We start from the raw sequence: 71041 nt of genomic DNA, 5'->3' as shown, positions 1-71041 counted from the left end.
CTTGATCCAGAAAATATAAAACAAATTACATAACAGAACACCTCTCATTCCGGTGCTTAAACTATTCGTCCTGCTTAACTTTATCCTCTGTAGTGAACAATTTGAAATCTCAAGACTCAAAACCAGTGAAACCACTGTGATCTCTGAAGCTAGGGATTGCCCTCCAGTGGCCAGAGAAGCAGGGATTTTGTAGTAAGAGGGGACAATGTCAAGGCAGCATTGCTCATGAATACTTGTGTTAACTGCATAATGTACCCAAAAGTATCTCCTGCAACATCAAAGCATATGCAAATCTAGAATTCAGTGGTTTAGCAACAAACAAAGCAAACCAAAAGCATGGTTTAATTATCTATATTTCATTTTTTATTAGTTTTCTTGATTAAGTATTTAGCATTGCAGTAATGTTTAGCATTGTCATTAAAACACCAGCTATGTGCAGTAGCTGGCAGAAAGACTGCAAGAAAAACAAGTAGAAGACCTGCCAGCAAACATCTAGGCCTTTGTCGGTTGTAATTGAAAACACCAGCGCTGTGGTACAACCCACTGTACACATCTGGATCTTTTCACTGGGACTTTTCTTTGGTACATCTGAAACAAAATGTCCCTTGAACTTTAATGGAACTTCGATGGGAAGAGAACATTTAATCAAATTTCATGCAAACATTGCAAGTTGAAATCTGTTCATGTTTGGTCTAAGATAAAATTGAAGGGAGAGATTGCCCAAGTCAGCTTGAAAGGGTTTACAAATCCTCCCAAAATAGAGTAGCCCAGAGGGAAATTCTTTATGTCCAAAAACCAAACAGCCAGGAAAATATATCTTTCATATGTCTGGGAAAACACACACCTTGACCTTGATGCACTTTTTCCTCTCTTCTTGCATGTCTGGGCCGACTTCCTCTACAGCATTTTCACATCTTCTTTGTTATTTTGGGTTTCCAAAGAAAGTTTTCACAATAGGAAGCCAAAAGAGTCATTCATTTCTATCTATAAAAGCTTCCCAGCCCTTTACATTTAAAAAAGGTGTTATTGTCTGCTTTTTTATTTGTATCTTCTTACTACTATCTTCCCTCATCCCTGTTCTCTGGGCGTCATTTAATCAGCACCCTTGCAGGCCAGACTGCTAATCAGACACATAGGTAAGCACACACTGGTTCCCCCTTACAACATGAACCACAAAGTGTGTTCCAGGTTGCCCACCATACCGTGGGAACTGTGTCTGCAGGGAGCAGTGCATTGTGGCACAGAAGCTGTCAAGAGGGACAGCGGGATAAAACAAGAATTGTCCTTCAGCATGGACCCAATTCATTTAGTTGGCACACAACAGCCTGTTCGTGTAACATCACCCGACTCAACCCGAACCAAGTCAGGCTAGAAGCATCTGATTGTTCCTCTCTGGGGTGGAACACTGAGTACAGACTAAAGGAACTATTATTCAACCTTCACTGATACAGTGCAGTGCATGCATACACTGACAGAGACATTTAGCTGAGCCATCTTAATTAAAACTTGAACACAAAGACAACAAATGGCCTCTTTATGTTTCCGGAGTGTGAGAGAAAATCCCTTGAACAGGAGCCACAATCAGGTTAAAGTTTACAGTGACTCTCTGACACCTGTTTTCTGTTGACAGCATTTTCACAAATGTAGATTCTATATTTCTCTATATTAAACAGGAGTTTCCACAGAATAAAGTATTTGATTATGGGACTATAAGGTTTTATTTGTGTGTGTAAAACTAGCCTTGTTTTCAGTTTCCTTTTTATTGTCACCTTACTATTCTCAGCACATTGTGGTGATATGCAAAATAAAGAAAATGTAGAACTACTTTCAAATAGAGCTGAAGCAAGTAGTCAATGTAATTAGTTGATGGACAGAAAATTGATCTGCAACAATTTTGATAATTGATTAATTGTTACAGAATCATTTTCAATTAAATATCTTCGGGTTTAGGACTGTTGTTTGGACAAAACAAGATTTCACCATGAAGTCAACAGACTGAACGATTATAAAAAATCATATTGTAAAGGCGTCTATAAAATCCTATTTCATCATTATTTCCCAGAGCCCCAAGTGACATCCTTACCTGCAGGAGGAATGCCCACAGATCACCTGCACCAAGAAGCAGGATGAGTAACAACCTTATGGTTGTTGTAATTTACAACAGTGCAGAGAGGTACATGTATGTGCCCTAAAATCCCATGAAATGCTTTGAAATCAGATCAACACTTTTTAATCCTGTTATTGCGATTTAACACAAGATTAAACAAATACCTTCTTCCTTGCAGAAAGAAATCATTGGCAACTTTGATTTCATGACTGTATCACGCTGCACGGTTACAAAATGTCCAAACCCATCATAAAACAGAGTCCAAACCAATTCAGACACCATGAAGTTAAACTCGGAAGCCCATTGTTCATGGCTATATGATAATTAGAGTTGGCCTTGCTAGCTGTTTATGTAAGAGGGGCTTGTTTATTCATAGTGAGTTCAGTCCCATCAGATCTCAATGGCTCCATTATTAGGCGAGTGGTTAAAGCCTCTTTCAAACTTCAAACATAAAAAAAAGCTGCCTTGTCAGGCAACACTGACCTGGTGATCTGCAAAAACTGAAAAGTAATCGCTCTGCATATGCAGCAATGTGCAGCAGAATAAGTACATGAGGCCTGTTCTATAGCATTGTGTCCCAAAGCGTTATGCAAGTTCTTTGCCTTTGATCTGGCAAACACCTGAGCATGCTGTGTTCCTGATGCAATAAATAGCATGCAGCCGTGTTTCATCTGTGGCCATAACCACACAGAAATATACAGACAAACAGCTGAGGACGCATTACATTTCCACCGACCTGCTAACAGAGCTTTCCATATGTTCTACCACACCAAAGAGCAAAGGACCACACACAGCTGGGTCATTGTTCTTGACAAGGGGCTCTGGAGTGTGTAAAGCCTCATTAAGAACGGATGGCTATAAGCCTCTTTGACTGTACTCTCTGCACCGGCAGACACTGAACCAGGTGGAGCACAGTGAGCGTAGGCTGCACGATTAAACTGAAAAATGTTATGTTCGAATCCTGGTTTAAGGAAGAAACAGTTCTGCACGGATATGACCGAAATCTTAAACATTCCAACACCAGATCAATATATTAGCTTTATTGTTGGGCTGTCTGTCACCCATTCATCAAAGTGAAAGGTGGTGGAGGATTAGCTCCTTAAGGAAATTTGAAATAATTCCTCCTCCAATTTATGCACACATCTAGTCTCCATGTGATCTTATTTTTTTGTGCACAGAGGACACTTGTTCCCAATACAGTCAACTAAATGCCAAAACAAGCACATACATTTCCTTTGCACAGAAAAAGAGCTCTGGTATAACATATTTCTTTCTCATTATTGCTGGTGCATTATATCAAATCAAATGTTATTATGTTGTCAAGCTGTTTTTAATGTTGTATGAGTTTCTAGAGGATCCATATCTCCTAAGATAAAATGACAGGAGCCATTCATCGCCTGGTTGTGTGAAGCCAGTGTCTCTTTATGGCCTCTTATTTACGCTGATCTCACCATCATGCTGGCTGCGTCACATGGATTGCCTTATGCCAGTCACAGGGTAAGGGACACTGACACTGGGCACAGCTATGCTGGCGTCTTACAAAGCCTTTGAGCTCAGCTGAGAGGAGAAGTTGTATGAACTAAGTGACAACATTATACAAATGTGAGCACCCTACAAGGATGTCACTTGCCAGCTGAGGTGTTTTCAGTGTGCAAAAATAGGACTCGATATTTTCAGTAAGTGCATTTCCATCCAAAACAAAATGTTGATAGAGAGGACATTAAGCTTTTGTGCCGTGGTCATTTGATTGGTACAAAACAAAATGGCGACTGTTAGTTGTAGTGGTTACATCACACGTCAGTGGGCCGTAAAGTGTGTCGCAGCTTGCTGGCAGGAGAGTGGGCATGGATGTATTATAAGACCGGGCCAACCTTACAATACATCCATAGGGCCGACACACATCTTACATGCAGATGAATGGCGGCAGCCAAGGGTGTAGCACAATATAGTTGCCCCAACAATTTTAAAATCAATGTAGGCTCAGGTTGTGTTCCTTTTGTCTATACAGACCACAACCTGACAACCCTTTTGGAACTGGGTGAGACTATACAGAACCGGTCAGTATGGCACATGATATAATCAGATGGGAATTAAAATATACTTGTATAAGCTCACAACCTTTCCACAGAGTGTTTTCTCTTCCCTCAACGCAGCTGTCTTTTTGATTTTGCTTGTTACAGACATTTTCATACACGCATACATGACACTTCCACGTTTCATCTGTTGTTTTTTTTTATGTTTTTTGTATATAAATGCCTAGTTTACACTAAAACCTCATCTGGTCTTCCATCTTTGTTGCAGCTTATGAGCCCTTCACGAAACGATTTGTTTCACTATCAGAATTTGATCCATTCGTCCGATACCATTTGGAAAGTCAAGCAGAGCAGCACGATTAATAATTTGCCACACAATTAACCATTTAATCCCCATTTAAGTTAGCGGAGCAATAAACCGGAAGTAGCCTGCTCGGCCAGTGGAAGTCTCTAGTTTGGCTGCTCTATGGGCCACACAGTGCGGAAGCAGTGTTCGGGTACATTCATACTTGAGGTGCATCACACTTTCCTTAAATTACATTCCTGACTCCGTAACTTTCCTCCCTTCCTCGCATCTTAGTCCGTCCCACCGAGGAAGTACGGGAGAGACGCGAGAAAATCATGGGAGGAGTGAAGAAATGTGTTTTAGGGGGCTGAGATGTCCTTTCCTGATGTGTCAAATGAATTCGTGATGGCTATATGCGCCACAAAGCAACTCGGAATGAATGGGGCTCCACCTCAAATGCTGTAACCAGTTCTTAATACAGCCATGCTTATAGAGAATCCTTGATAGCGATAACATGTCAGGCTTGCTTTATTCCAGCAATGTACATTCGTTCAGGCAAAGTTGGTGGAGAACAAAACCAAAATGAGAGTAAATATTGGACTTACATTTATCAGGTGACCAAAAACAAGACTCAAAGTGAATAATAATGTTGCTATGTGTCTGCTGGTAAGAAGGCAGATATGTGCTATCAAATGATAACAAGCTAGCTAACGTTACCAATAACAACAATGCATGTGGTCTTATTATACATCCATGGCACATGTCTGTCAGATTGTTATGGATTTCTTCTGCAGTGGCGAAAAAAAATTATTAATGCCTAAGGCTTAAAAAAACTTATTTTCATTTAAAGGAGCAATATGTAATACTGACAGCTAGTTTTTAACATGGTTACTGCAGTCCACATGCAAAATACTGAAGAGAGTTGTCTCCCCCGGCCCCTCCTCCCCAGACTCGAAGTTCATGGCAGTAACTTTCCAGGTTGAGAACGATGAACCCAACGCCCCACAATGGTAATGTGTTGACAGTCATAAAAGCCTCGCGGTACCCTCTACACGGCTGACAGTTACCTTTTGTCAGCTAAACATAGGCCTAAGTGCATGAAGCCAGTGCGCCAATCTAAAAATTAAATGTTGAATAAAATGTTTTTTTTCCCAAAATTACTTGTTTTTTCCCAAACTTACAGCAATATTCGGCTTTAATAAGAGCACATGTTGTTGCTGTAAACCTCATTCAACTTTTTCTATCACATTAGATTAGATTAGATTAGATTAGATTAGATTCAACTTTATTGTCATTGTGCAGAGTACAAGTACAAAGACAATGAAATGCAGTTTGCGTCCAACCAGAAGTGCAAAAAAAGCAGAAAAGTGCAATGTGATATACAAAGTATAGACAGGTGGAGCATAGGCAGGACAAGAAATATATTGCAGTGTTATAAGAGCAGATTAAATATGGCTATGTAATATGAATAATGTATGAACAACATGTACAGATATGCGCGATGTATTAGCAGTGACATTATACTAGTAGTAAGAATAATATAGATATAGATATATGCAGTGTATTAACAGAATATATAATAAGAAAAACATGCATTTCCCTACATAAAAAAGACATCTTTGCAGTGTTGATAAAAATAAAGTTAATCTATACCCACAAACATAGAATTATTAAGCAGTTATTGACAAAAAAAATGGATAACTTTTTTAATTGCATGATTTAAAATACTTCACAATACAGTAATTTTATAACCTCGTTTGACATCTATATCTTCTTTTTCCCTCTCTCTCTATTCTCTGTCTATTTTATTTTGTGCAGACTTTCTGTTTCTGAAGACTCAATCAATCCTCTCTTCCCCTTTTTAAGCCTACACATACAGTAATGTCATCTACAAACGTAAAGAAAAAAACACCACCTTCAGTCTTCACGGTGTCAGATGTCTAAGTAAGCAGTGTGTGAGCATTATGCAAGGTAGGTGACTTTGTTTTTCATGAGTCAGCTGTGTCAAAGCCATGAGTGAGGAAACAGCTGCATCCTTGTGATGTCTGCCTTTTTTTATTTCCATTGTGAACCCTGGCAACCTTTTTAGACCAGTTGTCATGTCATGGATTCAGATCATACTATGCATCATGCTATGTCTTATTTAGCAGCGATCAACTTTCCAATAAATTGAATAAGTGTTTGGTTTGACCTCTGATTGACCAGGTGTTGTAACAATAGTCTATTTAAGTTGTGGACTTTGACATGTTTTCTTTTACGTCTTAATGTCTGGTTTCCAGTTTCATGCAGTTCTTTCATTCCTTCTTTCTCTCAGTCTTTCTTCAGCTCGGACAGGTAAATACATGTAATCAGATTAGGAAGAGAGGAGGACTTGTATTGTTCACTTATAGGTGGGTATAACTGCCTACAGCAAAGGCCTACTCAAAACAAGTTTGAATAGAAACAGCACAATAACTGCTCGGGCCAGGGTCTTGATTATTCAGCCCGTTTCTTTTAGGAGATGAACTTATTAACTCTCTTAAGGTCATTTTGTCTTTTAGTCTATATTGTATGTTCTCCATATGGTAGTGAGAATGAGATAACTATGACTATCATTCATCAATGTGGCCCTGTTAGGCTATACTAGGCACAGGGGTGCTTTAAGGTCAATGCTAACAGGCTCACAATGACAATGCATACATGTTCAGCAGTTATAATGTTTAATGTTCACCATCTACCAAGTAGCCTACATCAGGCTGATGGAGATGTCATTAATTTTGTAGCCTAAGTATTTATTCATAAAACACTCATAAAAACTTAAGCAAAGGTTAAGGCCGGTTACACACTGGTTGCGTCGTGCGAGCGTGTCAGCTGCGTAGCGATGACAATGAACTGAAACAGAAAACAATAAGAATAAAAAAAATAAAAGTATATATTTCATCATACTGTCTCTTCAGTCCTATTCCTTCTTTTTCTAAAAACAGGGTGAGGTAATTCTCAGCATGCTGGTCACCTGTTCATCACACAGGTATATAGATAACAGAAGAACATCACAAGATGAAATACTGCAGTAGCAGCAGAAATAAAGGGACATTTGATTTGTGAGTTGTCAGTATTACTATACAGTCATAGTGTATGTCACAGTGTTTTAAAGGAAAGCTAAGACAGAGCACATACATAACATACATACCCTAATGATTGGTTATAACACACACACACACACACACACACACACACAGCAAGCTCAGTGAGGATTTACAGCAGGGATTATATTTTATTACACATGCCATCACTCGCTGTAATCCACTTTAACAGGGCCTTGTTTGCTGACACCTTGCAAAAAGAACTTACAACTGAAAGAGAGAATTATTCACTCAAAGTCACAGCTAAAATTACCATTGTGAACTCGTGAAACCTTGAACCTTGTGTCAGTTATGAACTCAGGTCGATGACAATAATGTGAATTTAAATTCTGACTCACCACCTGTGCAACTTGAGAAACTATCATGTCTTAAACCAGGGATTTAACCTTTAAATAAACCCGACAAATGCCTGATATGCTGCTGACCTCCCACTTGCATCTGATTTTATTTGCAGAAAAACATTAATGCTCTTATACACTGATGAATCAATCGATGATTGACTGATCAACTTGGGGGGGGGCACCTGGTTAGCTCACCTGGTTGAGCATGCGCCCCATGTCCAGAGTCTCAGTCCTTGTTGCAACTGCCAGAGGTTCGGTTCCGACCCACGGCCCTTTGTCATCCCACTCTCTCTCTCACTTTCCTGACTTAATCTTTCCTATAAATAAAATCAATAGAAGCCAAAAAATAACCTTTAAAAAGAAAAATCTACTTGGAATAAATTATAGAAAATGTGTAACATTTTAATAAGGATCAGAGCAAATACTGTCCACAGGCTCAAAACATTTTGATGTGGATCTGACATGTGGATCATGTGTTTGGAGTAACTATTGTTGACATTTCTTTCCTGTTTCCATTTAGTAGAAATATGTTTATCAGTCCAGTGTCACGTTGTCAATGTGTTCTTTTGTCAACAGGCAACTCCAACAGAACAGATAAACCTTCAAAAAAAGATTTTTTGGAAGGAGTCAGTGGCCATGTGATCATTGTAAGCCACTTATATTGCAGCAAACCTGCCAACAGAAGATGTAAACAAGAACATGCACCTAGAAAAAGATTTTCATGAAATGACGTAGGGTAACACGTTGGCTCATCTGTTTGCTTTGAACTGGATGTGCAATGATAGGCCAGGGTTTGTTGGTGGAACCCTTGTTTGGGTTTGTGGGGGTTTTGCAACGTGACCATGTGTTGGATCCAGAGGAACAATCAAACCAGGATAAGAGAGGGGGCTGTGGGGACAATACCAAGGCTGTCCCCTGTAGGCCCCAAGCCACATAAAGACCTGATTATCCCCTCCCCCCTTGGCTGTCCTTGCAGAGTGGACAGACAGTGGACTCAGTATTCCCCTTCCTCTGTTGAGCAGTGGGGACTCTCCTCCAGCCTCAGCCAGACCACAGCAATTTGAGGGGAGGTGTTGTTTTTGAGATCCACTGTGGGAAAGTCATTAAAGTGTAAAGCATCTCTCTTTTATTTTATTCTAAAGGACTCCTGGAAGAGACATCCACTAAGGCGGTGGATGGTAATGAGTGCTGACACAGATCGGCCACCCCCACAGTGCCATGTGAGCTGATAGCCGCTGCCATGGCAAACCAATTCTCTGCTATTAAACTGGCCGGTGGGACACACAGCAAGAAGGGCTTTTTCTTTTCCACAGGTGGCCAGTGTCTACCAGCAAACTACTAAATCAGACCTTTGCTTCCAACCGGAAAAGGACTTTCAGTCACTTTGGTGGCCTGTGGTAGTGTGTTGTGGTGTGGGTATTCTGTCATTTGCTCTAAAGATCAGCCTGTCATTATTTATTTAAAGGTGACTCAGTGAATACCTGATACGCAACACATGGCTCTTAGGGATGCTGAGATAAGGCCTTTAATTTAATCAAGGGTCATTTCTCAGCCGTCTCCTCTTACTAATCATATCATTATTATTCCAATATATATTTAAGTGGTGAACTGAACAGTTCACAGGTACAAAACTACCCATCATCCTTTCTCCAGTGAACTGACCCACAGGGCAGGCTATTATCATAGCATTAAAAAAACACAAAAGGAGACGTAACAGCATGCAGGGGATAAAGGTACAATAAGTAGCTATATGCACTTCATTGTAATGACAGAAGATTGCCTTTACTGAAAAAACACATCATACCAGTTCCCTTTATGCAACGGTTGCATAGAAAACAATCAGAGGTGCTTCACTTGCCAATTCATGAACGATAAAGTAAAGTGTCCCGATCACAGTGGTGCAGTTAGGCACAGAAAGAGTTAAAAGCAGAGTCCAATGTTGAATTTCCAAATATGACAACCTCTCCAAAATGTGGAGCACAAACTGGTCTGAGGCAGTCTGCTGTGGAGAACTGTTTTTCATTCATTGCGCCTGTATTTCTTTGAAAAGTGGAGGCCTCTGCTGGAATCCATTGGTACCACATGTTGTTTACCAAGGCTTTCGCACCCCAGGACATCCCATTACAGTATTCAATTGACTCCTTTTGTCACCATAGCATGAAGCTGTCTCATCAAACATTATTCATAAAACACTGTGCTGTACACACTATCGTGGCCTTGCACCAGGGATGTGATCAACTCCCCTCAGTGGCGTTTAAGACAAAGTTTTACTTCACACAGAATATTATTTTGGCTTATTGGACTCACAAGTTAAATATTTGTACAGCAGTCACATTTAAATATTAGCACACCACCATTCTATTTCCAGTCCGTCTATCGATTTGCTTGGTTTAACAGTGGGCCACGTGCAAAAGGATAACATTCACAGAACAGGTCAAAGACACCCAGTCATGGTAAAGAGAAACAGGCCTAACTGTCCACGCAGTGTGCACAGTAGCCGAGCATTACTGAGGCAACTGAAAGCAACATTGATTGGCTTTTTTAATGGCTGGATATAAGATATAGTGATTGGTTTTATGTCCTGTTGGTCATACTGTTACATGCAACATTTTTGTTTGTGCTTTTATATTTCCCCGGAACTGCACTGGGATCTGCTTTCTGTGCTCTACTGTGCATGTTTCCTTCTCCCAGGGCCAACATATATACTTGTAAAAAGTGAGGTTATGCAACAGCCTGGCCACTTGAATAAACTGCAATTACTGAACTTGAATGGAGGGGTTAGAAATAGCAAGGGCCCTATTGTCAGTGGTCATTGGTATGCAGAGCACTACAGCATTACTATTAGGACCCTCATTGGTTTCAATCAAAATCCGCTGTATCTTTGCCCCCTGATGTGTGGGGAGTTTTCCTTTTCATGGCGTCCTCGAACTGCCCCTGTCATAGAGACCAACAGAAACAGTGCAGCAGTCACGAGGCCCGCCCATGCATGGCACATGGAGGACCAAAGCAACACTTTGTTTGTTATATGTATGTATGTTTTCTGATCAAATCATATGTTCAAACGTACCCGGAAACCTATCTTGAGTAAACACTTGCAGTGAGGGCCTAAAATATGTTGTTGTACTCACCAGTGCAATGAAGCAATAACCAAACGTGGACACTTCAGTCAATAAAGTCAATAAAAAACTAAATCATTTGAATTTGATCCAGCCCAAAATAAGGTCAATGCTTTTATTCTGACAAAACAATTGAAATTGAATCTAAACTCCTTGTTGACCTGCAGAAACAGAGTATGAATAAGAATTTGACACCCATTGTCATCTGAACCGAGAGTGTGTGCAGATAACCAATGGCCGCGTTCATTTTGGTCTTAACAAAAAAATTCACCCTAGTTCAGTAAATCCCCCATCTCCTCCCTCCCAGTCTGTCTTTGGTAGTGGATTGAACTGGGTTAGGGTTATATAACCAGTGTCTGCTTCTATAGATCCTTAGCAGCTCGTCTTCCCCTAATCTTTTCAGCTTGATTACACCCTCCATCCCCCTCCTCTGCCGACTCATTCAACTGAAAGTTTTCTCATACACAAGCACATCCACACAGAAGCACATGAACAGTGCGTCGAGATCCGCCACGCTCCGGTTTAGAGCGGATGGGATGCTTGTGATTGTCGGTGTGTGTGGCTGCAGCAGTGTTTTGTGCAGCATCTCGTCATGACAAACAAGAAGACATGCGTCTGAGGTTAGCTGTGCATGTTTGCTTCTAATCGGCAGACTGTTCCAGTTGTTTACACCGTATTTTAGCATCACAATCATCAGTGTCATGCAGTCATCGCTGCAGCTTGATATCTGTGTGAACAAGAGCGGTGTTAAAATCTGCTCAAAGATGTCAACAAAGAGAGACTGTACACTGATAATATTTGATATACCAGCAGCAGTAATATGAAAGAGACAAACAGTGGAAGTGCCAACATTTACTACTGGTTGTTTACAGTACGTCTGTCTCCCTTTAAATATCCTCTTTGATTTTTTTCCTTTTTTGATTTTATCCTCTTTGAAATCAAAGAGTGCTCTGTTGTTATTGTGAAGCAAACATTTTGCAGTCACCGGGTACATCTGATAACTACTGTCATATGAGAGAAATCCAGGTCAAAGGCTCAGACAGTGTGCTAAAAACCTTTATCATTACCCATAATAAGGTTCTGAGGATATAAGGGAGACATAGAGGTTTAAAGGGCAAAGGGTGAACGGACCTATTTGGTCCGCTTTTTTGTGTAAGCTTAACTGCAGCGGTAAACCATGACCCCTGACCTTTGCTCTCCAACCGCATGTGAATGTTCTTTTCAGGCCGCAGCTCACCCACAAATCTGCGCACCTCCATAAGGCAATAAATCTTTCAGCCTCCAGCTGGCTAAACATTTAATATGTTTTATGAGCTTCTTCAGTGAAGGCCAACAGGCAGAAGATGCAGGGAGTGGGCATGTTTCACAGTTGTAACGCAACATAAACCTGGAACCAGTTAAAAGGTGTGGAGGGATGGGGGTTTGAGTCAAAAAGTGGCTCACTAGTTTCCATGTGTAACTGTTCTGGTGCAGGCTTAATCACAGAAACGGCCATTATATGCTGCCGATGTATGACAGCAACCAGTGACAGTTTTACTTACCTCATCGGTTCTGTATGTAAAACTTCATCAGGCATCATTTGGAGCAGAACAGAGAAATATGTCAGACACAATCTTGTTCTTTTCATATGTATTATAAAACCAAAGTAAACTGGATATTTATATTGTCAAAACATCCCCTTATAAATCAATGTCTCTAAATCCCTATAGCCTTTAATCTACTGCAAACCAAGGCTCAGATGATGTAAAACTCAAACTGCATACTACTCACACTGTTACACGTTTATCAGAAACTTAACTTTGAAATTGGTATCCGGTTTTTGGAGCCTCTCTGAAGGAAAATAAAGATCCTGATTCTCGTTTAGTCATCTGTGAGCCGCCTCGGAAAGTAGGCCATCCCAGATTTGTGCCGTCATCATCTTCATGAGCACAAGGGGAGCTTTATAAACACTGTGGATTCTTTAAATGATACTCTCGTTACATTGGTGTCATTAGTGCTGTAATGGGATCGCCAAAACACAAGCCACTCTCATGTTCTCTTACAGCTATGAGAAATCTTCTAGAAGCATGATGTAGACTACTAACACTTTTGACTGGTTTATCTGACACAATGCTTTGTGAAAACCGCAAACAATTTCTAATGATATTGTATACCAATAATCAATATGCAGTTTACAATGTCCCCAAATCCACTTCAATATAATCTACTACAGCATTTGTTCTCTTGCCTTCCCCAAACAGTAGCCAACCGAGGTGTATTTATGATCTACTGACATCTTTTGGCTTGATGTAAAATGACAGCCACATTTTGCATAACTTCACTGAAACTCATAGATGTGGCTCTGGCGCCCTCCAGTGTTAAAAGCTTTAAACACACATACACACTCGTAGAAGAGCCAGATGCAGCTCATATTGAGTCCTTTTCTCAAAGGACATTTTGATGTTGTGTGTAAAGGGATAAGCAGCATTTCTTGTTCGCTTCTTCAGAACAACTTTTAAATAAGCCAGCCTTAGTTTTTCACAGCAAAGACAATGCGACTAAAGCTAAAAAGATGATCAGTCGATTGACACAAAATGAATCAGCAAAAGTTTTGATAAACGATTAATTAATTCAACTTCTTTGTCAAACAAAAATGGAAAAAGTTCCAGGTTCCAGATTTGCAGATTTCTGTTATATATTTGGCTTTTGGCTTGTTTGACCAAATGATATATCTATTATTCAAGAGACGAATCTGCAAATATGAAATAATCGTTATTTGCATCCCCAGATGTGAGACTGGAAGAAGCATGCTTCAGGTGAACAGGAGGTGGGTTTGGCATGGAAAGATAAACTGAAGCATAAAGTCACCAGCTGTCTTGCACTTTCTTTTTGACACATCTGGGGAATCGTTTATGCTTTGTCTTGTTGTTTTCCTACAAACTTCTGTTAGAGTCCCTCTTGGAATGAATAATGCTTGTAAAGATGATCAAGCCCCAAGAAACGGCTGTTATCCTACAAGATCAAAATGATCTTGTTTGAAATTTGAACATATAACAAACCCAGTTGGACATTTTTATTCATTTCACTTCATGATGACACAAAATGCAATGTAGCAAGAACACAGTGTCATGCCACACATACATAATGAGCAACCTCGTGTTCTACTGAAAGAGCCTTTTTATTTGTATCTTTTGAAAGATTCACATTTGGAACGCTGCTTTTTTTTAAAAAATAAACAAATTATAATCTTCACAAAAATATTCTATCCTTTACATTTTCCAGATTTTCATTTTTGTAGAAGTGCTACACAAATTAAAATACACAGATAACACCAATAGTTCACAACAGGGTGTTTGCATTTCCATAACTCAGTTCTCTGAACTTGCAAAAAATAAGCTTAGAGAGAGAGCTTTGACAGAGAAACTGGTCCATTTGAGGAGCTGTGTCATAAATAATGAAGGTTAACACCTTATATTGTAATGCTCTGGTCACTGGACTGTGTATCTGTATGCAGGTGTTCACTCACCTGCTACACTATATAAACGTCTGCTGAGATGAAACATCTAAGCCATTTGCATGCATTTGTTATACCCACACACAAAAAACTTGTTGAGGCTTTTTTAACAATATGGAATAGAAATCCAGAGCCAAACAAAGGCTTTCTGAAGCTAAATGCTATTGTGCACTTGTGTTATAGCCCTCATTAGTTTGATTCTGATATCTCAGTCTAAGGCAACTTTCCTTTCAAAGGAAATCAGGGTTTGAATGTCTCTTTTGACCAGTCGAGTTCATAACTGACAAGAAGACATCACAGTGACGGGGAACAGTTACTTTTTTATGCAATCTGAATATCTAAACTCTGTCAGACTTCTTTGCTCCCCTATATTGTGTATACAAGGTCCAGTTGAGGTTAACTTCTTCTGAATGTGAAATTAAAGTTTGTCTTATACCGGACATGAAAAAAAAAATGAATTCAATACTGTGAAATTCATATTTGTAAAACATTATTTTGTGGGGTCCCACTGTGAACTCAAATTCATGATGAAAAAAAATCATCATTATGACACATTTCTATGCCTTACGGTGAGGTACAGTAAATGTCCTATTCCACTTGGATCATGATATGAATATATGAATGTATATGAAATAGCATGATGAGCTCAACGTTAAAACTGTGAGTGGACTCCCTATTTTTTAGCAGGGCGCACTAATTCTGTTAAAATGAGAAGATTCTTATACTTGTTCCAGATGATCCCCATTTTTCTACCCAAGTCATTTTTTAAACAATTGGACAAATATATCTCTACATTTATTTGGAATAAATCTAAGCCACGTGTGCGAAAAGGTATATCTGAAAAGGTCAAAACCAAAAGGTGGACTAGGTCTACCCAATTTACATCATAATTAGTGCAAACATATCTAAATTATCTTTCTGGATTACCACATTTTCCGACTTGGTCGCTATTGACCTCTCCATTACCTCTATATCCGGATATCCACACAGCAAATCCCAATGTAAAAAATTCCCTTAGAATATGGAACCAATTCAGAAAGCACTTTTTTCCACTTAACCCTTAAACACCTATTCTTACCATCACAAATAGATTCAGCGTTTAAGTTGTGGCAATGGTCTTTGTTTTTTTTCCTAACTTTATGTAAAAACAATAATATTCCCAGGTCACACTTTTTAGATACTTGCAGGTCCAGAATTTTATCATTTTCCATCCTTCTCTGGTACTCCCCCAGTCAATCCGGTATTTTACTTCTTAGATCTTAACCCATATGGGAATGGCCTAATCTCCAGGGTATATACTGTGATTCAGCACATTAAGCCCCTTACTTGTGCCGACAACAAAGTAGCTTTATAAGAAGACATTGGGCACGAACTATCAGAGCAGGTATGGGAAAACAGTATAGCACACATCCATACCTCATCCCTCTGTATAAGACATTTCAAAGTCCTTTACCAACGGCATTTTTCAAATGCTAGACTAGCTCAAATATATACAGTGAATCCCAAATGACCCTGATGCCACCAAAGCCCTGCCACTTTGGGCCACATGTTTTGGACATGTCAGGCACTGAATAATTTCTGGAAACCTATCTTTGAACCCCTCTTGCATGTGTGTGGTAGAACGCTTGACCTCAACCCTATCACTGTCTGACTCAGTCTATATGCACACATCTTTCACACAATTCTTTTTTGTCTATTTAGATATCATTGTTTTTGTCTACTGTTTGCTTAATTCATTTGTACAGTATGTATGTATGTATGTATGTATGTATGTATGTATGTATGTATGTGTGATGTATGATGTATGTATTATGTATGTATTTATGTATGTTGACCCTGGTATGAATGGGGGTAGCAATGGGAGACGTTACTTGTTATTTTGTATGGAAAAAATTTAAATAAAGTTTGTAAAAAAAAAAAACTGAGTTGCGACTACCATCAATGAAAATGTGCATGTGAAATCAGAAAGCAATGTGCTGAGAAACATATTCACAGTGTTAATATTGGTGTGATGACGGTTGTACACAGTTACATGTTATTATACTGTAACACACTGTTCTATATGCACCGTTGTTCATTACAAATGTATTGGCTGTAGACAAGTAGTGTGTTATCACTTACTTGTGAAAAGAACTATAAATGCAGAGAATTTAATGTCAGGTGAGAGGACATTGCTTTGGGACCCCTATGACCTATAATATTTAATGCCCCCAAAACAAGTTCAGCACTGAGAATGGCACACAAAATGCCAAATGTCACTACAAACGTACCTGTACAGTTCACTTTTGACCTTTCACATCTAATCTTTAAGTTTTCAGAACAAATAAACAATCATATTTTTCAATCCAGCCCTCTGAAATCACTGCCGACCGTTGAGGTTACAACAAACCAGAGTTGCAGTGGAATATAAATGTTAATGGTTTCCGACACTTTTTGTTATATTTCTAAATGAAAACTGTTCATAATGCCCTACGTTAAAAACAAATACCTGTAGGAAAAAACAGCACGAGAGAGGTAGGAATTTGAATTCCAAAACCTATGATCCACAAACACTTGGATGTTTCATTAACTTTGCATGCTAATTACCAGTTGGTTGCACAACAAGAAAATCAAACGCAAACTGTTCACAACCAGAAATATGGCACTACGTAAACTAGAGGACACAATCACACTCAGCAAGCCCTCTACCCAGAAGGATATTTACACTGGCAATCACTCCGTTCTTGGAAGAGTTTCTGCTTTGCTAGGCGACTTCTTCACGTGGCAGGTTGAGCCTCACCTCCCCTCCTGTTGCTGTGGAGGCTGAGTAGACTGCGGTGGCGGAAACAGAAGGGCCGTTGGTCTCCATGGTGAAAAGATTGCAGGGTCCTGGTAGGGCCACGTCAGGAGGCTCCTTTTCTGGGCTGGATGCCTGGGATGATCCAGGCGAGGATGTGGGGCTTAGCTGCACAGCTGTAGTATCCTGCAGTGTGTGCTCGCTGGTCTCTATTTCAAACGTTGCTCCACCAGCCAGCCCGCCATGTCCCATCAGCCCTGTACCTCTGCTGCCCACCTTAGACCTCCGGGAGGTGTGGGGAGGGGGGAGGCGGCTGCACACGCAACAGGCCCCGAAAAAGGAAAAGGCCACCAGCAGGAGGATAGGTCCGATGATGATAGGGGGATTGGCAGAAGGCACCAGTGTGCTGAAGGCAAACGCTCCCACCAGGGTGATGTTGAGTCCAGCCAGCATGATGCATAGGCCACAGGCACAGCAGAGTGCCGGAGAGGGCAGGCCATGAGGGCGAGACTTCCTCCTCGTCTTCTTCTGGGGCTCCTTTTTAGGTACAGGGGTGGCGGTGTTTCTATCAGTGATGACCATTTCTTCACCTCCAGGCTCTGTCTCTTCCACTGTGTTATCAAATCTCTCTGTCTTTCAGTCCAAACTCTTCCCCATGGCAATGCTTAAATAAATTCACAGCCAGGAAACATCTTTGTCTGTAAATGACAATACATGACAGCTGTAAGATTTTTTTTTTATTAGATACAATGAATAAAAATAAACTCTGATATATATATATATATAAGTGCCCTCATTATATTGCTCTTGTTCTGTGCACTAGTGTCACTGGACAGCTATCTAATGAAAATGTGTGAAACACGAAATAAAGTAGTTTATGATATCTAATTTTGTTTGTTTTGCTCAAATTCCACGTGAAACAACATATAAGAAAAGTACACTACACGTCATGTACCCCAGGTAGACAAAAATACATTTAAACAATAAAACAGTCGAGACGTATTGGTGGGACCATTAATAGAGAATGTTATCTACTGTATAATGTTGCATTATCACACAATGAGATGCATGCCCACTGTGACTATTGCACCAAAAAAAGTCACAAGTGCTGCTTAATAATTTAAGATGTTTGATCACATTTTCTATTTATTTTATCTTGTCCTGTGAAGTAAAATGCGTGCAATGGCACTGCTGCAGGTGCTTTATTTGTGCCAGCTAGGCCATTATGTGAATGACATTTTATGTTAAGCACGTTGTGTTGCAATTTGTGCATTAATTGTGTTAGGCTATATAAATATTGTTTATGATTATAGCATATTAATATTATTTCAGTATTTAGTTGCAACTGAATCCACCCTTTTATTCCAGCATGCACATATTCAAGAGCATGCAGTGCAAATGAAGAGAGGGGATGTGAGGAAAGAATATTATTTTTGTAAATGTGTATATCAATGTATTACACACAGTAGGCTATGTTTAATCATGAACTAGGCTTTGCTAAGAATACATTTAAATGCATGCTTACTGCACTGATGTGTTGCATTCCTGTAAAACCAACCCGTAAAAAAATCATCTTACCCTTTATGTCGATATATTGAAGGTCTTTGCATTGTTTAATCAGTTGATTTTCACCGAGATTCCCAGTCTAATTGCAGGGTGTAATTACTGAGGGGTTGAAGGGACACCAAATGAGGGATTTTCATCCTGCTTCCGTAGCTTCACAGTCCTGGGGGCACAAGTCATCAATCAGTGGCCACGGAAACACAAAAGCAAGGCGATCCGACCTACTGATGTAGGCTATATAACATCCGAGGAGAAAAGAGGAAAAATCACTTAGGTGAGAAAGCATTTCTTCTGAATTGACACACAGACGCAACACCGTGCGCTACTCATGATGTGGACAGAGACACACGTTGCACCTGACAGGTCATCCTGCAACGGAAATGGAGGGAAACCGCTAATATATGCGAGGCATCTCTCCGGTAGTCGGCGTGGAGTCGTCATATTTCATAAACGCACAGGCTATCTGATCTGGCGCGCAGAGCATCTTGTCTCCTCTCTGTGGACCTCTGGATGCGACTCTCCTGCCTCCTCCTCACCGATCCATCCTTTACCAGTGTTCAACCTGAAGGCTGTTTGCCTGCACCAGCTTCTTTGTTTACTTGTTGCTGTTTTAAAGAGGAACACGACGCACATTATTAATTATTTCACCATTTCTTTTGAAATTTAATTTACAATCAGTTGCCTTGTTATCGTGCCTTCAGTCACGCCCTTAAATAATATGATGCCACTTTTTTATAGAGGGTTCTTAAGTTGTAGCTAATGGCTTAATGGTTAATAAATGAATTATTGTAAGTAATTATAACAAACTTGCCAAGTGGTAAAAAAAAAATCAAAAATCTCTGGCTGTTGAGTCATTAGTAAGTCATCAATAAACAAATAAGCCAACGTGTTTGCAGTTATGCATGTTCATAAGTCATTAAGAAATGACCAAAAGTCACCTAATAAGCCAAGAACAGAAGTTAGTCAGTCATGTGTAATTACAGCAAATATTAAATAAATCATTAATAAAGGGATCAGAAGGTCAGAGGTCAAGCTGTCCTCTGTAGGGGTCTTTCTGATGACTTAAAGAGCTAAAAAGGACTTAGCAAATGTCATGCTGGAGAAGGATAAACAATACCTACAACCATTTACAACCCAAAAGCTGTTCTTATTAAGGTCTGATTAAAGGTCCAATATGTAATATAGCCTATTTACTGTAATAAATCCCAAAATGCCCCCAATGCGTCATCAAATATTAAGGAAACAAGCTAAGTTGAAATACTATCTTTTCTGATAACAATGCTAACACCAGTATTTTCTCCTTTTGAAATTTCCGTTCCGTGACAGAATTTTTGTTTATGTTTTGGCCTGTGTGTTTTCTTTCAACTGCCTAGTTTGACAGCCAGGCCGGGTTGCCAGATATACCTGTAAAAACATAAACCCAGCATGCTACAGCTGTAACGTTAGTACAGCCATGAAAGCAGCAAACAAACGAACGGGATAAACGGAGAAAGATTCTAAAATTCCCTAAAATAAATGGCATGTTTCTAACAGTTAGGTGACCAGAGACATAGATACCTATGGTTTGCATCCTAACCATCGAAATTCCATCCATTGGGCAGTGACAGAATTCTCATGGATGGATACTTCAAAATCTCTTTAATTAAACAAAAAATATGGCTGGACACCTTTAGGGGTAATTGAAAAAAAGGATGGGTTTTGTTTGTGATTTGGGTCAAATGACCGTTTAAATATTCTCCTAGTGCTTGTTTTATAAGGTTAGCTCATGGTGTTTCACTGCCTTTCGACAAGAGCATGCTGGGATAGGTAACTGGCTGGATGGTTTACAGGTGGTACAATTGTTTACACCTTCTAGCTTTTATTCAGGTGAGTTTTAATTGTCAATCGCTGTAACCCATTCTGGATGGTGTGCAATGAAGCGTTTGTTATGTGTCCCTCTGTTGTTAAATTGTACATAGATACAGAGGGGTTGTGATTTGAGTTCTGACAATCAAACAATCAAGGCACTGTGGACTCCTCGGGCTCCTGTTGCTGACATTATTCAACCTCACAGCATGCCACAGTTTTTGTCAGAGCACAGCGTTCTTCCACACGCCACTTCCCATGCAGCTGCCATCCTGCCTGTGCTGCCCTGAATATCAATGTATTACATTTCACTGCCGGGATGCAGGTGCATGCAATGGATGTAGCTGTTTGTTTGTGTGTGTATGTTTGTCTGTACACATGTAATCTAATTAGCTTTGCTCATGACAAATACAAGCAGGGGAACTTGAATTAAATCTTGCATGAGTCCCATCATCATATAACGACCATAATCATTTCCTAATTGGCGGCTGAGAACATTGGTAATTTAGCAGGAAGTTTGGAAATACTTCTCTAACAATCACAATGTAATTTTTGGAGATGTTTATTAGGCCACATAAGTACAATATCAAAAGGTGATAAGGACAGGACAAGTTCAGCTGATACAACAATTCTACAGAAAATCAGCATCTTTTGTTCCAAATTTGAAAGAAATCAAATGAAGAAGATTTAGCAGGAAGTTGAATAATATTAGTCAGTGAGGTCACAGGATGACATCATGGTAGATCTTGATCAGAAGGTGGCTGCTTAAGATTCCGTCTTGATAAGACGTCTGGCATGTCTGAAGATGTCCTGCAACACACCAATGCATGACTCACGTAAGCAACGGATATTGTATTGTGTCTTTTGTCTGTTTGCCAGATGAAGCTAAACTAAAACATCCCTAGGAAAAAAAATAGCTTAAAATTGCTTAGAGGAAACTCAATTTGTAGCACCTCATCACCTTTTCCTTTAAACTATGGCATAAAAAATGGTCACTGGACATACCACAAACAGATCTGTATATAATGTGGTCTTTTAATTTTCAGTTATTTAATTTTGGGGGATTTAGATGAGAATTTGTGATTTATCTAAAACATTCCTGCAGCATTTTGCTGACAGATGAATTAGATTGATGATTACAATGATTACATTTCAGTGAAGCGGGAGATTAAAAAAGATAACTACTTGGTTAATGTGAGGGAAAGATCACTGTCATGGTTTAAAGAAAACAATGTTGACTGGTGGCAAGAAGCATGCCCCTTTGTGTGCATGTATTCGTGTGTGTTCATGAGTGTGTGATTAGGGACACATGATGATCTGGAAATAGTTGTGACTTCAAATGGGGCGGAAACCTGGTGTCAAAGTAAATTGTATTGTACACCCATTCACCTCCTCCTCCTGCTCACTTTCTTGCACTATATGAACATCACACTATGCTCTCACTAATCCACGTTAACATAACATAACACACATACGAACATAATTCACAGGATATAATATTGGCCTCATACCCCTCATCTGGGTTGGTCTCAGCCATCGTTCCGCCCTCCACAAAGGTTCCCATTCGACTCTTAGAACGCTCCAGATGCAGTTGATTCTGAGTCCCTGCCGAGAGCACAGAGAGCAGCTCAACATGCTGCAACATTCACTTACATTTTATGTTTCACCAGTTTGTGGATGTCTGAGCGCTGTATTGTGGTATAAAGGTTGGCAGGTGAGAGGAAAAATAATCTCAGGGGAAAAGGCACATAAATACTTGGAATATCCTATCCAGCCGTCTTCACCACTTAAACCTAGATCAAATGAAAAGCTGTTACGAGCATGTATAAGCAACTGCAGCTTCTAACAAAGAAAGAACACCCATCTCCATCTCATATAAGTGTTATGGTGAAGCTGAATAACCATAACAGAGGAACTTGATTCCATGATGAGGGAATGCAAGGAGAACTTGCATCCCACAGCTATAAACTCCTATAATACTAAATCACTAACTAACTAAGTGACTCCTCACCAGTTGTTTTCTATTTAACCAGTGAGTTTTTAATAGGAACATTTGGGTCGGATAAAATGAATACATGTTTTCTGTATAATTTATATATATATATATATATATAAAATAAAAAAGTACAATAATAATAAAAAAAAAATTGTTTATTGCATATTCTACAAAGAGCTTTATTCAAACGTTAGTGCTGGATTATGTTAGATTATGCCCAAATAATAAAATAATGAAACATTATTAAGAAAGTTTTCATGCACAAAAAAAACCACCTCTGTTTAGAAAATGATCATGGGAAGTTACTTTCATTGTCTCTAGAATCTCTGAAATGAACAAAAACCAAGCATGCAGTTAGTTAGATCAAATATCATTGATCTTGAGTGTTTGATATTAGTATGCATTCTATTTTACATTTTTATTCTCTTGGCACACAAATGTAAGTCTTTTTTTCAAGTTGAATATCTATTTTCATATTTGTATGGTTGGCTACCCATTACTAAAACAGTGTCTTATGATTTGTAACCACAGTACATTGCTGTATGATGCAAGTATATTTTATACTTGATTTTTGTTGTTGAACTAACATTTATATGAACATATTTATTAGGTGTTACATTGCTCTTTTCTCTCTTTCATCTCTCCTTGATCTCATAATGTTTTCCATCTAGGTCAAGACAAAGTGGTTATGAAAGAAGAACACAACTGCACCCCATGAGGTATGAGAGAGATGACTGATGCTCTGTAATAACCACACAACTCCACCTCTCTCACTGCTGTTAACTTTTAGCGCTCCAGTGTGCAGACAGGTGTCAGATTTGCTATCAATAAATACATGTACTTGACGGCTCACTATCTGGCTAACTGGACAACATATTGTTGAATGATATAATACATGCATGTGGTTGGCTGCCCTTCTGTTGAAACATTAAGCAAAAGGCTGCCTCACGCACTCACTCACCTTCTCTTCTTAGAGTCTCTACAGGTTGATCAGGAGCAGGATTGGCAGGTGTGGGGTGCACTCTGAAGTTTCCTGGGAAGTGAAGACATTTTCAGAGCCAAATAATGTTTTACTTTCAAAACTTTAATGTTCAAATACTGAATAAAAATAGCAAACAACTAACCAAAGGATGGAAGAATGTGGTTGATGTTCAGCCAAGCTTTTATAAAGGGGTAGATCGATATGAGCAGGCCTGGAAAGCAGACAGAGTAATTCATTTCATGAATTATATAAAAACACTGCTTTTAGTTTCCTAATCACTTTTGTTTGAATTAATAAGCAAGGACCGATTAATTGCAGTGTTATTGTGAACATTTGTCACAATCTTGGGTTCCAAAGAAATGATATGCAATTCCATTTATTCTTTGGCCTGAATTTGCACTGTACTGAAACAAAACCAGGAAAATATTTTGTACTGCAGGCAATAAGAACAATTTCATTATAAAGACATTGCTGTTAATCTCTAAGTGCTATGTGAGCCACACCAGAAAGGAGAACAACTATCTTACCTTTCTCATACAAGTTCCCATACTTGCAGACATCATGACCAACCATAAGACTCTTTGATGAAATAGCCTTTGGATTATTTTGAGTGTACCGGATACAGTGTGTGATGTTTCTTCTTGTTCAACTCAAAGGATAAAGTAATATCTGAACCACAGGGCTTGTGGACTTCTCAGCGGCACTCCGCTCCTATTCAACACAGTTATTGATTTCCCTTGTAAGCCACACGAGCTGGCGTTAAACCCTGGCAGGTCCTGAGGGTGGCTGTGATGCATGCATGTGCTTAAAATGTCGTGAAACTGCAGAAGGCAGTGAAAAGAAACTGCCGAGAACACTCTGTTCATACTCATTAGTCAGCCTATGTGTCGGAGGAGGCATCAAGGCACATAGGTCCCAAAACACATAATTAGATGCTACTTAGCTGCACAAGTGCAGTTTTTTTTGGGATTTGCCAAATTCTTGTCCACATTGGAAACACAAATGAACTGTTAAAAGCTATCAAAGCTTATGCATGCCGATGTTGTCATTCTCCGATAAAAAAAAAACCTGCCCTGTGCTCTATCTCACTCCTTTATCTTGGCAGTGCAACTTCTCAGGCTGTCAGTTGGTTCCAGTTACACTGTTGTATCAAATGATCATGGTTTGTCTTTCAAGAGCGTTGGAAGGAAAATGTCAAAGGGCCCCAGATCTATATATATACATATATGTGTGTGTGTGTGTGTGTGTGTGTGTGTGTGTGTGTGTGTGTGTGTGTGTGTGTGTGTGTGTGTTTTGTTTTCCAGTAACTCATTCATTCCTACATAGTGACATCAATTAATATTTGGGCTCATTTATCTCCCTGTTTAACACAGTTAGAGTAAAATGTTATAAAACATCATAGAGATTATGTGAAAACCTGGTTAAACCCACTGCATTTGACCATGTTTTACAGCTGGGGTCCCTGAGGCTACAAACCAAAGTAATGTGACATTTTCTATAGCAGCCTCCCATGACAAACAAGCAGGCAGGAAAGTCATGAAGCATCAAGGTGACAGTCATCAAGTCATCAATAACCAGTGACAGTACAGAAAAAGATTAATGTATGACTTTAGAAAAGAAGAAGAAGAAGAAGAAGAAGAAGAAGAAGAAGAAGAAGAAGAAGAAGAAGAAGAAGAAGAAGAAGAAGAAGAAGCAAAAAGCAATCAAGACAACCAATGACGTTTAACTATTACTAAATACCTTTCCCACAACTGGGTCAGAAGTTCCTAAAAGGTTTGACACACACTCACCGAGGCCTCCCGCTCCCAGGAAGATCCCCCCTACAGCATCAGCATCACACTCCCTGGACACCCCAATGATGATGCAGCCCGCCACAATGCTAAGCAGGCTTGAGCCCACCCGTAGCCCATGGTACTGCCCGACGCTGACAGGGTTCATTCAGCAGGTGGAGGCCCCCCACCTGCTCCTCACACACACACACACCCACACACACACACAGTGAACAGTCCTGACACTTTACTCTGCTTCGGGCCCTCACTGCCACTGGCAACGTCACCCTCCCTTTCTTTTACTCTCTCTGACACAGAAACACTTTCTCTGGCAAAGCCTCCATCTCTATTCTCCATAGCTCAAGACGTCTCATGCATCTTTAAAGATGGTGCTCTGGTTTCCATTACCACTGAAAATTAGAAAGCTTGGGCTGCTGACTCTTATGACAGTGATACACGTGTGCTACAAATCTGATCACAGCCCTCTTCCTACCAGCACCGGGATCTAGTATCACGTTACTTTGTAGATGGATGTATCTGATGTCTTTCATGTAGTCATGTTGTGGTGTATAATGTATTGTATTTATCTATGTATTTATGTGAGGCTTTGTATAGAACAAATTCCTGTGGAAAAAGGAGAATAAGGAATCTATTTACACAGTGAATGCATGTGAGTTAAATTTAGGAAATATGAACATTAAAATGACAAACAGCTGTGTGGCTGTCTTGAGCACGTGCAGTGCATCAAGGACATAGAAGTAAGACAGAGTGCAGAGCAGCAGAGAGACACAAAGAGAGAGAGGGGTATGGAGAGAGAAAGAAAGGGTGGCAGCTAGGGAGTTATAGCTACGTTACTTGTGTGATTTGTCTGTGAGCTTGTAGGGAATGTGTAATGAAAGGTTCAGAGAGTCCTCTGCGGTGAGGCCATCCACAAAGGCCTGCAGTTGCCATAGGAATAGCATATCCATGGCAACAGAGGGAAAAAGAGGGTAAGCAGGATTAACACCGGTGAATAGGATAACAAATGAACTTAGTGGGGAGAGGAGAAACAGTGAAACATTTCCTGTTCAACAAGTCTATGTCTACATATATTATGCTGGCGATAAATGTGTGTGTGTGTGTGTGTGTGTGTGTGTGTGTGTGTGTGTGTGTGTGTGTGTGTGTGTGTGTGTGTGTGTGTGTGTGTGTGTGTGTGTGTGTGTGTGTGTGTGTGTGTGTGTGTGTGTGTTTGTGTGTCCGTTCTGTTAAACTCAGTAAACTCTGTTTTCAACTGGGACTATAATGAGTCTGCATACATACGGCAGGTCGAACAGCTAGCTAAAATTCATTGGTGCCAACCTGCCCTTCATTCAGGATCAGGACTTATATTACACTTCTCTAGAGTCAGGAAACGGTCAGGAAGCATCTCTAAAGACCAATATCACCCTGGACACAACCTGTTTCAGCTTCTCCCCTCTGGTCGGCGCTACAGAACACCGTTCTCCAAAACAACCAGACACAAGAACAGTTTCTTCCCACAGGATGTCACTACAAACAGTTGACACTAGTATAGTGTCAGAATCTATCCCTGTGCAACACCAAGCATCTACCTTTTAGTAAATTATATATTTTATAGTATTAAACTCATCATTTAAACATGTAAATATCTGTCAAACATATATTGTTTATGTCATATCCACCTCAGAGATATAAGCAACCTGTTATAATAATAGTTCTTGATTTATTCCAGCACCATTTGCACTATTGAATTGCACTATTGTATTAATGTTTACAATCCTCACAGAGCTGTTTGTTTACATGTGTGTGTATGTAGACGTGTATACATATGTGTATGTAGTGTATATATATTTGCTTTTTTATCAAAAATCACTTGTCTCCCCACATATAACTATTCTCACAGAAATAATAACATACAACAATTTACTACTGATTGCTGACCTTACATTTATAAAAAATTAAAGATTTTCTGAACTAGCATTGTGCTGTTTACATTTACAGGATAGAAGCTGTAAAGAACACAATACAATACATGTTGAGCAGTTACATGCAGTTGCAGTTCTGTAAATAGGCTACAACAGGTACCTACATTTAACAATGCATTATTCGTTCATTGTGCTTGAATACAAATAGTCTGTTAGGAGCAGTGAAACAAAAGGTAAATTGACTGGCCCGTACGGGGATCGAACCCGCGACCTTGGCGTTATTAGCACCACGCTCTAACCAACTGAGCTAACCGGCCACGTACCAGGCACTAATACAATTCTATCATATTCTAATATTAGAGTACACATGATAGTGCCCATAAATGGTGTTATGACGTGGAACAACAGGCTACTTTCAATTCCAATATATTCAATCCATGATATCAAAGAGGAAAACCTAAAATAATACCGACATATTCTTTCTGTGTTTATCATTTGTCTGCACTTACTTTGTGCTTTAGACCTCGTGGCGCAACGGTAGCGCGTCTGACTCCAGATCAGAAGGTTGCGTGTTCAAATCACGTCGGGGTCATTTCTTTTATACTTCAACTGCATTTATCAAACAAATTCTCCCTCTAAAGTACGGAATGCCATTTAGATCAATATTTTATAAATATGTCTATGAAACACATCCTAAAAGAAAAAAATGAGCGATTTACATTTGTAAATAAATGTAAATAAAAATACATAAATTAGACTTAGACTTAGTGTCTCAAATCGCGAACTTCTCGTAGTGCACTAAGGGAAGTGCACTTCGTACACTATGTACTTACTTGCATAGTGCGTTAAATTTGACGGGGGAGTATTGTCTCAAATCGCGCACTGCCTTATGTACTTACCGGAAGTGATGATCAAAACATCTCAGTCCTCCTTCTTCTTCTGTGAAATTGTGAATTATACCCAAGGGGGTAAGCTTTGCTTCAGAATGCGAACCTCCGATGGCGCCATTTTGTTGCTACAAAGCGATCACCTCCTGTTAGCATTACACCGACGGCCATTTTTTTTTTTTTTTTTACGTCACTTGACTGCGAATAACTTTACATCTGAAGCGTTTAAAGACTCTATTTGTTCATTGTTTATTTATAAAGAAACACGACAATGTATAAAAGGCTCCATTACCTTGTACCTCACGTTATAGCTTCGTAGCAGACGTTTTTGTAAAAATAATCTAACGATTGTGTCATAACCAAGTGACTTACTGTCGCACAGTAGAGGAATTACCGTACAGTACAGGAGAAGCTCGCAGGCAGTTTCGACTTACATTAGCTGTTTAGGTTTAATTACTAATGTTAACTAGCATGTTAGTTAGCAATAATTAGCCTGTGCTTATGTTATCTCCTTACATATACCTACACTCTCCGTCTCTGTAAGATTGGAAATGATTGAGATTTCTCTTGTCACAGAAGACTTACAACTTTCAGACACGTTGCTCACGTCACATTTACGTTGTCTCTGTCAGTTGGAGGCTGCGCAGTAAAGCAAGTGATCACCGGAAAAGTGCTTCTAATAGCCTTCACTGGTCTCCGTCCGGAGAAACGGGGTCTACTGGTCCATTGTATATATGTCAATGATTATACCCAGGGCAGAGCATTCTCACCACCTGTTGTCACCATACATTTCTGCCTTGTTCATCAAAATGAATGTGATTGTTTTTATTGTTGCCCTCTGTTTTATGCAACCGTAAACATCCAGGTATGATGATATTCATGCTTTTGCTCTTAATTCATTGTAAAAAAAAAAAATAACCAAAAATGGCCATTTTGAGTTATTTAGCAAATTGGAGCAATTAAAATGGTGTCCAACTGACATATAACGTTAACATAGAAAATAGTCATATTATATGTTTATATAAAGGGTGTTTATTGCAATAGCTATTAATTACAGTGAAAATACAAGAGTGAAAGCAGAGGCAACACAATAGACATTTAAATAGATCCTATTGTTCTATTCATTGCTGGCCCTGTATTTTGATGGGGAAAGTGATTTGAGGGTGGACTTCAGACTCTACAGCAGGATCCTTTAACGGTACATCCTCATACGGCGTGGGACCCGTCATCGAGGCCCTTGTCTTCCTCTTTTGGCTCGCCAGCGGTACATCTGATCGTGGTTTAGCCAGAGCCTTTGCACCGTGCTGTCCACAAGACCAGCAGGGAAATCCTCTCTCTCCTCCCCCAGGTCGTTCTCCTTCCAGCAGAGGAGGACTTCCCTCAAGTTGGCAGCATTGTCCGTGTCCCTAACGATTAGCTATATAAGTAATATCAGGACAGAAACTGCACTGTTAATATGATATAACATAGCATACATTAACGTACTGTAACATTACTACTAACGTTGGCAGCTTAATGTATATTTACCAGATCACACATCTAACGCTAAAATCGTCTGCAGTGAGGACGATAGTTTAAAAACAACAACCGTATATACCACAACACATGTAACGTTAGCTAGGTTATCACTGATTTGCCAGAGGTTAAACCAAAGAGCATAGCTATAAGTACCGGTAACTTCGCCGCTGTTAGCTAGCTAAGGTTAGCTAAAGCTAGCTTAATAGCACGTCAAATTACGATGCAAATAAACGTTATAATTATCATAATCATCACTGACTGCAAAATTAACCACACATACATAAACATGCGTTGCGTATATGTTAAACAAGTATAGCAAAAAGACTAATGTTGAACTTACATTTGGGTCTCGCTGTCGCGTATTCGGCCGCCATTATCGAAAGTTTTTCACCTTTTGTTAGCTCCGCCCCTTCCGTTACGTAGCCAAGATGGCGACAATTGAGTGTGGAAAGTGTCCGATCCACACTCAACTTTTTCACCGTTATGAGTGCACCATCCGGGTACTTGTAGTGCACTGCATTTACCACACTTCGACGAGTGACATTTTGAGTGTACTCAAATAGTTAGTATAAGTACAGATATGCGCGATTTGAGACACACCATTAGACTTCTCTTTATTGATCCCTTTGGGATGACTCCCGCAAGGAAATTCGATTTCCAGCAGCAGATTTTAGCATCTTACAAAAACACTCTTTAAATAGAAAAAATATATAAAAAATACAGTATAAGAATAACAATAAACTTTTAGCTAAATATTTTTTACAAAAATAAACAGTAAAACAACAATGAACTACAGATAAATAAAGATATATATAAGTTTTACTTTTCTTTATTTCAGGGGACTTTTATTTCAAAATATCACATTTATTTAGGTAATATGATTTCTGACCAAAGTAAACCAGCCAATATTGCCAGTTCAACAAGTATGAAAACATTAACATTATAATGTAGTATAATAGTCTAGTGTTATGCATTTGAACATACATGTGGCTTGTGAAAAATAACTCACCTGAAATGTATCAGCTGTAGGCATGACACATTGTTTCAATACTGCAGGACAGACAGAGGTAAAATGAAATGAAGATATAACAAACAAAAGATCCAGAGGGCTCGTCCGGGATTTGAACCCGGGACCTCTCGCACCCTAAGCGAGAATCATACCCCTAGACCAACGAGCCAATGTACACACATGGGTTGGTGTTAGACTTCTCAAAATATGCACCTTGATTTAAACAAGAAATTGAGTCTAGTGTCTTTCCATTAGAGAAAACGTGACGAAGTGCCATCTAAGATGCCCTTAAATGGAAAAAAACGTGACAAAGTGCCCTCTAGGGTGCCCTTAAATGGAGAAAACATGATAAAGTGCTCAATGGGTGCCCAAATTGAGAAAATGTGATGAAGTGCCCTCTGGGTGCCCTTCCAGTAGAGAAAACGTGATAAAGTGCTCTCCAACATGCCCTTCCAGTAGAGAAAATGCGAGAAAGTGTCCTCTAAAATTGAGAAAATGCGGCTCAACATGTTAGTTACTTACACTTACACATGGCTTATCTTGGCTTCCATATGGTCAATGGCAATGTAATCTGCGCCGTTTGTGCCCGATATTAAAAATATAATTCCTATTCATAGCAAAAAAAAGTACAACGAAATTAAGTACAAATCCTTTAAATGTGATGCAGTGCCAGGCTGCCCTACATGCTAGAAAACTTTCTTCTTTTATTTTTTTCACGCATGCCCCTCAGACAGCCTGAGTCTGCCATTGACCTGTACCATATTCCTTCTTGAATGCATTTGATGTGTAGAAACAAAGTAATAGCCGCTTTATTTAAACTAAATTTCACGAGACATTGTTTATGACTGAATGAACTGTGCAGAGCAGGTGTGTATAACATAAAAGCAATAAATACAGTGGTAATATTCACTTGGCTGTTTGTGAATACGCACCAGTCAGCAATTCTGACCACTGCATACGGGTTTTATCAGTTGTCATGTGACCCATACTCAGCCATCTTGTGGAAACCGAAGAGAGAGAGAGAGAGAGAGAGAGAGAGACAGAGACAGAGACAGAGACAGAGAGCGAGAGCCAGCCAGCCAGCCACACAACTCGCATACAAACCTTGTGCTGTCAGATCAAGCAGAGGTAAGACAGCCAACGTTAAATACACTAGCAAAGAAAAAAAACGTACATTTAAGTTATGTGCCGTGTCAGAGAGTGATATTCTGACGAGCTGGGGTGCTTGGAACTGTTGTTCAAGCACCATGTTTACTTGGCCTTGCAGCACCGGGCTCTAGTGACTCGGTGTGCGTGTCCGGGCCGTGTGAGGTGCGGGACGGTTTAACGAGGAAATGTTGTTGTGGATCCAGGCTGCTCGAAGGCCGCGTGTAGCTAGTTAGCCAACCTGTTAGCATGCTAGCTACAAGTGTTGAGTAACGTTATAGGGATCAACTTATGCGTTAGAGCAGCGTCATTGTGTTATATAACTTTAGAATATATGACAAGACGTCTTATCCTATGGTAAATTAAATGAGTGTCAATATGTATACCTTCACTTATGACATGCATACATTAGCTACGCTGGGATAAGACGTTGCTAACGCGCTAGCAGAACCTCTGTTGGCCATCGAAAATACCCTGGTGTGCCACTAGCTAGCTAGCTAGCACTTTAACAACAACTATGCTGCCACCTTTCAACATAACTAGCTATACGTATACTGTCAATTTTTAACCGTTGGAAAAATGTGCAGGCTAATGTGCTTTACTAGTGCCATGTGTCAATTATCCATGTTAGTGTATTTAACTGGTTAGCTTGCTACCTTAGCTAACGTAAAGTTGGTAACTGAGACGACGCTGAAGTTAGCTTCTGATTAGGCAGTTAAGGGGGAACTTACGGGAAACTAACTAACGCTGAAATTAACATGTGAATCGGAAGCTAACTTCAGCGTTAAGTTTCCCTTTAACTGCCGAATCGGAAGATAACTTAAGCGTCGTGTAACCGAAGATGATTTCCACTTAACGTTAACCTTCTGGAGTGACCATCGTCAACTTTTTAACATTCATCAGTAACGTAATTTTACTTAACTAATACATCCATGGCATTAGCAGGGTGGGTCGGTATGACTAACGTTAAGTGACGTTATCTGCTTTGCTGTTTGATTAACATTAGCTACATGGCGGACTCAACGTCAAGGTAACAATCCGGACAACTAGATATCTATGAAAGAACATAGTGGTCAGTCATGTTTTCCGCAGACTTAAGCTGTTTCCTCATCAAAAGGCAAGTCTTAAATAACACCGATACATGTACGGGGGAATTTTCAACTGTTATGCTCTAACTAACGTTACCAATTTACACGTGGCTTATCCTGACTTCCATATGGTCAATGGCAACGTACTGTACGTTTACTGTCGCCGTTTGTGCCCGATATTTAGAATATAATTCATTTGTCATTGCACAACGAAGTAAACTCTAGCAATCCTTTAACGTTATACGCATATATAACACAGAACTAGAAATAGAAAAAAAAAAACATTATATATAAAGGTAAATAAAAAAACAGACAAAATATGTTTATAGATTAGAAAATATGCATTTGCTTTGCTGTGACTAAAACAGTAGATGAGATTGCAAATTGCTGAGTTATAGTGGCTTTATATACAGGTAATACGGTTGAGAATACATGTGCAAGGAATGTGCTAAGGTGAAGTTGGAATATAAACATCTGTGCAGTGTTGTTTGTTTATTTATATATATATATATATATATATATATATATATATATATATATATATATATATATATATATATATATATAAAACCCACAATATCATATTTTTGAGAAAGCATCTATGTAATAAATCCTTTATTTCAAGCCTAAGTGTTAAGTCTTGACAGTACACACGCACAAGTATAAACAAACAGCTAAGCTTGTTGGCAAAACATTATTATTTTTAGTCTATTTGCTGAAGTAAAGGTAACATCCGTTGTCAATTAAAGGTGTCTGACACACCCTCTTTGCAGACTGGGAGACTTCCTAAAATAGCTTTAGCAGATTGAAATTGTACACTGCTTGTGTGCTAGTGGGATGGGCTATGTATACTGAGGAGTTGTAATAAATTAAAGCAGGTGATACAAGTATTTTCTAAATTCTGTTTAGCAGAATTACGTTATTGTAAATTAATTGTGAAATAAAACTTTTACTTAAACAGGTATGGTAAAACAACATAGGTGTTAAGTAATAATATTTGTGTAGATATAAATTAATTGCACGTGTTTGGAATGGGGAAAAATTATTGAATTTTAGGTATCCTGATTTTAAGATATAATCAACAAAGCAAGATAGCACTTCAGTTAAATTGTTTGTCCATGTGATGTATGCAAGTCTAATCTAATTTTCCTGTTGAAAACATACAAAAGTTTTTTTTGGAAGAGGTACAATTAATACAGCTAACTGTTGCATCACTAGTATATGAACAACACTAAAACCACAGACCTTTTAATTATTAGTGAATGTTTGTTAAATAAAACAGGCTATGAAAGTAAATATGTAGGATTTTTGTCTATGTGAGTAGTACTATACTACTTATACCATAATGGTTTATACTGAGTGGTACTAATCCTTTTCCTCCATTTTCATATGTGTAGAACTTCAAGAAGAATGGCCGAAACCCAGACACTTAACTTTGGACCTGAATGGTAAATGGAATGAATTCATGATTGGTCAGAATTGATTTGTAGGTGGTGAAACTGGTTTTCTGTTGGAGCCCAGTGCAGCATTTACATACATGTTCAGACATGTCAAGTGCCACCTCAGCTTAAGTGTTGTCTCCCCTACCTTTGACCCTTCTTCTTTTACTATCCTTTCTCCCTCTCTGCAGGCTCCGCGCCTTGTCTGGAGGTGGTGGTGGCAGTGGTGGTGGTGGAGGCGGTGGCTGCGGGGTTGCCTCTCCACCCCTCTCACCTGCATTGCCAAAGTATAAACTTGCAGACTATCGCTACGGGAGAGAAGAAATGTTAGCACTTTATGTAAAGGATAACAAGGTTCGTAGGCCTATAATGTCTGCATCTTAGCTGTAGATGCAGGCCTGCAGTCAACAGATTTACATACAAATTATGTTCTTGCCCATTAGGTTTACATCTTCTTTATTTTAGTGTGTTATAACACATTCTTTAAAACCCTTATCCATCTTAACAGATTTTTTTGATTGTTTATTTCAACCCTCCAGATCCCTATAGACCTACATGATAAGGAGTTCCTGCCGATATTGCAAGAGGAGCCTTTACCGCCTCTGGCACTTGTGTCTTTTACAGAGGAGGAACAGGTATGAGTACTTAATATCAGTTCTCTATCTTGGTTAGAAATGGTAAGATGATCAGAAACAATTTATCTTCTGACTTATCACCAAAACAAATGCCATATTGGCCTCAGGCCAGTTGGCTCCTTATTGTAATTACCTGGATTATACAGTACTTAAAGCAATTAGGCTTTCAAATACAGAGCCGGTGCAAGTAAAAGAGCTAAGAGCTTGCCTTTTGTCCCCCTTTGTGTTTGCAGAGAAATTTTTCCATGTCTGTAAACAGTGCAGCTGTACTTCGGCTGACAGGGCGAGGAGGTGGTCCGATAGTAGGGGCACCAAGAGGCCGAAGTACCTCAAGGGGTAGAGGTAAGAATTGAACTAAGATCATACATGAATATTTCCTTTTTCATTTCAAGGATAAACTGTTTCCGATGTGAAAGCACTATGGTATATTTATTATAATATTCAAATTAGTCTTTATTTTTGCTATTTAGTTATTTTGTCTATGCAGTTTCAGAAGTCACAAAACAACTGCAGATACTTAAGATGCCTTTAAAGAATCCCACCAACTGAGACAAGGAGTGTAATATTAGCACTCTGTAGGTGTTGTGCTTACTTGGCATACTCTTCTGCAGCTGCTTCAACTATTCATGTCTCAAACATGGAAACCCCTGTTTGAAAACAGACAGCTAGTATCACACATACACAGACAACTATATACATCCTCCAACTGTATCCGCATACTGTATTTTACAGTGCTGTTTAGACTGCCTAAGTTACTGTTGGTCAGTCCTAAGTGTTTAGAGAAGTTCAGTAAATAGCAGCACTGTTATCGGCCGACCCGTGTTATGTTTATTGTTAATGTACTTTTATGTCTGGATAATAGCCGCTTTCCGACCAGGTAGTTATAGGAAAAGTCCACTTCTAAGCAGTTCTACTAACTACTCTCCCCCAAAACCGTTTTTTTCCCATTTGCATTCGCACTGGCCAAGTGGCCATAGGGACTATAGGAGGGGTAAGGGAGTGATGCAAACATGGCAACGGTCTTTATAGCGTTAAAATTAGAAAACAAATACACCAAAAAAAGTCTCCCGAAGAGAAACGGGTATCTCTCTCTCCCCTGTGTGTGGGTGGGTGGGTGTGGGTGCCGGTCCAACAGCGAGGTTGTCAAGCCCGCAGGGCACACAAAAGACAGTTAACCACAGGTTCCCGTTTTTAATCTTATGATGGACATGTGTTGTGATATTTAAACAAACGAACCGTCAACGGCGAAATAAAAGCCTCTTATTTACGAGAGCGGTCTGAGAGGCTTACAGCGGGGTTTCTGATCAGGACTGGCCGAGCAATGAGCTAGCGGCCAGGGCAGGCGCCTGCCGACTGTCGCCTCACTTCATGAAGCTTCTGACCTCCGAAAACTTTGAAGCAAATTGTCAATTCGGCATCAATTTACGCAAGACTGCCTATATTCGAAATGTTAACAGTTCATTTCTCGCCTAAAACGTTGTCAGAAGTGACTTTAGTGATGAATAAAATGGCGAAAATTGTCTCGTAGTTGGTCTTTCTGTACCGGAAACCCGACCCTCGTTGACCTAGGTCCCTATGCTGAAAAGGGAACCGCAAAAAGACCCTGCCCTGAAGTAGGAGCTGAAAGAGTTACAGGAACTGCAGCCAGAGGAACTTAAAAATCTCCAAATTGGTCCAGTTGGAACACGAGAAAAAAAGAGTTCTAGGAATTTTATGTTCTAGGAGCTGCAAAAATCCCTCCGGTCGGAAAGCGGCTAATGGCTAGAGTACGAATTTAATCAGTAGCAGCTCCTTACAATGAGTCAGCAACCTTAGTTTTCCCTGTCACAAAAGGGGAAACAACAACAAAACATCGGCTATTGGCCAAATTGTTTTTTTAAACATTGGTATTGGCCCAGAATTTCACAATCTGTGCATTCCTAATCACAATGTTAAATATATAATTCTTAAAGGTGAGTTCATGCTTAGCATTTGCACACAGTCAATAGAAACTTGATCTCTTCAGGTCATGTCAACCTTTTGATTGTTTTCAGGCCGGGGAAGAGGAGATGGAGGGTTTTACCAAAGAAGTTTTGATGATGTGGAAGGTTTTGGTCGTGGAGGGAGGGAGATGCATCGCTCCCAAAGCTGGGAAGAAAGGTATTAAAATGCCCATTGTGGTATCAAGTTTTGTTGTAAAAATCTGCCATTTATTTGACCATGTACAGATGTTCAGTATGAGACTTTCTTTCTAGACCGAAATTAAACATTTTTAAAATTACTTGTGTGTATTTTTTTCTCACCAGGGGAGAAAGACGGTTTGAAAAGCCAGGTCGAAAAGACCCAGGTTGGTGGTAAATTTTGTTGCTTAAATAATGATGTATTCATTGGCAAATGCACTGGCTTATCCACTTGTTGCTCTCTGTCACCCTAGCTGAAGTTGCTCCAGGACATTTTCCAATGAATCACAGTAAGTGTGCCTTTTGTAATTTAAGAGACTGAGTCCAGATTTCTTTAGTAGGTGTAAATAGCACAAATTACAGTTTTCTAACCGATTACAGTGAGTTTGAGTTTAATAATGTAGCTTTAAATGTAAACTATCAATGTAATTATGATGTCTTGACCTTTAACCATCCCCCTACCCACTACTCTATGCAGTCCGAGGAAACTATGAGGATGGTGTAACAGGCCCACCGAGGAAGCACGACTTCACGCGATCAGAGAGTGAGAACTGGCGTACTTCTCAGAATGGTGAGGATGATGAGGGGGGCTGGCGCCTGGCAGGGTCTCGGCGGGACAGTGACCGGTGGTGCCCCACGAGCCCAGGTGGGCGCAGCACTGACCATATTACCATTACATCTATCTTTGATAAATGTATTTGTGATGTACTGCCATGTTTGTTGTATGGCTTGTTTCAGAATAAGATACATTTTAAGGGTGCTCCGATTGATTGGTCACTGATCATAATTGAAAAATCTATTACTATTTCTCTCTCACGTTGTTGTGAAATTATACCGAAGATAGTGAAATATGTTGCACATGTTGCCTGCCAATAAATAAATAGTTGGCAATGCATGATCCTTACTATCTCTTAATTTTAATACTAAATAATATACAATCTTGTTAAGAATAGCTAAATAAAAAATCTATCCAAAGAATAGCTTCAAATAGACCCATGATCAGTATTGGCCAATACTGCTTCCAGTGATCCTGATTGGAGCACCCTTTGTACATTTGTGTGTATTCATTGCAGCGCACAGAGAAAAAATAATACCATACAACCCTTTGAATTAAGGGGTATTCTACGACTCAACCTTTTCTTTCTGTATAGTTGCTGCATGGCTAGAATTATAATTTTATCACATATAACAGGTACCAATTAAGGGCACATGTTTTATGTAAAATGGACAGTTTAATGGTGCACTGATTTCTCTTTTCATCACTTTCCCTGTGCTTTTGAACTGCAAATCTTAATGCACATGCTCAATAATCAAACTGTTACCATGGTTTATTGTATGTGCATGCACTTCAGTACGCTACAGGTAGCAAAAGTCTTGCTGTCCATCCAAAGTGCTGTCCATCTTGATGAAGCCATGGTAGATCATCAGATTAAGATTGGTTGTGAACACTAACCATTTTAGATGGGCCTCGGTCAGCAGGGTGGCACCCAGATCAGCGTCGGCGTTTTCCATTTGATGCAAGAGAAGACGAGCGTGGCTACAGGAGGCCACGTTCAGGCAGCGGCAGCCTGGAGGACGAGAGGGACAGCTTGCCAGAGTGGTGCCTGGAAGACGCAGACGAGGAGGCGGGCACCTTCGACTCGTCGGGGGCCTTTCTTTCACTCAAGGTAAGAGTAGACCTGAGAAGAGTTTTGATTAAATCAATGAATGATATAGACTTTTAAAGTAAGTAAGTATTAAATTGCCATTTATTTATATAAATGGCTCGTCCTCACTAGATATTATAAAGTAGATCATTCTTTTCCTACTAAGATTAAAAGCTTTTGGGGATAATAATGGTGTCAGAGGTACTGTAATTTTGATCTTTGTTGTGTATTCAGAAAGCCTCCAAGGAGCCAATCCTGGAAGAGGCAGAACTCGACTTCAAACCCTTGGAAGAGTGTGAAGAGGGCCTGGAGGAGGATGACTGTCAGCCCAGGGAGACCAAAGAAATGGAAACAGAGGCCAAGAGAGAGGCCGAACGAAAAGGTCCGACAGTTTGAGTGCTGATTTTTCTTTGAATGCATTTTGGACATTTTCGGGTTTTCCAACCGTACCATTCTTGTTACACAAAATCTCAGGAGTGCCTGGATGAAATTTCTTTAAATTTGGCACAAACGTCCACTTGGACTCAAGGATGGACTGATTGGAATTTGGTGGTCAAGGTCACTGTGCTGACCTGTGAATGGTATTCTCATAGTGGACTCTGCCGTTCTGTTGCCTTGACTCCAGAATGTTGCCCCAATTATCTTTTAGAAACGGTACAGTAATTGTAATATCTCAGTTATTACTGAAATAAGATTTAAAAGCCACACAGCCGTAACATATATTTTCAGACCCAATGTTCTCTGACAGGGAAAAGGTTTTTGTTGTTTAGGACACAAAAAGACGCACTAAGTTGCTCTTTGTTCACCAACCACGATGATTAAATAGGAATTTAGTGACATTTTTAAAACAATCTAATCCACTTGATGTGAGCATGACCAAAAAAAAATAAAATGGCTGATGTGAAAGAGGTTGTCATGTTCAATATCAACCATAATCAAAACTTTTTTAAATCGAGGATCATAGTAATGTTGATTATGATCCTATCTCATGTATTTACAATTATTCTTTTTTTGTTTTTTAGAGTTGTCGAGAGCATCAGAGAAGGCTTTACCTGTGAATCCAACTCTTGCTCCCCCAGTCTTAGAGCCCCAGGTTCCTGCCCAGTCTCTGTCCCTGAGCCAGCCCAACAGAACAGAAGAGTCTGAGAGGCCATCTGAACGGCATCCACCCCTGGATCTCCAACCAGCGCCCTGTAAAGTCCCCCTGCACGTCCCCATGTCTAACAGTATGCTTGAGTCCCTACCCATGAACCACATTTCTACAACCCTTGCAGGTGGGATTTAGGTCTTCAATTTCACTGTAAATATGACTTTTTTTTTGCCAGTTTGTTCCCCCTACCAGGAAAACATCCTAATATGTGCTTTTCCTCATACTATGCAGAATTATCTGCTCCATCGCCCAGCATCCAGATACCGCAAAAGCCCATGGAGGTTCCTGTGGCGATGAATAATCCTTTGCCCTTCCCTTCAAGTATAATTGCACCTATTGGCAGGCCCACCACTGTGCCACATGACACAGATGAAGATGAGGGACTGAAACATTTTGAGCAGGTCAGTTAGTAGACTTTTAACATGAAAATCAGTCATGAGATGGTAGGGCTATCCTCTATTCCACTAACAGTCATAAGATATCTTTGATGGATTTAATGGATCTCTTAAAATCTTGTATTCATTGAAAAGGAAAACATATTGTGAATATAATAACAGAGATAAAAGCCAGACTATGGGTGATGTTACATCTTTCTAAAATGGTCTCTCTGTGTATTGACTCCCATCCTTCCCCAGGAGGCAGAAAAAATGGTAGCATACCTACAGGATAGTGTGGTGGATGATGACAGGCTTACAGCAAAGACTTCAGAGAAGCCCAAACCTGCAGGCCTGCCACTCACCCACGAGGCTGCTCTCAAGTGGTTCTACAAAGACCCCCAAGGGGAGATACAGGGTACAGTTTGAAGAGGTTTTATGTTCTCAAAATGTGACTTAAATACTGTACATTTATTATCAAAACTGCTCCAGCTTTGCCCCTGAATCTCCTCTGCTATCTTTGCTCTCTTTTTGGGCTCAGGTCCATTCAATAACCAGGAGATGGCTGAGTGGTTCCAGGCTGGTTACTTCACAATGTCTCTCCTAGTCAAAAGAGGGTGTGATGAAGTATTTCAAGCGCTTGGAGAGATCATGAAGATATGGGGAAGAGTACCGTTTACTCCAGGCCCTGCACCACCACCTCTTCAGGTATATGTTTGCTTTATGTTTTGTAATCAGTGCTTGATGCAGTACTAGCCTTGACCTCCAGATGGCTTGGTATTTCACACTTTGTAACCGTACAAAGTGTTGGAAGAATCCTTTTATGTATTTATTTCTTTTAAGAGCCTTCCCTCTGACTTAATGGACTTTGTAAAGATTTTTCATGTAGCAGTTGAGAAGTTGTCTTCTTGATCGCAACAAAAAGCTGTGTAAAAGTGTAAATGCATCCAAGAAACATTCAAGATGGATTGAAATCTTAAATTCTAGCCAGATGTTGAAAATGTCTAAATGCATCTGTCTCATAAAGATGCATATGCAGGGTTTTCCTGCATAGAATAATTTTTGGTGCCCCCCAAAGAGGTTGTAGCCAGCACCAAAGGAAAATCACCAGTGCCAAAATGATAACAATTGAGATTAAAAATAGAAATTCAAATCCTGTCCGAATGTGTTTTTAAAAGCAATTTACCAAACAACGGTAGAAGCAAGCCGAACATAAACTTGAATAGGAGCACTTATCTCACTTTTACTGTCCACACTCGGTATTCGCCGGACTCCCCCATTGATTTTAATGGAAGTATTTTTATATATATATTTTTTATTAACAGTTTTGTTGATTGGGGTTTTATTTACTCAAGCATAATAGACATTTTTTTGTTTATCAAATTGTCAGAAATAACAGGCAAAATGCAAACAACTCACTGCCTTTACTGTATGCAAACCAATCATGCTTACTGTCGTGCATAGTCACCCCACAAAGGCTCATTCTGAGTCATGAAAACCCCTGATATGTAATATTTACTCCTCCCATAGTGTCAGTAAGCGGTTTGTGGAAATAGTCACTCACTGTTTGTTTTTCATAATACATCCATGGTCTGTCTTCTCTGTCCTTTCATGACAGTGGCAGCTGAAGGTACACATAATTAAATTAGCAAATATACTGTCTCTTTAAAGCAACAAGGAACATCTGCTCCTGCCATTTCTATACATAACTATCAAATATTAAGTTACTTTTTTTTTTAAACTGATATGGTGACTGTGGATATATTTTGTGATTGATCTATGTCAAGTACAAATTGAAGTTGTCTCCTTTTTCAAGTTGATATTTAGTAGATGCACCTTTAGTGGCATTTGCGGCCTTTGTTGAATAAGTAAAGGTCTGTATTAGCTTTTGGACAACTGGATGCTGTTCAAGCACTTTCACATTGTTAAGAGTCTGTGAGTGAACAGCAGATTTGAGGTCCAAACTTCTTTTTTGTAGCTACCTTATACTTTTTTGACTGCTATGATTTATTTCAACTGTGTCTTCTTGTATAATGCAGGGGGATGGTGATCAAGAGAGGTTGAAGAGGCAGCAAGAGCTCACTGCTCTCAACCTTTACCAGTTACAGCAGCTCCAATATCAATACCTCCTCAGGTACACCAGACTCATATCTGACACTTTTTGTTTATAGTTGCAGCATGATTGTTCATGTGTCATGATGAAAATATCCAAATTCACACATTTATAAACTGCCTCACTTCCCTGGGCTTAAAGGGGTGATAGAATGATTATATAGGGTATTTCACACTGTTCCTTAAGGTCTCCTAATGGGGTACGTAACATTGGTTGGGCTGAAAATGGCGTGGTTGATATTTTATTGGCCTTATGCATCCCTGTGTTTTGGCCCTATTTGTAACTTAGAGCTTTTCTTCCAAATATGGTATGCTCATGAATATTTAGATGAGCTGCGCGCTGATTGGTTGAGCAAATCCCCATACACACACATTAGAGACGCGACAGAATCTCATATTCCAGACACTGCAATGTTTCGTTACCAAATTTACTTCCGTTTTACGAAAATTGACGTGTCGGACTTTAGGAGCTCCACCCAGAAAGCGGCAGTCTGCTGGGCTCCATACCCAGGGCAAAGTCACCCTTTGTGGATTACTGCACTACCGGGGTTCCGCGGAGCTGGGTGGCTGCCGGCATAACTATAGTATATTTACAGTTTGAATTTCGTCACGGCACTTATATAACATCTACCCCATGGTCTTATAAAGCTAACCGTTGTGTCCGATTTCAAATTAAGGCATTTTTGTGAACGTCGGGGGTCTTGTTAGGAGGAGCAGCTAGCTAGCTATGTTTCCCATTCAATACAATGGGAAACGATTGCGGCTAGCTAGTTACACTTTCGGCATAACTATAGTATATTTACAGTTTGAATTTCGTCACGGCATGTATATTACAGGTTCCCCAAGGTCTTACAAAGCTTAGCTAACACTTGTCCGATTTCAATTTAATGCATTTTTGTGAATTTCAGAGGTCTCGTTAGGAGGAGGCTAGCTAGCTCTCATTGATGGACTCCAGCTCACCGCGGGCTCTATCAATGAGACTCGCGGACAAGAGGCGTTTATTTCCCTGATCATTTGTTTAAATAACTCCACACACATATCCATTATAAGATTAACTGGAACCTGCTTTAAGAGATTGCGGGCGTAACAAGCTCGCTGACCGCGCTCTCAGTCACACACACCGGCCATTTAGCAGGAAGAGGGGAGGGAGAACAGCGAGCTGCAGGCCCTGGAGCTTTGTCAGGGCAGCGGCGTTTGGTAGTCCAGTCACCCAGAAAGGGTGAGTTTACGCGGGTATTGAGCACCGTGACGGATCTCAATCAAGCTCACAGCAGGCCGGGGTCTGTGAAGGAGGACAGGCAGGGCGGCAATGTAGCAACCCAGGCAGCACCGGCCACTGAACTCCGACACACAGTTGGACAAAATTTGCAGTTAGCCATCAAATTTCGTAAAACGGCCCATATTTGAGCTTTACATAGTTGATTTCATAAAAAAGTTTCAGAAGTAAATTTTGCAATGGAATAGCAGAGATCTGCGCGACCTAGATTCAGAAGACTACCTGATCTCAGGTCAGTTGTGTAGCCAATGTAAATGTTGGGGCGTGACCGTTCTCTTAATACATCCATGGGCGTGACAAAGGTACAGGTCCTGGGTTGTTGACGTCAACTTCTAGCTTTGTTGAGATTCGCCCTTTTTCAGCGTCAGTTTCAAAATATGAGATTTTCATAGTAAAGGGGTGTCAATGGGATTTTGAGCTTCTATGTATGTTCTATTTACCCACCGAACTGTCGTTATTCAACTATGACAAGGGAAAATTGGTTTTGCATTCTATCACCCCTTTAATACAGGAATAGGTTACAGCATGAATTGATGCCTCATAGAGGTGTGACGAGATCTCGTCCCACAAGATCTTGCAAGGTTAAAATGTGACGAGACTTCCCGTCGAGGTAAAAATTGTCTCACGATATCGGTCACAAGTGCAGAGCAGCAGCCAGTAGACAGTCTAACCTGGTTGGTCTTATAATACATCTGGCTTTGAAGATGAGTCTGACTTGGATCTCTAAATTAGCCTAGAAGATCCCCTGCCTTTTTCGCCAAATGTGCAGCGCAGTTGCAATTGTAAAAAGCTGCCTGTAAAACCCAGCGTTCGAATGTTAGAGGGTACGGCCGCTCTCTCTCTCTCTCCCGACGCATGCACAGACTGCAGCTTAGTGTGGCGCTGACTCACGCCGATCGCGCTCTTTCTCTTTTTATTAAATGAGTCGAAAGCAGAAAGCAAAACCTAACTTTGAATGATATTAAACAAAGAGAAATGTTTTCGCCCTATCTTAAAATGGTCATAAATTGATACAAGAGCAGCCTACTTCCTGGTTTACTGCTGCAATGAAACGCTTGGTTACGTTGTAACCTTGGTTTTCTGAGTATAGACTATTTTTCCAGTCATATTTCTAAATTGAAGTTTTCTTTTAAAATAGTTAAAATCTTGTCTTGTTCTTGTGAACCCCATACCCCTAATGCCTCACAATCAAAATCACCCTCCACCACCTTATGCAATTGTAAAAAAATATACATCCAACATTAAATCGCATTAATGCATATAGGAAATAAACTTCTAACATGCAGTGTGTGTTTAGTGATATTCATTCAAATTATAACAAATTTTTCCTGTTTGGCTCTCATTTCTCCCATCCCACACATTGTCTTCCACTATTCAGGCAGCAGTATGCTCAGGCCCTGGCCCAGCAGAAAGCTGCTGCTCTTAACTCAGCTCCTCTTCAACAGCAGCAACAACACCAACAGCAGATCAACCTGCTTCTACAGCAATACCAGGCTCTCAAGCTAAGGTTGATAAACTATCACTGTATTGCCCTACCTCTAAATACATCTGTACCTGTGCTTCTGTGTTTACAAATCCTACTTTACATTGACATGAAGAGAATATTGCATTTATTAATATGTGTATTTTCTTGTGTTTTTTGTAGAGCGTCTGAGAGCCTCCTACCTCCTGTTACCCGGTCCCTGTCTGTACCAGACTCCGGTTCTGTGTGGGAAATGCAGAACCCGTCCTCTCAGGCTTCCTGCACACCAAATGTCCAACAAGCTGCTTCAAACAGTGAGTTTCTACCTTAAATATTCTGCAGCGTTGGGTTCTTTTTGAATCTCATGAGAGGAAAAGGAAAGTCTATATTATGTTAAAGCAGTTCTAATGCATCATATTCTATCACACTCAACAGCATGGGATGGCAGCAGCGTGTGGGATTTACCTATAGACTCCATAGCACAGGCTCCAACCATTGAGCAGATGCAACAGTTAGAGAAGTCAAAATCTGCCAAGGTAAAAAGTATTTCTGCTCACTTTTCTGTTTTTGTTGTCTGTGTAAAATGTTCCTCATCTAAAGTCAAGACCTCTAATAGTCTTGAATACAGCAGCATCTTATGTCTGAGTCTTTTCCAAGTCTGAAAATGTAGTTTCTTGCTATTTTACTTGTAAAATGAAATTGGTTGCATTAAAATAGTTGACAATTAATCTGACAAATCTATGATTTTAAATTATAGGATTGGTCTGAAATATGCTCTAATCTCACATCCCTGGCTACAGATAATATCATGTGTTATTGTTTTATGACAGTTGGAGTTGGAAAGGCGAGAGGCAGAACTGAGAGCCAAAAGGGAGGAAGAGGAGAGGAAACGGCTGGAGGAGGCCCTGAGGGCTCGACAGGTGGAGGAACGCAAACGCTTGGAAGAAGAGGAGCTGGCACGGCAAAAACAGGTCGAGTATTAAAACAATATAAATCTACAGCACTTAAAGCCTTTGAGCTACTGTTTCATTGTGAGGCACTTTTCTTTGATGTCGTTGGGACTGACCCAGTGTTGTAAATCTTTAGGAGGAGGCTTTAAGACGGCAGCGAGAGCAAGAAGAGGCACATCGCAGACAAAAAGAGGAAGAGGAGAGAATGAAACAAGAGGAAGCTCTGCGTAGATTAGAGGAGAGGCGGAGGGAAGAGGAGGAGAGAAAGAAACGGGAAGAGTTCCTTCGGAAACAGGTAAGCTAACAAAATCATGTCCCATACTTCCTACATCCTTTCTGGATTTGTGAAATGCCGCCCTAAATTGCAACATTTTCAACCTCACCAGGAAGAGGAGCGCAGAAAGCAAGAGGAACTTGAAATATTAAGGAGGCGTGAGGAGGAGAAGCGAGCGGAAGAAGAGGCAACTGCTGCTGTGGCGGCAGCTGCTATGGCCCAACAACAACTGGAGGAGCAGAAGAGGAGAGAGCAGGAGGCCCAAAGACAGCAGGAGCTGCAGAGACAGAGGCAGCAGCAACAAGAGGCCCTCAGGAGACTTCAACAACAGCAGCAGCAGCAGCTTGCACACATGAAGGTAAGGGCGCAGAAGGTTAGTCAGCAGAAGTAGACATTACAAAATATATTTAAAGTTCATGAAACGCCTCGTCCTGCTCTGCAGCTTCCATCCTCTTCAAAGTGGGGCCAGCAGTCGGTCAACGCTATAAACCAGACTCAGAGCACCCTGTCACTGGCTGAGATTCAGAAACTGGAAGAGGAGAGAGAACGACAGACGCAGGAGGAGGTAAAGACAGCAAGCAGTTTTGTTGTGTTTGGTGGCTCTGTCACCAGCGATGTTTTAGTTAAAAGTAACTCTTTTTGACAAATTCTTGTCATTTAGCCAAATGTCATTTTTATGCAAACTTATTTGTGTCCTCCTTTACCTTCCTCACCCCCACAGCAGAGACGTCGGCAACAAGAGCTCCTGAAGCTACAGCAGCAGCAGGCCTTGCAACTGGCTCAGCAGCCCCAGGCCAAGCTGTCTGGTTGGGGTAGTGTGGCAAAACAGCCAACTGCAACTAAATCTTTGCTGGAGATTCAAAGGGAAGAAGCCCAGCAGATGAAACAGCGGAAGGAGCAGCAGCATCAACAGCAGCATCAGCAGCAGCATCAGCAGCAGCATCAGCAACAGCAGCAGCAGCAGCAGCAGCAGCAGCAGCAGCAGCAGCAGCAGCAACAACAACAACAACCACCGCAGCAGCAGCAACAACAAACACCTCACCCCATTGCCCCACAACAGATCCGTACTCAAAACAGAACTGTACGTGACCTATATGATATCATGTCTTTATTGGCTAAAAGAGGATAAAAGCTACATAAAGCCACAGGGTTTGTGGTGGATGTTTAGTGGACAATATTTTGACATTAGAAATTTTGATTTAATGTCCAAAATATAACTTAATGCAGTTTTCATTTAATTTGGATGTGAAAGCTCAGTTCCTCAGAGCAGTGTATATGTATCTTAGAAATAGCTGCCTGAAGTTATGACAGAATAGTTGTGGCTCTGTTTTCCTGCCTCTAAACTATTTCACAAATCTTTTAGAAATTGAAATGATCATCTAAAATTTCCCAAAAGTGACCTTTTTGATCATAATAACCTCAAGTGATCTTTTGCAAAAGAAGGAAGGAGGGCTGATATGATTAGATCAATCAATTAGTCAAACCGGCATAAAATTAATCTATAATGTTGACGGCAGCTTCAGTTAGCATCAGTTAGCTGTTAGCCTTACATTAGCAAAATGGGCTTTCTTCAGGGAACTCTGTAAATTACGAGAGTCAAGGCACAATAGCCACAGGACATCAGAGGGAAAACCAGAAAACATGTTCTCCATAAAATATGATCCAGTTTCACCAAAATCAGTGGTAGTGCCATAAAGTGTAACAGCACTTCTCCCAGGATATCAAACCTGCTCGCCAAAGTTATGTAGTGAGGAAACAGGCGCTCGGGTGCGCAGCGAGAATGACAGAGGCACCATTCTCCCTATTACAAGTCAGTGCAGCATAAAAACTATTTTAAAGCTGTTGCATACATGGTTTGTAGTTGTGCAATGTTGCTTTAATCAAGTAATCAAATTAATTTCAGCTTGAAATGATCCCAAACTTTGGAAACTTTGTTGTTTTCTCAGGCCTGTCTCTTCTCTTGGCCCCTCGCTATTTACTCTCTCTTTTTCCATTTTGCAATCCACACCGTCCTTGTCATGTCACCTGTACACAGCCCATAAGCGTGTTGTGTGACAGTAATAATTATCCATGCGAAATACAGTGGGCTGTTTATAGTTAAATGGATGAAACAACTTTTAGTAATCACGTTTTTTGAGTTATTTGAGGAATTGTTTTTAACTGATTAATGAGAAAGTGATTAATCAGTAATGAAATGTATTGTTTCTTGCAGCCCTAGAAAGAAGTGGTATGTCAGTAACAGTATATCATTCTCATCACAGACATCGTCTCTGAGTAACTCGGTGTGGGGGTCTGTGAACACTAACACCTGCACTAATTGGGGCTCAGACTCCAGCAGTATCTGGGGTGACACCCACAACTCTAACATGGGCTTCTGGGATGAAGCTGTGAAAGAGGCTGTCCAGCAACCTCCTCAAACCAAGAAAAGCAGCACGCAGAAGAACAACAAAGGCAACGCCAACATAAGGTAAATAGGGAAAAAAAACTGTCTTTGACCCAACCTCCTGATGAAAAGCATGACTTACCACATGAAGGATATGAGTAACGCACAGATCTTAATAACTTCCTTTTTTCTCCCCCCTGCATGTAAAGTAACTCTGTGAGTGGGCGGGCCAATAAAAAAGTAGAAGAGGAGGAGAAGCTGCTAAAGTTGTTTCAAGGGGTCAATAAGAGCCAGCAAGACACCTTCATGCAATGGTGTGAGCAAACCCTGCACACCCTCAACACAGCCAACAATCTGGATGGTAAGACTTTAAATATATATCTTTGCAAAAGCACTCTACCTACAACTATTGATTAACCATTTATAGAAGCCAAACTCAAATATTCCATCTATCTCCCTGCCAGTTCCAACGTTTGCATCCTTCCTGAAAGAAGTGGACTCTCCATACGAGGTGCACGACTATGTCAGGGCTTATCTGGGGGACACTCCCGAGGCCAAGGACTTTGCCAAGCAGTTCCTGGAACGTCGTGCCAAACAGAACGCTAACCAACAGAAACCGGCACCGCAGAAACAACAGCAACCCCTCAAGCAGCAGCAGCAGCAGCAGCAGGTAAGCAAGACTGAAATGGAACCAGCAAGCTTAAGGCTCAGTATATGAGGTACCATATGTTTTGGTCCCATTTTTTTCCTTCTAAAGCCATGTGAGTCTTTTAATGTGATCAAACCGAGCGACCGCTGTCCCTTTCGCTCCCCAAAAATAGCTTGTGCTCTGGGGAATTTCTGCCCGGCATGTTCAGACCAATCGGAGCAAGTCATCGGACGTCGACAATCTCGTCATACTCCATGGCCACAACTGTTATTTACATTTCTGGTGTGACACTCTCGCTCGCGTCACCCCTTTTGGATCAGTCCCAAAACATGTCATTGTACTGCTTATTCCTTGTTTCCTAATGGGATGAAGACCAAACATGTCCATGTGATTTTCCTGCAGACTGGTCTGGCTACGTATCATATAGTTCAAAAGTGCTACCATGACAGATTTTTCTGGTCTCTCTCCCTTTAATGTTTTTGGGTGTGTTAAGCTTTGTGGGTAGTGTTGCATATCACTAAGCAGGATGGCTCTATGGCAAAATTTTATTTTGAAATGCTTTTTTTGCATCAATAAGGATATGCTTTTATTATGTCACACATAATTTTGATACAGCAATATATAAATAACACATACTGTCAAGTAGCGACATTTTGACTTTGCTGTCGTCACAGACCAGAACATCCCAGAATTGCTTTTTCTCCAAAAGTTGAATCAGTCTTTTTAAATTTCTTTCTTGTCCAGGATTCTGTATGGGGTGGAACGGGATCTTCGTCACTCTATCAGTCCAACCACACAAGTGGCCAGCAGCAGTGCTTTGAGACCGTCACCTCAGGGAAAAAGAAAAAGAAGCAGAAGATGGTTCGTGCAGACCCAAGCCTTCTAGGTGAGAGCAAACGCCCATCTGCTAAATCTGAAAAATCTGCAACGATGTGTCACTGCTTTTTTTATATCTCATCCGCTAATTGCATCTTTCTTTCTTTTTTTCAGGTTTTTCTGTGAATGCGTCATCTGAGAGATTGAATATGGGAGAGATTGAGACTTTGGAGGACTTTTAAGGGGCACTGCAGCCAAGCAAACCCAACTGACTGTATCCAATTTGAACAGCAGTCGTTTTACCCGAACCTCCTGCCACTTTCACCCTTATTTTCAGTTTTACATTTATCAGATGTCCTCTGGTAATCACTCATAAATTCCAAATTGTGAACAAACCATGATCTCTAAGGCAGGGTGTGTTTTCCATTTGCTTACGGACCTACAAACTGATGAAAACCCTCGAGACAAATGTACTGTAGAAAACTGGCCAGTGAAACATCCGACCAGCCAAGAGAGCAATCAGCAAATGAACTCAAGTTTCTGGAGAAAGTCTGCAGAGGCGTTTATGTATGTTGGGCATCAGCTGATTGGTTCCGAATCTTGTCCTGAAATTCAGTGACAACAAATTTCAAATTTGGCCTCCCATTATTTTAAGTGTGGATATATGGTTGGGGTGGTTGGGATATTATGGGACAGGTTAGAGAGAATATATCCATTGTTTTTGTTTTATTTATTAAATGTTTTCCCATTACACTTTATTCCCCCCCTTCTCTTATCCCTCCCCGTTGTCTGCTGGGTGTTCATGGATAATGATGCAAGGTAAAGCCCAAGGATTCGTGCCCACTTATGTCCTGTTTTAAGGACATGTCAAAAGTTCCAAGTAGTTATCTATTTCTTGTATAATACTAGGCTGTTTAAAGAATAAACTTTCAATTCTGCATCTGTATTATAATATATGAAAATGATCTGCTGGAGTCATACTTTTTTATTGCGGTATGAAATAATAAAACAGTCTGATATGTGGGCTGTTCAAACCTGTGTCTGAACTATTCAGAAAAACCACAATTGTGCAGAGTTCATTTGATTCACACACATTCACTCGATCACACTACGATCAATTGCAATTTACAGAGATCCTGTTAAGAGCTGGAAATGCAAACCCAATGCATTTTCTCCACAGGAGATGCCGTGTTCAAATTGGAAACTAACACTGACCGCTTTTCAGGAAGAAAAGCCCATCCTCTCACCACTTGGTTGTAGTACATATTGACATTAAATTAGTTAAGGTTTTTAAATCTTCAAAAAGGAAATGAAACCCGCCATTTCCTTCTGATGAAAAGCAACATTTTTCTGAACTCTCACAAAGATTGTCCCCATACTGAAGGTAAAACCTTTTTTTAAAAGCCTTCACGGCCAAAGATGAGTTTTGGCCATCATTAACCTTAGTGAGTCCCCCCAACTTTTTTGGAAGTGCAATACTAAATTGTTTATTCATGCATCAGTAAGCAAAATCCAGTGATTAGAATGCAGTAAAAATCATTCTGTATAATGAGTTTACTTGCAACTTTACATGTTGCTGCTAATATTCCTTGTAGTTTCTAGATTTTGATACTTTTAGATTTCAATACATCCTCCACTACTGCCATCTTTTGATTAAAAAAAAAAAAAAAGGTGTACAATAAATGTCCAGCAGAGACCTTTGTGATGTGACCTGGGCAAGGTCAGTGGCTACCGAATGTTTACCCCTTATGCCCAACTATGTGGCCGGAGGAGTTTGGAGTGGGTGGGCCCTGCGATGATGTGCTCACAAAGTCCACACTGTCCAGACAGTCCTGTGCACACCTAGTCCCACCCCTTCTCTCACTCCTCAGTTGCTTACCTCTCCCCATGCTGTGCTCCCCTGTACTCCTCTCCTGCTCCTCTCCCAGGGTCAGCTACTTGTTTGAAGTTCGACGAGTTTTGGAGACGCATTTTGCTCTGTCTGACATCCCTCAGCCACCATGGTTCACAGCAGCAGTATCTGTAGAGTACTCCTCCTGGTGCTCCTCGGCTTCTTGGTAACCTTTGTACACACAGGTAAACCTCCTTTTCAGTGTGATTAATATGTTTATTTCATTTCTGTTGTTGGGTGACGAGTATGCAACCTCACCTGCCGGTGCTGAAAATAATTATGTTAGAAATGTTGCATGAAAGAGACAAAGCATACAAGATCTGAGTCTTGATTTCTTGAAAAAAACACCTGGCTGTCACCCTTGAAATGGAAGGTGTGATGTGAGGAAAAATTGTTCTATAAAAAAAAAAAAAAAAAAAAAATAAAGGCGACACAAATCGTGTCAAAGAAATTCTGAATGAAGTCACAAGCCTCTTGTTCTAGAAACACACGGGGAATTTTAAATCATTGATCTTTTTTGCGCCCCATTGCTGTGTCCGTAAACGTTGAACATTTCAGAATAAGTAGGTCTAAGGTTTTATATTCCAAATGCTTACAGTTGTTAGCTTATCTGCTGTATGTGGTTCATGGGTTGAATGATGTTTGGTCCTCTGAAGTAGCAAATCAAGGATTTGTGTATACGTGTCATTTTTTGCCCTCTTTTCCACACAGCTTCCGCAGCATGCCGAGGTAAATGATGCGGTTGTTGAGACTCTGAGAGTTAACAAACAGGATGATTCAGTTACTTTCATGATGCCTGATGTTCATATGAAACGGAATACCTGCTGCCCTCTGACTCCAGCTATAAAGTTGAAGTGATTCTGTGTAGTATCGGTTAGAGGTAGTGTCCACAGGTGTGTTTATTTATTGTTTAATGTATTAGATAGATAGATAGATCGATACTTTATTCATCCCGAAGGAAATATTAGATATTATTTACATAAATAATGTATTTGGAGAGATGTTGGAGGTAGTAGTAAGGAGCAGGCAGTGTTTTTTTTTGTGATGTAGGATATATTTACACCCAACATCAACTGGTTCTCACCATGAGCGCTATTTAAGACTTGGACACACTCCCACTTTCTTTCACTTTCACTTACTATATTTCTATGTTCCTCTTTGTGACATCTCTCAAATCCACTTGAAAAAAAAACTTTGAAAACAGTGGTGCAGCTCTCAGGCCCAGAGGTAACAGTAGAGGTTGAGAGGGCAATGGGGTGACAATGTCCTCCCTGTCCTGTAAAAAACCTACTGTGGTAGAAAAAGGCTCTGTGCCAAACACTGTCAGGGTTTCTAACATAGAGGTGCCATGACCTGCCTCCACCTTTCTAAAAATATTAATAATCTTGCGGCCTCGTCTTGCTTTGTATAATTTTAAGGTGGAAACATTTTTATGCTTCACACCGAGTGTCCACTCTGCAGCCACCTCTCATCTGTCTGTGGCTGGCATAATGTGATGGTTTTAAGTAGTGCCATCAATCTTGACCACATCATTAACCAGCCCAGTGACTTAACCAGCGTGACATTTGATGAAGTGTAAGAGCCTTGGACTACAATACAGAGAAGGGTTCATCACACACTGGTCATGAGTCAAATATTTTACAATGGAAAATGCGGCCACCGTAAGCTAAAGAGGGTGAAACAAGGAGACATGACCCCACCGATGTCCTGTTTGGGCCGCGTTTCAATGCTTGGCCAGGTTGCTTCTCACACACAGCCGTCTGTGCGTTTTGTCATTTCTCTGGGCGGTGTGAAATCCTGACCGAAGGCCTGATGTACCAACAAATGGCCTTCTGTGTTGTTAGTGTCTGAAATCAGCCTGCCAAGCTTTTATAAATCTGGACTTGTGTATAGAGGGTTCTTGATTGACACATGTCTGAGTCAAGTCTTTAAAAAGTGTGACTAAGTGCAGTTAACAGTGTGTGAAAAGCTTAGCTTACGAGAAAAGAAGTTGAAATAGTTAGCTAAAAGTGGATTCACCTACGTTCCCGTTACAAGAGATTGGTAAGGGCTATCTTCGCAGTTCAATTAGCAACAAAGGGAGATGGACTTTTCAAATGCAGTTTGAATGGTAAAAATCCGTTCAGAGAACGGAGGTCTCCTTAATGTGTCATATTAAAAAAGCTACTTAAATGGGGAACATAGGACCCTAGGCACATAGATATGCTTCCCTAAAAGTAAGGGATGACCAGTTGAAACAGTTAGCTAAAAGAACAAAACGTTGAAACTGATAGAAGTCATTTTTAAACAGTTGAAAGAGACACACAACATGACAGATGGTGTTGATGAAGAGGTAGCCTACTTGAGCTCATCTGATAGGGCTGTGGTGGTGGGGGGAGGGGGGGGTACAGTACATCAGACAACAACACAGTTGCTGCTGACCGAGTGGCTAGCGGTCACTTGTTTTTTTTTTCTCCCGAGGCCTCAGTTATGTTAATTTCAATAAACAGAAATTACAAGCTCGAGTCCTCGTGGAAACAAACGCCAACGGAACACATCATGTTATTATTTTTTGCCTTCTTATTAAATCAAGCTGTCCAGAAGGCACAGCCTTTTACACACAGGGACTATTTAATAAACAAGTTTGTTTGACATCCAGTGCCCAGCCGGTGCCTGGTTTGGGCCTGGCCGGTTGTTACTGGTTGCAGCCCGCCGCCCTCCGTGACCACACAAGCTGCCTTTTGTGCCCTCAGCTGAAGGCCTCATTGATGGCTGAGCTGGCCAGAGGCCCGGGCCTCCAAACCTCCAGCCAGCTACAGGACAGGAAGCTGCACACGACTCCGAGTCAACACAGCAGCATCAAAATACTCACCTCAGAAGTTCATATCAAAAGTCAGAAAATAATGCAACTAACATACTGATGTTTAAGACTTGAGATTATATCATTATGCACTAGTTTCTTAGTAATCATGTAGAGAGCTATTAAGCGGCTTCTTTGATAATGACACAGAAAAGACAGCAGAGGAAAGATGTTAAGCAAGGTGAAAGAGTTTACTGAGGGCGTCCGAGGCTACAGGGTAAATATGTAGAGTTAAATAAACTGAGTGTAAATATGTTTGGATTACAGTGTTGTTGGTATGCGTAGAGTTGAGGATAGGATAAGTGAATCAGTGAGTGGGTGGACTTGTGTGTGAAGAGTTTGTTTCCAGGGGAGATGAACATCACATTTCCCCCCTGTTCAAAAGAATAGCTGTACAGCTCTTTAGGTACCATAAAGATGTCAGCAAGCACAATTGTCATTTTGGTGGTTTATCTTCAGTTGTGCGCCCTAACAAGTCGTTTTAGGAAACAGAAATGTGGCGTAGAAAGAGACCTTGTTTGTCTGGCTACTGTCAAGGTGTGAAAAGTCTCAGGGTATCTTCATGCTCAGATGGGAGGAATGTCAAAGGGACAATTTGGGATGGAAAGAGAACAGACGATTGATTGGCAGAGAGAGTTGTACACAACCTGAGCTTCATGCACAGCAGCCAATCACTGCCTCTCCTACAAGCTGCTTGTGCTAAAGCATAAAGCATCTACTACTACACTGAGATAATTAATCAAACCTTGGTTGATGGAGTTTCTTAGACAATAGACAAGCTTGGTTCAACCCTTGAAACATGTCAAGAGGCTACCTATTTCCAAACGGACGAAATGTTCATCCTCTACAAAGACAGCTTTATGTCCAGGTCTGAGCCGTTAACTCCGTGAGACAGAGAGAGGCTGTTGGGCTCATTACAGACGGGGCCATGTGTGCAGCTCTGCATCCCAGAGGCCTCAGAGTCCGGAGAAAATTAGCAAAGCTGTGCGCCTCGTCAGTGAAATTACTACCTTAAGAAAACATGCAGTAAGTCAATGCTGCCCGAGGATTAAGTGGCTGCTTCTAGATCAGCCATGTTAAAAAGAAGCACAAGTGGTAAACCCTGTTTTTTTGCTTGGTCTGCAGAGACAGTCGCAGACTCGACAACAAGAGACAACCAGGACACCATGTCTGGAGAACCTCCCGGTGACGTCACCACTAAAGAGCCGGTCCAGGACATGACAGAGCAGTCCTTCACTTTTGACTATGAGGACACCACGCAAACTGAGGCCCTGGACAAGAATGAGGGTAAAACTGACACTATTTACACCAAATTTGTGTCAATCTTATGTATTCAAATGATTAAAACGGTGTGTGTGTGTGTGTGTGTGTGTGTGTGTGTGTGTGTGTGTGTGTGTGTGTGTGTGTGTGTGTGTGTGTGTGTGTGTGTGTGTGTGTGTGTGTGTGTGTGTGTGTGTGTGCGCAGGAGTGCTGGGGCCAGGGGCCATCACAGCCATTGTTATAGCAGTCTTTCTAGGAGCGTCTGTCCTCCTTGCACTCGTCGTCATCACACTAAGGAAGTTCACCGCCTCCTAAAGTGAATACATCCCATCTTGTATGTGTGTTTTTGTGTTTGTGTGTGTGTGTGTGTGTGTGTGTGTGTGTGTGTGTGTGTGTGTGTGTTTGTATGTCAGCGTTTCTCTTTTGCCTCTCATCTCAATCTCTTAACTCTTTCTTGCAAAAATGCGTTGTGTCTTTTGCTTCGCTGTAGATGCTGAAAATTGTGGCAGGTCCCTCGACTGACTATTTCCAGATTTCCTCCTGGAAGCTCACTCTAATTGTTGCTCAACATGTCCACTTGTTACTGAGGGTATAATGTTAGAAACTGGCTGGCTCTTCCAGTGGAAATCGTAGCATGTCCATGTCACTCACTCTGTTTGTTTTTTGAACTTGCATGCTCTAAATGGTTTTTAAATGTTTGTGGGCTGTTTGTTTCCTGATGTGAAGTGTCCTGCATGTGTTTGCTTTTATATTTGAAGAGGAAGTGTGTGCTTTTGTCAGTCTTTTTTCATTCAATAAGATACACATGAGATTTTTAATAGTCTTTCACAATAATTTTAACTCATGTCTAAAATATTCCCCCACCCGTGTACAATTTGTATTCCACCATTTACAAACATTTGTAGAGTGAAAATAAGGAGAAAACATTTTAGAAAGGCTTCTTCAATGAATGTAAACAGGGTAGTTGGGTTGTTTGTTTTGCCCTGCATAGCAAATATAAAGATAGAGCGTGGATGAATTTGTGTTTGCACTCAAGTGAGTGTTTGTAGTTTTTTGTCGTTGTTTTATTTACAGTGGGTTGGAAATCATTTTAGTAAAAAAATTTTTACATTTTTTTTACACGCCTCAGAGTCCTCAGACGTATAGCTGGATATTGCCATGGTAATTTCACTGCCCGATTATTTTGTGAGATTTAAGTTGAATAAATAAATCCAATTAATGCGATGCCAAATGTCTGTGACTACGGTGTGGTTGTTTTTTAAACACGTGACCACTGAGTCAACACAGTGCAGTGAACAGAATGCTATTTAGATCATTATATTTTTAACATATGTATTTTCTTTTCTTTTTTATTATTATAGCCATTTCTTTTTTGTCAGTTAGAATTTAGGTATTGTATGAAAAACTACATTTGATACAAAATAAGCCATGTTTTCACAAAGGATGACAAAGTGCCTGCACAACTTTCTGTAGTTTATAATCTTTAACATAGTGTTACAACAAACCACAACATTATTACCACTAGTAAACTCCCTTTATTCTGATGCTGTTTGTGTTCTGTTTAAATTGAATAAAATAAATACATCAATGTAGAAAACGCTGCAGCATATGCAGGGTTCAGTTTTTCCTCCACCAGCCAAATAGCAAGTGAATTTTCAAATTTGACCAGCCACTCAATAGATTACCATTGGGTTTTTTTGGCTGCAAAGTGAAGCAAATCTACTAGCCACTTGCATATTTTACCAGATTTGGTACATAAATCTACTAGCCACTTGCATAATTTACCAGATTTGGCTGGTGAATTGTGCTTATTTTAAACCCTGAGCATATGTTAATTGTAAAAAGATGTTTGTCTCACATGACTATACAAAACAAACTCTTCACAAAAGTCCTTATGGTCCCCAAAACAGAGAAGAATGTACTGTGTGTTTTTCTATAGGGACCGCTGGCCTCACTTCAGTCACAACAGAAGGTGGCAGTGTGGCTTTCAGCTTCATTTGCATTTACAGAAAAAAAGCTATGGTTTTCCTAAAAATGAAATCTATGCCACATTAATGTGCCCTACACCTTTCTGATTTAATCTACTTCAAAAACATGTCTTTGCTGACTGAGTTCAAACTGTCCTCCACAGACATCATCATTAACATATATCTTGCATTTTACTTGTGAATAAAAAGGGTCTTCTCACGCTTAAAATACAGTTTAGTCATCTCAGCACCTGAAACCAGGAAACCCTCATAACATAATCACAGTCTAAATCTGCTTTTGCAGCGTCTCACAAACCCTGAAACAGTGAACGCTTTGAATGCTTCGGCTTTCAGTCTCTCTCTGAGAAAGAAGACTGATTTCCACTGACACGCTTGGACCAGTACAGAAATCACGGAACCTGAGTCATTGTGCTTTACTAGTGATCAATGCTAAATTTATACTTTGAGGAAGAGATGGAAAACCAACTAGTCTTTGACCTAAAAAGTAGAAAGTCAATAAAAGATATGAATTCACCTGGTGACCTGATCAAGAGACTTTGTTACTATAACATCCCAACACCAAGTTAGATAAACACTTACAGTCACGGATGCAGTAAACAATCATAACCAATATGACTTAATTCTTATATAGTGATGGAAATTCCAGTCTGAGGAAAAATAATACCACAATCTTGACATGTGGTAGAAAGACATGTGGTATTAGCAAATACTAGTTTCCTCAAATTCATATAACTTTATCTTGTTTAGGTTTTTGTTCTTTTGTAGCTTGTGTTTTTTTAGTCTCAGCTAATTTCTAGTCATACTAGTCACAAAGTTGGTCCTGACTGAAATATCTCAACAACTATTGGATGGATTAAAATTTAAAAAACATTGTTAGGACATTCATGGCCCATAGGATGATTCCCACTGGCTCTGGTGATCCTGTCTTTTAAACCAGTGCCAACATTTACATTTATGCAAAACTATTGACATTCATGTCAGCCTCAACTGTACTATGTGCTTAGTGCTAATTAGCTAATATTAGCATGCTAAAATGCTAAACTACAATGTTGAACATGGAACATTATACCTGCTAGACATGTTAGCACTGTCATTGTGAGCATGTTAGCATGCTTTCTCCAATTAAAATTGTTGACTTACTGAACTTTTGTTTTGATAATATTATGACTGCATCTAACTATCATTGTCAATCATTATTTTAATTACCACTTAGTTTTAAAGAATTTGACTTTGAGTCCTTGAAAACCGCTATATAAATTCTATTTATTATTATTATTATTTTTATTAACCAATTAACTATTTACTGTCAAAACAAATTGCGAAAAAATGCCCGCCACAATTTCTCAGAGCCCAAGATGATGTCTTTGAACTTTGAGCAGTTCAGACCAAATAAAAAGAAAAGCTGCAGCATCACCTTTTAGAATTAATCTATTCATTGTTTTAGCTCTCATCATTGTATTTTTTATGATGTGAAACATTTCTCAGTATTACTCACGTTACAAATACAAATGAAATCTTTTGTTGCAGTTTGAAGTGATTATGCACACCTGTATTTTTAAAAAAGTATATAAAATGAAGACTTGCTAGGCGAGTTCCTCTGCCTTGATTTGAATTAGCTATAACACACGTCTGAAAACACACACATGATGTGGGGCATGACTCAGGAAGTGGTGATGAAACAAAGGCAGAGAAAGCAGAAGTGTGTCTGGCACAACAGACAGTCAGTCAGACAGACACACTCAACGTTTGATTAGAGACTGCCATCCGTGAGGTAAGACAGCAACTAGATTTTCCATTGTACAAGATACCTAAGAAAGTGCCAGGTTAAGTGTTGCCGTTAATGTTAATGAGGAGCCAAACATGTGTAGCACTTTTGTTTAAATGTTTCAATTACAAGCCAGAATTTTATTGTTAATACTATAATATAAAATAAGACGATATAAGTAATGAATTGCAAAATATTTCAGATGATTCATTTTATTGGGAATGGCACTGATCTAATAAGAAAAACCTTGATCTTGATCACTTGAATGAGCCAACAATATACTGTATATACGTGAGTTTTAACATGCAATTTGTCTGGTGGATTTATTTTTACTTTTTGTTTTCTTCTATATACATGGCCACAGAGCTCAGAGAAATGTTTTTGGTTTTTCTCTGTAAAATCATTTTTAATAGTAAATAATAGTAATAGTTTGAGCGTTTTTTTTCTCTGTAACAAGCTCACATGTTCCTCCAGTGACGACTGCAGATTAACTCCAGGTTCCACCAAAGACCTGATTCTTTGTATTAAATTGGCTTTACATCACTAAACCCTCAGAACCTCATGGTACTGTATTCTTTATTAGTGTTTGAGTAAAGCACTGGATAGGTCAAACAGCCGAGTCAAGATCAAGCTGTATTCATTCAAATCTAAATTTAATTAAAAGTCCAAATAATTCACCAATTACTTAAATAATACTTGACTTATTGTGATTGTGTGCATGTGACTGAAACTAATATGATGTGGCCTTTACATCAGAAGGCAGATACAAAAACAAGTTCACTGCGACTAAACCCACACACAAATGAGAGGTTTCACATGGCTTTGTACGTATGTTTTTCTTTGTGGGAACAAAGAGTAATGACAGGAAAGACATATTCAGTTTGAAATCCTCACAGAGCTGTTGAAATCAAATTGTATCAAACTATTTCCACTACAGCAGCGGCAGCGACACCATGACAAACTGTTCGCTTGACGTGGTGGACAACCTGATGAGATATTTGGAGCTGGCCATATACCTGCCCATCTTCCTCATTGGTCTGATTCTCAATGTTGCAGCGCTCTTAGTGTTCTGCTTCTTTCTGCGGAAATGGACAGAGTCAACTATCTACATGACTAGCTTGGCTTTGATGGACCTGCTCCTCCTCTTCCCTCTTCCCTTCAAAATGCACGCCAGCTATCACAGCTGGCCTGCTAACCTCCAACCTCTCTGTTCGGTCTTGGAAAGCCTGTATTTTGTTGGGATATATGGCAGCATCTACACCATCGTGTGTATAGCTGTGGACCGATGGGTGGCTATCTGTCACCCGTTCAAAGCCAAACAACTGCGTTCACCCAAAGCGGCTCTGGGGACATGCACGGGGGTCTGGGTGCTGGTGCTGGCAGCGATCTTTCCAACCATCTATCGCTTCAGAGAGGCCGGGCAGGGGGACTTTCGCTGTTTCCACCAGTTTTCAGAGAAAGGCTGGAGCCCTCCGGTGATCATCTGTCTGCAGGTGTTTGGGTTCCTGGTGCCTGCACTGGTGGTGGTCTACTGTTCGGTGCAGACCATCTGGGCGCTTCAGCAGTCCGGCCAGCACAGCCCCCAGAGCCGGGCCTGTGTGAAGATCATCTACAGCAGTCTGAGTGCTTTCCTGCTGCCTTTCACCCCCAGCCACCTGGGCATCATACTGCAGTTCCTGGTGAGAGAAACTGCAAGTTCATTTCTGGTAAACTGAAGTCTAAAGTGGGCCCATCTAGTGACGGGCATTGCAAATTAGCTTAGGCTATATAAATGCTGTGGTGTGTGGCAGGTTTATACTACACACGTGGCCCTATACAAATAAACTTTACAATAAAGTGAAAAGAGTGAATCACTTTAAAGTAGCTTCATAAAGGTGAAAACAATGTCACCTCAAGGTCCATTTAGTAGCTGTTCCGGAGCTTTTAATCACAACACATAATCTTCATCAGCAGAACCGTTAAATTGTAGATGGTTTTTTTTTGACCACTTTAAGGACTTCTGCTCCATGTTGGCTCAACGAATGTACATTGCTGAGATAAAGCCTGACATCCGGGCACGTCTCTCTACCACAATATATAATATATTACTACACGTTTATTTCACACGTCATCAATGTATCATTAAACACAATTTCAGAAGGATACGACACTTTCAAGTTTTCCTCAAGCTCGTTCCAAATCTGCAGTCCCCTACAAACTACACTCAAGCTTGTACACTTTAACCGTCGTTTTTTGCCAGTGATTAGGTGTTTTTTCCTTGTGTCATAAGTGTGCAGGGGATGACTGATTGGAATAAGCTCACACAAATATCATGCAGGCAATCTATTTTGCAGGGAACTGACGCTGCAACAGGGTCTTTGCACCACCCAAGACAGTTGTGTTTGGTTTAAAGAAATATAAACAAGTCAGGGTGTTTTTTTCCCCTCTCCCAGAATTGATAAGCGGTGTAGCCAGACCATACTCCAGCGCTGACACAGCGCTGCGGAGATAGGTCTCGCAATGCAAGACAAATTGACTCAAGAAGACTATGTGTTACATTGCAGTCAAAAGTTACAATTCCTACTTCTTCTTTTTTTAATTGGTTTGGGTAGAGAAATGACAAACCTGTAGGCTTATGGTTTTATTATATAATCATTCTTCAATTTAAATGTTAGAAAAATATGTGCATAGAAGCAAAGAAAGCAGCTAGTGGTGAAGCATTTGCACTGTTCATTTTTTGTTTTAGTATTAAACATCTGTGACCATTCTATTTTAACCACAAAAAGGCTGTTTAGAATTATAAAAGATCCTGGAACCAAGACATAAATTAAAAATAATTATTAGTCTGACTACTCACTGATGTCAACCTGGTAGACTGTTTTAGCAAGTACAGCCAAACCACAGCAGAGTTCAGAATTCTGGGTTGTCTCTACTCTTTTCATACAAGGCAGGATGCTCAAGTAATGTTTCTCTGTCCTCTATGTGTGACCCTTCACATAATTCCAGGTACACCAAGGAATGATTCAAGACTGCGGCAACAAAACCAGGATTAGCCTGTTTATACAGATAGCTATGTGTCTGTCCAACATCACCTGCTGTCTGGACGCTCTGTGCTACTACTTCATCGCTCGTGAGGTGAGGAGCACCAAACACACCTTCAGGATGTCAATGATCAGCCAAAGAAGAGCCACCTTCAGCACTTCTGAACACAAAGACAATACAAGGTAAAACATATATTTGTCCTCATTGGATGCCTGGTGGTGAATACAAGATCTGGCATCTTGAGTTTTAGCACGCCAGTGAAACTGAAAAAGAGCCAGTATTGTTTCCAGTAGCTGATAAGCAAGTGTAACATGCACTAAGAGTAACGGGTCAGAGTGCAAGCTCAACTAACCACAGTGCTTGAGAGTAAGGTTTAGAAGGGAAAGGATCTGACAATCTCTGGTACATGATTTGGTCCAGTGACAGGAAGCACCGTAGACGCCTGTGTAACCTCAGAGAGCTCCTATACCCAAAATGTAGGCTGCAAAACGAAAATCCACCAAACAAGCCACAATGTGACTTCTTCCTGTAATGATTTATGGATGAGCTTGCGAGATGGCTTAAGGCACCTTCAGGTCATCCGGTCCTGCACACTGAGAACCTGATGTGGGGTACAATTAATTTCAAAGCAGTGAAACCGGGAACCAGCAGCTCATTGCAGAGCTTTGTAGTCTACTGTATATGCTCAAGAAGTCAAGTCAAAGGAGCTCTTACCGTTCTGAAGACCAAGCATTTAAGATCAGGGCTGATACACTTCACCACAACTTGATTCAAAAGATACAGTTAGTGGGCGATCTCTAGTTCACTCGGTAAGAGGTGCGCCCCATGTAGGCTGAGTCCTTGGCAGCGGCCCCGGTTCAAATCCAACCTGCTGCCCTTTTCTGCGTGTCATCCCCTCTCTTTCTCTCCCCCTTTCCTGTCTATCCACTGTCACTGTCAAATAAAGGGAAAAGTCCCAAAAAAATCATCTTAAAAAAAAAAAAAAAAAGTCAGTAAATTGTGAAACTTCTTATAAGACACAGCTAATTATGATAACAATCAGTTTTTATTTATGTTGCATATATAAAATGCAGATTTACATAAAAAGTAAATAATTAACAAAACTGAAACCCACATATTAAAGTATTCACTTACTTAGTATATGAATAAATCAAGACACCACCCAGTTGAGATCTGAAAACACATGAAGCAATTTAATTGATAATTATTTATAATAACTATAGCTTAATGACAACAGATTTTTTTTTATAAACTTTAACTGATACTTAAATAATTGTATTGCTTTCTAATTGTTGATGTTTTTTTAGTTTGGTTCTTTGGCAGATTGTGACTTGTTAAGAAATATTACTGACTTGTAATACATATAACTACATCTATCATCATTAATAAGAAACTGGAAATATAGCATCAGAAATATATTTGAACCCATACATTCTGGGAATTCTGACCTGATTATTTTTTTTTTAGAATTTAAGTTACATTCATGTATCCATCCTGTAAATTATTATAGAAATAATGCTTGAGGCTGAGTGACAAATAGATTTTAAATGTATCTCTGACCTTATTAATGCATACTCAAATAATGTTCAGGGGGGATAATACTAACACATTTCATATAATTGTCCTGATACGAATGAGGAAGCAAATAAGTCAAAAAGTCTGCTGAACGTTTCAGGAATGCAAATTGACTGACTGTGTGTTTATCAACTTCCTTAGACTTAGCACAATGTGTGTATGACATGCTATTATTCATGACACATGTAAACTATAAGTTTATATTTGAATTGTTTTATTTAATTCTTTACAATGTAGCTTCAAATGTGCAATAGTATTAAAATTGTTAAAAGCTAACCGTGGCCTCACCTGTGTAGTAAGATCATAAGACTGTTTTGATATTAGTATGTTTACAAGAGGACATTTGATTTATGTGAATGTAGTCAAAGCTAAACTGAAATGGAAAGTTGCACCTGCAGTACATTAGGCCGCTCTCTGTCTTATTTTGCTCATGTTGAACAAAGTCACCTTTTGCCTAACAGTGGGAGGGGTTCTTAAGCCCGATTAGGGGATTTACTGTATTAATGCAATTTTTATTGTATCAAATAATCTCTTCCAAAACCAGAAACAAGACATGAAACTCATGTTTTGTTTACTTGCATTAATTGTGTCTCGATACTTTCATTTTGCACAAGCCTTGTCTTTGCTGAGTTTCAGTGTTATTTGTTTGTGATAATTCAGTTTTGTTTCTGTTTTCATTTCTGTTTCTGTTATTTTTCCTTAAGTAAAGTTTGTCGTGGAGATTCTTGATCTGGCTCAGACATCATGATGTTAAGATTTTCAATTAATATTTATCAGAGCAAAGCCCTTAACAGGTAGATAATGTTGATGTTTGTATGTTTATACCATATGCTTTACTTCTATGGCTGTTTGTTCTGAAACTTAAAGCTCACATTTACATTATGACGACACGTGTATCAGTTTGGCCGTTGAAGAAAATGACAGAAATTACTTTACTCAACAATTTGTATGACATGAAACCTACTTACCTATATCTTCCTCTTCAATTTTAAAGTGAAATAAAGCTTACCACAAGAGATTCATCTTGTGATGTGTGTCACATTCACCACGATGACGCTGCAGTTTTATGTTCTAAAAAATCATCCACAGTAAGCAACACATTATAATGTGTAGCATGTCCAACAGAAACGGAACTAATCAGGGCTTTGTTTGTTCCAGTTATATTATGTCTGTACTAGCTGTGATAGTCTTTGTTTCCCTTTATACAATATTTACATGTAATATTGTTAGCAAACTCTCCAATAATTCTACACCATAATTTGCACATTTATGATGTGTATTATTTACTGAAACTGTTGCTGATGAACATTCAAAAGACAGAAAAAGTTAATTTATCATTTATTCTTAAAGCAGCAAGATATTACAAGAAAAATCGACTGTACAACGAAATAAGGTAACCAGGATGGGGAAATATGCGCACGTATCACAGGTCTCTCTCAACAGAGACTTATTTGCTCCAGGTTGTACATTAGAAAGACACCCCAAATCTTTTTCAAATTGGGACAAATTAACATTGTACAGATTATAATGCCAAGATAGGAAGGATTGGGAACTGGCGAGAGCTAAAACAGAATCCAAGTGAAGAGGAGGAAGAGCAAGACAAAATGAGTTTTAGCCTTTGATATCATCTCCAGAAGGTGATCTAAACTAAAAAACATTCTTTCTAAATATTTCATACATCATTAACACTAAGCATAGCATTGCTGACTGCAGACTTTGGTTCTTTCTGTCCCTCTAAAGCACTGCTACTAATTACAGTCTAAAGCCATTATATCCAGGGAGTAGGAAAGTGTGATTCCAAAGTAAATAAAGAGACAAACCGTAAAGAAATCATTCACAAAAACAAGTTGATTTTAGATAAAAATCTATGCATGTAACAATATGTAAATCAATTTACAGTATATATTGCTTAGGAACAATCAGTTATATACACCAATCATTAATGATACAAACCAGCAAAGAAACGTCTAAACTACATGAGGTATGTTTCGCCATTTTCCTACATTCAAACAAAATAAAAGAACAAGAAATGAATTACAACATAAGTGTACCATGCAAGCAGTTTTTAAGTATGCTTACCATCACCCACAGTGCACTGGGTTACTAAATAATAAATACAAATAATGACATGAAGTGTAAAATGAAATTAAATCAAGCCTTCTGATGTAAATGTCACAAACTGACACACATTAACATCTTATTCACAGCGTGACATGGTACAGATATATCCAAAACACACTTATAACATCATCCACATACACAGACTGTCTGAATAAAAAAGACATTAACATTGTACATGAACAATAATAGAGCATTTTCAACTTAAAAAAAACAAACAAAACTGTTGGGACAGATACTTGCTCTTAAAGTGCAATTAAAAGCCTAAAGAATTCAAGAGGTATGGTTTGAAACTGGCTTCAGAGTTGGATGGCTGTGATTTCCGCCTCAGATTCAGACCCTGTCGCAGATGACGGTCTCAACCACAAAAGTGTTCTCGAAGTGACGAATGCTGTGGCACCTCTTTGTCTCACGCCTCTCAATACCTGAAAGAGAGAAGAAGATACGTTTAAAATAATCCGTTCACTTTGTAGTGTTTATATTATTTCTCCAGTCCATGTTGAATGAGCAGTGGTAATCACTGCAAATCACATCCATTTATGTACTCAGGCAAAGTCTGTTGCATCATGTCTCTCACGCCAATCAACGGCAGCAACAACAGAGATATCACTGAAGCGCATCACTACCTCCTCCACAGTGTGTGGATGTGTCCACGGCACAACCAGTGACTCACTTAGCAGGAAGTTCCCAGGCTGCACCCACATACAAACATGATAATCAGGCTGCCAGGCTGTTAGAGAAGGATTTTATACTGCAGATACACTGTCTGCCCCTATTTGGTTCTGATTGTATTTTCTTTTATGCACAGCCACATGACTCAACATCTCACAAGGGTTGGTGTGAAAGAGGGTGATACATTAGCAGATGTGATCCATCACTCATTTTTTTCGCATCTCATATTGCCTGAGTAGTTTGGAAAAGAAGGTGGCTGTGTGCACTTACGCCTGTGCTGGTTGCGGCGTCTGAGGCGGTAGGTTTCTTTGCCGTAGCAGAGTCTGTGGATGAAGGGGCCCAGCTGCCTCATGTTCCTCACCCTCCCTGTCACCATCATCTCCTCCTGGATGATGTAAGTCTGTGGAAGGTACGTCCCTCTCTGTGGCAAAAGAACACAAATGAATCACTCATTCAGTCTGTGGGAGGAACACTGCAGATGAAGATGGGAATATGCTGTCGTTCACTTTCTCAGACAGCCATTCATCTCTAACAATGCTTTTACAACAGCTTCACCAGTGACATCAGCAGCAAATGCACTGAGTGCCTCACCTTGACATTGACGAGCAACTCCCACAGGTTCCGTGGAGGCATCACCAAGGTTGTGTTCAGCTCAGTGATGTAGCATTTGTCCAAAGCAATGTCATGATAAGCTGTGAGGCCCTGGAATCAATTCAAATTAAAATGTTAAAACCTTTAATGAAACACTTGAAAAAACACAGTGAACATATGGATGCATTAACCTACCCTCTGAAAGTCGTGGATGATATCAGCGGGGTCACTGCCTCCAAAGTGTGGCACAGGTACACTGATCTGCTCGTAGTTGTCGTCAAGGTAGATGCCAACATTCTCCTCGAGTTCTTGCCGGCCCCTCAGAGGAGCGTACACAGAGTCCTCGTAGACTACCCGGCAGTGGAACAAGCTGTCTTCTGGGATCTGCTAATGGGGCGCAACAGAGCTGAGTTAGCATGTGACAGTTACTTTAGGTTGTATCTTTGTTTAATATTTGTGTTTATTCAACATTCTGTGGCACTGGGTTCAGCATATAATGTAAGAAAAGGGAGGTAGAGTGAACTGACCTGAGGTATAAAGTAGTAGCGATAGACGTAGATAGAGGCCAGCACCAGTCCTGACATGAAGACCACCAGGCCAAAGGTGAGGCAGCAGAGGCCGGTTGGAAAAGGCTTCTTGGGCCTGACAGGAAGAACCTGCTGCTCCTGTAAAGAGAAAAGCAGTTTGGTTAGAGGAAAAAACAACGATGAAAAGTCAGCTAGTTAGCCAAGAGATAGTGGTAAAAGATTTGGGCAAAATATTAGGAACACAGCTTAGTAGTTAACTTGAAATTTATCATATCCAGTTCTATGAAGGAGTATCAGTGGACATTATGTAAGTCCTCGCACATGCCATGCTTTTCTATACAAAGTCCAAATCGTAACAGAGGTTATTCTAACGGGAAGCGGTTGCAAAGTCGTTAGTCAGGCGAGGAGATCTGGTAGACGTAGGACGGACTGGAATAAAACATGCCAGATGCCCACCCACAGTCTCTCAGTCAATCTGCTGCATCTCCGTACTACTGTTGCTATGGAGAGCGGAAGCAGGGAGAACAGATTGTGCCAGGCTCTGATGAAGATGCTGGCACGTGGCCGTCTGGGTCTATTCTTGGAGGCCTACTTCCACGCTCCATATTTGTTAGTTTCCTAGCACCCTCAGTGGGAGTTGAAGCAAGAAGAATTGCGTGGAGTCCCTCAGCAGAGGTGGACATATTAATAGATCTACACACATTGGCTCTGACGCCTATCCTATTATCGCAGCCAATCAGAATCCACACAGCCTTTTAGATCATGTCTTATTCTTCTATTGACGTAACAAACAAGTGAAAAAATGTGTTTGCAGAAGTGATGGATGCGTCATAAAGTGGTAATAATCATTGTGTACAGTGTGTTGGGGGAAAATCTATCGATCTATCTATCAACTTTAAAGGACAGTTTCATTCTGTTCAAAATATTGTAACACTGATGGAGCCCTATGTTTGAGGTTTGCAGCCTGAAAACTAAAGACTTGGGTCTTTGGATCTGAGATGAATTTCAGGGAATCAGTTGCCATTGTAACACAATGAGATGTTCAGTTCCTTTCTGAACCCCCTTCAAATAAACTCAAATCTAATTAGTAGCCCCGCCAGATCCTACTCATTGATACAGGAATAGCTAAAACTATAGAAAAAAAATTGTATTTGTGCATATTTTGCTAATTTTAACTCCTGACTTTTATGATGTCAATTTTGATAAATAAAAAAAGCTAAACTGCCTTTACATCATGCCCCCTGTTTATATACCAATACAACACACAATAATCAGGCACAACCTGCAGGATCCCCGTGGTATAACACCTGTGATGTCACTAACTGGTGCAGTGACCGCATCTAACAGCTCTGTTGTTTTCTCATTTCGACAAAAACAGGGGAAAACCTTCTAAAAGGAGAAAACTGAGGCTATGTGATCGCCTACTGCTCATTCAGAGAAAAGGGAAATGTTTTCTTCTACAGTATATGCATACTTATATACAGTTATAATACATATGAACCATATAGAGTAATGGTTTCATATTCTGCTGAAGGCACATACAGGACAGCTATCTGCAGCGTGTGCTGGCAGTGGCCAAACAAGGTGACGTAATGTCAACATTCCCAGGCTGGGATGGCCTGCAATTGATGGTCTTTTGCCTTGTAATTATAACACTATAGCACAATGAACTTTTTTGGTCAGAAACAACGTCCTGTAGTAACTGCACCAGCAAAAGCAATATAATAAACTACAGTACGTGAAGTGATATTTAACCATTCAGTTGCATTAAAAACACACAAACACACACAGAACTGCGATATATTATTTTAAGCATACTGGCCTTTGTTTATACATTTCAGTTTGCTTAATCAAATAGTTCCATTTTGTAGTGGATTACCAGTACAAAATCCAATCCTATCAAGTGACATATGCATGGACAGACAAATCCAACATTACAGCTAAGAACAAACAGATTAACGTTAATCCATTTAGCTATAACCTATGCAAAATGAGTACTATAAATTAGTGGGACACAGGACAAATGTCTCAACACGAAAACAAACAAAGAGAAACAAAGTGTGCAAACTCACGTGAGCCTGAGGTATAATGATCTTGTCTCCATCGATTTCTTTTTCGGGTTTCTGCGCCGAAACTGTCTGGAAAGTGATCTTCACCATGTTTGCTTGTTCAGTGTATGTTTGCTTTATCTCGTTGCTGATTTGGTGCGCTGGTTTCTTCCACCGAGCAGGGAAGATTATATAGTGGCGGACCAGTCTCGCCCCCGGGGCTCAGTGACCTCAGTAGAGCGTCTTCTCTGACGAACGAGCACAGTGTGGGTCTGAAGGAAAAGCCGCCTCGCCGCTGTCAAAATAAGAGTCCAAGTCCGGCTACAACGTTTACATTTAACACTTAATAGACTGTTTGTGGGCTCTTGTAAACAAATACATATACTTGAATGTTAAAATCCGTTTAGGATTAAAACAAACTG

At 40.1% G+C, this 71041-nt stretch overlaps 4 protein-coding genes and 3 non-coding genes across 17 annotated transcripts in view; 3 read left to right on the top strand and 4 right to left on the bottom strand.

Annotated features, from left to right (window-relative positions):
• Positions 1–21365: 21365 nt before the first annotated feature.
• On the bottom strand, positions 21366–25629 carry kncn (kinocilin). The gene is made up of 5 exons (XM_028592253.1): positions 25451–25629; positions 23803–23871; positions 23640–23711; positions 22194–22287; positions 21366–21492 (listed from the first exon to the last, which is right to left on the bottom strand). The coding sequence occupies exons 1-5, from the start codon at positions 25596–25598 to the stop codon at positions 21417–21419; spliced, it is 459 nt and encodes a 152-aa protein (XP_028448054.1). The 5' UTR covers positions 25599–25629; the 3' UTR covers positions 21366–21416.
• A 1965-nt stretch (positions 25630–27594) lies between these two features.
• trnai-aau (transfer RNA isoleucine (anticodon AAU)) lies at positions 27595–27668 on the bottom strand. Its single transcript has one exon. It is a non-coding gene; the product is annotated as a tRNA-Ile (tRNA).
• Positions 27669–27871: 203 nt separating this feature from the next.
• trnaw-cca (transfer RNA tryptophan (anticodon CCA)) lies at positions 27872–27943 on the top strand. The gene has a single exon. It is a non-coding gene; the product is annotated as a tRNA-Trp (tRNA).
• Positions 27944–30862: 2919 nt separating this feature from the next.
• trnap-agg (transfer RNA proline (anticodon AGG)) lies at positions 30863–30934 on the bottom strand. The gene has a single exon. It is a non-coding gene; the product is annotated as a tRNA-Pro (tRNA).
• Positions 30935–31754: 820 nt separating this feature from the next.
• Positions 31755–51289, top strand: gigyf2 (GRB10 interacting GYF protein 2). Of its 7 annotated transcripts, none has more exons than XM_028593209.1 (29): positions 31755–31893; positions 34397–34447; positions 34630–34792; positions 34978–35073; positions 35307–35415; positions 37107–37212; positions 37359–37399; positions 37487–37522; positions 37711–37803; positions 38712–38899; positions 39113–39260; positions 39901–40152; positions 40260–40429; positions 40664–40820; positions 40944–41110; positions 42442–42536; positions 45169–45297; positions 45436–45566; positions 45688–45788; positions 46083–46223; positions 46339–46497; positions 46589–46834; positions 46919–47041; positions 47198–47557; positions 48738–48943; positions 49069–49220; positions 49324–49529; positions 50253–50394; positions 50499–51289. In XM_028593209.1, exons 2-29 carry the CDS (start codon positions 34410–34412, stop codon positions 50564–50566), a joined length of 4023 nt encoding a protein of 1340 aa, XP_028449010.1. In that variant the 5' UTR covers positions 31755–31893; positions 34397–34409; the 3' UTR covers positions 50567–51289. The 7 variants fall into 7 exon arrangements, with proteins under 7 accessions (XP_028449010.1, XP_028449009.1, XP_028449008.1 ...); XM_028593208.1 differs by having other exon boundaries at positions 38709–38899; XM_028593207.1 differs by having other exon boundaries at positions 38694–38899.
• An 8727-nt stretch (positions 51290–60016) lies between these two features.
• Positions 60017–63969, top strand: LOC114565794 (G-protein coupled receptor 55). Of its 2 annotated transcripts, XM_028594044.1 has the most exons (3): positions 60017–60073; positions 61005–61746; positions 63053–63969. In XM_028594044.1, the coding sequence occupies exons 2-3, from the start codon at positions 61021–61023 to the stop codon at positions 63272–63274; spliced, it is 948 nt and encodes a 315-aa protein (XP_028449845.1). In that variant the 5' UTR covers positions 60017–60073; positions 61005–61020; the 3' UTR covers positions 63275–63969. The 2 variants fall into 2 exon arrangements, with proteins under 2 accessions (XP_028449845.1, XP_028449846.1); XM_028594045.1 differs by lacking the exon at positions 60017–60073 and having other exon boundaries at positions 60998–61746.
• A 2019-nt stretch (positions 63970–65988) lies between these two features.
• The window catches only part of itm2cb (integral membrane protein 2Cb), a 10202-nt gene continuing 5149 nt past the window's right edge, over positions 65989–71041 (bottom strand). For 3 of the 4 annotated variants that reach the window (XM_028593471.1, XM_028593472.1, XM_028593473.1), the window contains 6 exons: positions 70644–70914; positions 68572–68709; positions 68240–68431; positions 68045–68155; positions 67724–67874; positions 65989–67206 (listed from right to left, as the gene is read on the bottom strand). In XM_028593471.1, coding sequence (XP_028449272.1) covers positions 67115–67206; positions 67724–67874; positions 68045–68155; positions 68240–68431; positions 68572–68709; positions 70644–70730 — 771 coding nt within the window. In that variant the 5' untranslated portion in view covers positions 70731–70914 and the 3' untranslated portion in view covers positions 65989–67114. The remainder of the gene's footprint in view (positions 67207–67723; positions 67875–68044; positions 68156–68239; positions 68432–68571; positions 68710–70643; positions 70915–71041) is intronic. The other variant, XM_028593474.1, reaches the window with a different exon arrangement.

Source organism: Perca flavescens, chromosome 12, assembly GCF_004354835.1.
Source record: "Perca flavescens isolate YP-PL-M2 chromosome 12, PFLA_1.0, whole genome shotgun sequence".
NCBI classification, from domain to species: domain Eukaryota; kingdom Metazoa; phylum Chordata; class Actinopteri; order Perciformes; family Percidae; genus Perca; species Perca flavescens.
The sequence above is the reverse complement of the archived record's forward strand: the minus strand, read 5'-3'. Positions and strand labels throughout refer to the sequence as shown.

Excerpts from the sequence above, each read along its gene's own strand:
- kncn (XM_028592253.1), bottom strand. The coding sequence starts at position 25,598 with ATGAACCCTGTCAGCGTCGGGCAGTACCATGGGCTACGGGTGGGCTCA. Across the intron at positions 23,712-23,802 it reads CCACATTCTTCCATCCTTTG|GAAACTTCAGAGTGCACCCC; the intron begins GTTAGTTGTTTG and ends TTCACTTCCCAG. Across the intron at positions 21,493-22,193 it reads GAGACCAACCCAGATGAGGG|GACATCTTCAGACATGCCAG; the intron begins GTATGAGGCCAA and ends GGTGTGTTGCAG.
- gigyf2 (XM_028593203.1), top strand. The coding sequence starts at position 34,410 with ATGGCCGAAACCCAGACACTTAACTTTGGACCTGAATG. Across the intron at positions 47,558-48,737 it reads TCCGTACTCAAAACAGAACT|ACATCGTCTCTGAGTAACTC; the intron begins GTACGTGACCTA and ends TTCTCATCACAG. Across the intron at positions 49,530-50,252 it reads AGCAGCAGCAGCAGCAGCAG|GATTCTGTATGGGGTGGAAC; the intron begins GTAAGCAAGACT and ends TTTCTTGTCCAG.
- LOC114565794 (XM_028594044.1), top strand. The coding sequence starts at position 61,021 with ATGACAAACTGTTCGCTTGACGTGGTGGACAACCTGATGAGATATTTG. Across the intron at positions 61,747-63,052 it reads GCATCATACTGCAGTTCCTG|GTACACCAAGGAATGATTCA; the intron begins GTGAGAGAAACT and ends ACATAATTCCAG.